The sequence below is a fragment of the Carassius carassius genome, chromosome 4, assembly GCF_963082965.1.
Source record: "Carassius carassius chromosome 4, fCarCar2.1, whole genome shotgun sequence".
Classification (NCBI taxonomy): Eukaryota; Metazoa; Chordata; class Actinopteri; order Cypriniformes; family Cyprinidae; genus Carassius; species Carassius carassius.
The window spans coordinates 32,214,825-32,283,966 of record NC_081758.1 but is presented as its reverse complement, the minus strand read 5'-3'; the positions used below and the strand labels follow the sequence as shown (position 1 = coordinate 32,283,966).

General features: G+C 36.4%; 10 protein-coding genes across 13 annotated transcripts in view; 4 read left to right on the top strand and 6 right to left on the bottom strand.

The window, feature by feature from the left end:
• Positions 1-4,710: 4,710 nt before the first annotated feature.
• LOC132139811 (transcription factor Sox-19a-like) lies at positions 4,711-6,568 on the bottom strand. Its single transcript, XM_059548422.1, has 2 exons — positions 5,639-6,568; positions 4,711-5,551 (listed from the first exon to the last, which is right to left on the bottom strand). The coding sequence occupies exons 1-2, from the start codon at positions 6,283-6,285 to the stop codon at positions 5,305-5,307; spliced, it is 894 nt and encodes a 297-aa protein (XP_059404405.1). The 5' UTR covers positions 6,286-6,568; the 3' UTR covers positions 4,711-5,304.
• Positions 6,569-10,400: 3,832 nt separating this feature from the next.
• On the bottom strand, positions 10,401-22,928 carry LOC132139810 (eukaryotic initiation factor 4A-I-like). Of its 2 annotated transcripts, none has more exons than XM_059548421.1 (11): positions 22,818-22,927; positions 21,972-22,020; positions 21,246-21,378; positions 20,328-20,467; positions 16,902-17,070; positions 16,043-16,152; positions 15,585-15,728; positions 15,240-15,377; positions 11,900-11,989; positions 11,453-11,532; positions 10,401-11,339 (listed from the first exon to the last, which is right to left on the bottom strand). In XM_059548421.1, exons 1-11 carry the CDS (start codon positions 22,838-22,840, stop codon positions 11,195-11,197), a joined length of 1,221 nt encoding a protein of 406 aa, XP_059404404.1. In that variant the 5' UTR covers positions 22,841-22,927; the 3' UTR covers positions 10,401-11,194. The 2 variants fall into 2 exon arrangements, 1 of the variants encoding a protein (XP_059404404.1); XR_009433671.1 differs by lacking the exon at positions 10,401-11,339 and adding an exon at positions 14,105-14,159 and having other exon boundaries at positions 22,818-22,928.
• Positions 22,929-23,759: 831 nt separating this feature from the next.
• LOC132139808 (sentrin-specific protease 3-like) lies at positions 23,760-30,220 on the bottom strand. 2 transcript variants are annotated; one of them, XM_059548420.1, is made up of 11 exons: positions 30,063-30,220; positions 27,659-28,370; positions 27,154-27,315; positions 26,949-27,060; positions 26,690-26,837; positions 25,551-25,598; positions 25,343-25,420; positions 24,950-25,087; positions 24,781-24,864; positions 24,600-24,650; positions 23,760-24,447 (listed from the first exon to the last, which is right to left on the bottom strand). In XM_059548420.1, the coding sequence occupies exons 2-11, from the start codon at positions 28,326-28,328 to the stop codon at positions 24,337-24,339; spliced, it is 1,602 nt and encodes a 533-aa protein (XP_059404403.1). In that variant the 5' UTR covers positions 28,329-28,370; positions 30,063-30,220; the 3' UTR covers positions 23,760-24,336. The 2 variants fall into 2 exon arrangements, 1 of the variants encoding a protein (XP_059404403.1); XR_009433670.1 differs by having other exon boundaries at positions 24,360-24,447; positions 24,769-24,864.
• Positions 30,221-30,916: 696 nt separating this feature from the next.
• LOC132135643 (phospholipid scramblase 1-like) lies at positions 30,917-32,734 on the bottom strand. The gene is made up of 7 exons (XM_059547198.1): positions 32,717-32,734; positions 32,477-32,546; positions 31,986-32,028; positions 31,679-31,899; positions 31,348-31,509; positions 31,095-31,262; positions 30,917-30,997 (listed from the first exon to the last, which is right to left on the bottom strand). Exons 2-7 carry the CDS (start codon positions 32,534-32,536, stop codon positions 30,917-30,919), a joined length of 735 nt encoding a protein of 244 aa, XP_059403181.1. The 5' UTR covers positions 32,537-32,546; positions 32,717-32,734.
• Positions 32,735-33,936: 1,202 nt separating this feature from the next.
• On the bottom strand, positions 33,937-37,580 carry phf23a (PHD finger protein 23a). The gene is made up of 5 exons (XM_059548419.1): positions 36,982-37,580; positions 36,420-36,451; positions 36,061-36,153; positions 34,679-35,228; positions 33,937-34,488 (listed from the first exon to the last, which is right to left on the bottom strand). The coding sequence occupies exons 1-5, from the start codon at positions 37,007-37,009 to the stop codon at positions 34,295-34,297; spliced, it is 897 nt and encodes a 298-aa protein (XP_059404402.1). The 5' UTR covers positions 37,010-37,580; the 3' UTR covers positions 33,937-34,294.
• Positions 37,581-37,887: 307 nt separating this feature from the next.
• LOC132139806 (V-type proton ATPase catalytic subunit A) lies at positions 37,888-45,559 on the top strand. The gene is made up of 15 exons (XM_059548418.1): positions 37,888-38,004; positions 38,572-38,670; positions 38,807-38,935; positions 39,096-39,310; positions 40,207-40,344; positions 40,560-40,711; positions 41,398-41,560; positions 41,714-41,822; positions 42,040-42,162; positions 42,741-42,855; positions 43,071-43,134; positions 43,242-43,445; positions 43,636-43,730; positions 43,871-44,042; positions 44,764-45,559. The coding sequence occupies exons 2-15, from the start codon at positions 38,589-38,591 to the stop codon at positions 44,854-44,856; spliced, it is 1,854 nt and encodes a 617-aa protein (XP_059404401.1). The 5' UTR covers positions 37,888-38,004; positions 38,572-38,588; the 3' UTR covers positions 44,857-45,559.
• Positions 45,560-47,851: 2,292 nt separating this feature from the next.
• Positions 47,852-51,187, bottom strand: si:ch211-137i24.12 (Immunoglobulin superfamily member). The gene is made up of 3 exons (XM_059543037.1): positions 51,096-51,187; positions 49,604-50,077; positions 47,852-49,027 (listed from the first exon to the last, which is right to left on the bottom strand). The coding sequence occupies exons 1-3, from the start codon at positions 51,160-51,162 to the stop codon at positions 48,903-48,905; spliced, it is 666 nt and encodes a 221-aa protein (XP_059399020.1). The 5' UTR covers positions 51,163-51,187; the 3' UTR covers positions 47,852-48,902.
• A 6,625-nt stretch (positions 51,188-57,812) lies between these two features.
• Positions 57,813-62,987, top strand: LOC132139805 (palmitoyltransferase ZDHHC23-A). Its single transcript, XM_059548417.1, has 4 exons — positions 57,813-58,000; positions 59,011-59,661; positions 61,176-61,343; positions 61,445-62,987. Exons 1-4 carry the CDS (start codon positions 57,879-57,881, stop codon positions 61,716-61,718), a joined length of 1,215 nt encoding a protein of 404 aa, XP_059404400.1. The 5' UTR covers positions 57,813-57,878; the 3' UTR covers positions 61,719-62,987.
• Positions 62,988-63,323: 336 nt separating this feature from the next.
• Positions 63,324-66,500, top strand: LOC132131086 (uncharacterized). 2 transcript variants are annotated; one of them, XM_059543025.1, is made up of 5 exons: positions 63,324-63,517; positions 64,063-64,186; positions 65,136-65,456; positions 65,991-66,079; positions 66,300-66,500. In XM_059543025.1, the coding sequence occupies exons 2-5, from the start codon at positions 64,105-64,107 to the stop codon at positions 66,456-66,458; spliced, it is 651 nt and encodes a 216-aa protein (XP_059399008.1). In that variant the 5' UTR covers positions 63,324-63,517; positions 64,063-64,104; the 3' UTR covers positions 66,459-66,500. The 2 variants fall into 2 exon arrangements, with proteins under 2 accessions (XP_059399008.1, XP_059399000.1); XM_059543017.1 differs by having other exon boundaries at positions 63,324-64,186.
• A 1,407-nt stretch (positions 66,501-67,907) lies between these two features.
• Positions 67,908-69,142, top strand: part of LOC132139804 (procathepsin L-like) — a 2,745-nt gene continuing 1,510 nt past the window's right edge. The window contains exons 1-4 of the mRNA XM_059548416.1: positions 67,908-68,030; positions 68,431-68,569; positions 68,686-68,808; positions 68,914-69,066. Coding sequence (XP_059404399.1) covers positions 68,444-68,569; positions 68,686-68,808; positions 68,914-69,066 — 402 coding nt within the window. The 5' untranslated portion in view covers positions 67,908-68,030; positions 68,431-68,443. The remainder of the gene's footprint in view (positions 68,031-68,430; positions 68,570-68,685; positions 68,809-68,913; positions 69,067-69,142) is intronic.

Here is a 69,142-nt window from a genome sequence, read left to right as displayed (position 1 = left end):
TGAAATCCAGTTCATCAAGCTACTTCAACAAACATGTTCATCCACATACAGATGGTGCTTTATTAAACCCTCCCTAGCAAACTGAAACACTTTATCACCTGCCAGATTACTTTTCATAGTATTTGATGGTATTTGTACACACATGCATATTTAAATATAGTGATATAATGTTATTTTACATTTTCTGTAATATAAAATTAAATGTATTTTAAAGAAAATATATAATAGCAAGGGATGGCAATAAGATGATAAATCTTTTTGTGTTATGGCTGAAAACTTATAAATGGTATTATATTCTATTTAGTATAAGTAAAGTACAAAGAAAACACTAACAAATAAAATCAGTATTTTGGATTTAGGCATTAAAACAGTATAATCTACAGCATGAACAATTCAAATTCATTTTGACATTTGGATAAAGCCTTAAATGATTAACTTTAAGTTAGCATTAGATGACCACAAAGGTGATCTAAACGTAAAATCCGGAAAGAAGCACGCACAACTAAATATACAATGTCAACTGATAATAATAAAAAAAGATATCTAATATCTAACAATATCTGATATTGTACCATATTCTGCTTTTCAAATGATGATATCTGAAGCTGCTACCTGTGAAAGACAATATTTTTTTTTGTTAGTTTTACAAATGTCAAGTTGATGATAATAGATCAGAACTTACGTCTGATTATAACTGAGATGATTGATGCTCAAGCTATGTTTAAATAATGAACATGTTTCAGGGGATTCACGTTAAGCTGTGTGACGTTAGTTAAGACGGTTGTGATGATATTCTGCTCACTTGTTGTTTTGTCACTCATTGGTTCATTGTTCTTGCACAATCCTTCGGTGGCAAATGTTTGCTATACTGTATCTCTCTCCCATGAATAAGCACCACACCTACAGTCTGACTTATACACAGACAAACCTGCACTACTTCTCTCACACTCCTTTTTTTGTTGTTGACTGAGCATGTAAGTCAGGCATAATAATGTTTTAGGTGGCATTCAAGCAGACAGCAGTGCATAAGTATGCTGTTGGTCCTGCTCTCTGTTGCAGCTCTGAACTGGAGCACAGCAACCGTGTCCCGTCGAGTCATAAACATGAACATAGAGCCAAACTTATTCCATATACCAATTTTATCTGTTAACTTTATCATGCTATTACATAGAGTGCATCACTTAGTACAATAAAATAACATTTGCATGTCAGGGTTATTACAGTTAGCTAAAACTTACAGCCTTGCAAAAAAATTTTTTTATTTAAAATGAATGTTAGCTGAATATTTTTCTTTTTAATTGTAATTCAACTAGTTCCCAGGAAAATTTCTCATTTTCATTTTAACTTGATAAACTAAAACAAATAAAACTAAAACTGAAAAAGTAACAAAAACTATAAATATAAAAAAGGACAAAATTAGACAGAAATAAAAAACCTTAAAAAAATTTTTTTATAAAAGCTGAAAATTAATAAGAATTTAAATAGTATCTCATTGATGTTTAAATAACACTGCTGTACATTTTGTAAAATTTGAGTTATGACTGAAAACCTTTCGGTCTGATCTGACCTGTGACAGATGGGTTTGACTCAGCATTGCTCAGATTCTGAGAAAATGGTGTGAAAACTGATACAAAATCAATACATTTTCAATTATTGTTTGTTTTTGTGTGTGCAGAACAGTTCTTTTGTCTAGTGTGACTGAACATTATGTGACTTTACTAATTATTCATGAGAAATGAATAGGTTTGTGTACTTATTAGTTTCACATGTAGACAAAAAAGGTGTGTATGAAAAGTTTAGTCAATGGGCATTTAAATGTTGTTCAGCTGAAATTGTGGAGTCTGTTTCTTCCCTCTCTGGTGGGTGTGGGGTTGAGTTTTGGGGTTAGTTTGGGGGATTGCTGTTGCTTTGGGAACAACCTGTGGAAGTCTCTGTTGCTAGGAGATTTTTGCTTTCAACAAGAAAATCTGTCTCCCCCTTCAACTGAACCCCCACACAGCACACACACACACACACACACACACACACACACACACACACACAAAGCTCACTCAGTTTGCCAACTGATTAATTCTGAAAATGAGATGTTAATATCAAAACAAATCTTAAATGGTTAGATGCTCTTCATGGCTTCACATATCTCTCACCCTTCTCACACTTGACTTGCTACTGGATCTACACAATATGGAATATAATACTACATTAAATAAACAATATAAAGTATTAAAGTATTATTTAACATATCAAAACACCCTCTTTACACCATGCATAAGTGAGAACTTAATTAATTAAGTTTAAGTTTCCAAACATATTTTCCATTGTTATATATACATACATACATATATATATATATATATATATATATATATATATATATATATATATATATATATATATATATATATATATATATATATATATATATATATATATATATATATATATATAGTACAAATATCATTTATTTTCAAGATGATTTCTTATAGTTACTTTATTACTTAAACAAAACGTGCACTTTCATGAGAAGGCCAAAATATCTTCTATTAATGTCTTTTTTGAACAGACTAGAGACAACCTGGTTTGTTTTTCTTTGTCACATGACAACAAAACGACTTCCTGTTGGTTGTGCCACACTTACACCTCACTTAAATGTTTTTGAAAATTGCTTCACTGAAATCATAATTGATTGTAAGGTTTTTGTTTTTCATCTCAGGACAATTACACCATCTAGACAACTCCAGAAAATATCATAACGATTTATTAATACAAATGTTTATGATAAGGTGGCTTATGTATCCAACTAATTCTGTATGCATAGCATTTTTATTGTAGCTTATTTTTGAATACAATAACAATTTTATAACTTTTTGGACCGAATTTGACCAAAAGAGAGCATGAATTCATAGACAAGCAGCAAGATTCGGCTTTTAAAACAGTTGTTATTGACTTTATGGACTTCTTCCTTCTTTGTACAACTTCCTGCAATAGTATATTTGTCCTCATATGCGCGAGTGTTTATAACTCCCATCCCCCTTCCAAAACTCTTCCTTGGCATCTCCCCTCAATCCTCCCCTCCCCTCCACCCCCGATTAGCCGGTCCTGACTACACCATTACCATGAGAATAGCGGGGAGCAGCGAGCGGGTTAAGCTCGGGACTGCTGAGAGAGGGGAGACGAGGCACTCAATGCAACGCTAATTTTCTGCCCGGTAGGAGAGCGAGAGAAAGGAGAACAAAGGCGAGCATAAGAGGCGCTGAGAACCGCGCGCTTTTACTGCGCGCACCTGCGTGCTCAAAAGCGCAGGACAATGAGCCTCCGAAACGGCCAATTACGGCCCGGACAGCCACTCGCTTTCTCTCCTGGAAAAAAAGCGGGCAAAGTATTAAAAAAACACGAGAGAAAGGGAGGGATATTCTTCCGACCTCTGTGTTTTGATCCTCCTAACTTTTATCGTTTTAATCGATGTCCACTTTCTTCTCGGGGTTAGGTGACGGAGGTCAGATGTCCCCTCAGCACTCGCCAAAACTAAGACCCTGTCTATCCTAAATCAGTGTCCAATGCACTCGCATTGTCCCCTTTCCTTGCTTAATTTGGTGCGTTTTAGCTAATTATGTTATTAAAATATCGACTTAAATGCATTAACGTAGGGACCATAAGCCCGCTATCGTATTAATGATTAATTAAATGAGTCTGGTCGCTTTCAAATGGGCTGCCATATGAAGTAGATACATGTGGGTTTTGATTAACCATCGAAAAAAGCTCGTTTCAGCACTCGTAATAAAGGCCAATGTGGTCGGGCTGTCTTGCACTTATCACATTATCGTCTTATTCGTGAAAGTGTGTAGGTTGTGGCGCCGTTTAAAAGCAACACCTGTCATGTTATCATTAAACAGACTTAAGGCCTACTTACTTTTCAGGATTTGCTACTTATAAACGTCACAGACTAAACTTAAGTGTGTTTGAATGTAACTGACTTTGTAAAAATCTGTGCAAAGAACAGATGTAGATTTAAATTCTAATCTTAAGTTCACTACAATGTTATAACTTGTAGCTTCAGCCCGGACAGACCATTGCAACAAACCTGTTTAGATCAGAAAAAAATCAAGTTTTTTCCCCCTTTCAGTTATTAAATTATTTTACATTTTTTGTTTACTTCCATTGATGGTATGTTTTTCTGTCTTATCTAAGCATGCTGTAATACACTTTTATTTGGCATGTTATTATTGTATTTTAGTTGTAAAATCCAAAATTGGTTTTGAATGAGAAAGAAAGACGAGTGTACAAAAATAAGATACTTTATTACATTTTTTTGCTGTTGTTTTTCTATCAAGGTTGTCAAGTCACATACAAGATTATTAACCCTTACTATAAGGGCTTAGAAGTAAAAAAGAAACATTTCACAACAATACATTCTTAGTCAAACAGTCTTTCAACAAGCTCATAAAGTTTTCGTTTTTAATGAACATTATTCAAAACATTTTGACTCTCCCTTTTCTTTTTTACACACAACATTTCTATTCACAATGTTCTATTTCTCAAAGGAGCTGAGAATTAATTGTTGTTGTTTTTAATAGAAAATACAGTCAAATCCCTCTAAGCGGGATCTCTATTTCATTTTCACTTTTTTATGTAACAAATATATGTTGAAGCTCAGGGAATATATCTACACTAAGAAAAATGTCTAAACCGTTGTGCATTTCATATTTCATATTTGCATTATCTAAACAATGAAGAGCAGCACAATGTTACAAAGTCTTATGGTATGAAAGCTTAAAAGTAAAACTTGGGAGATTAATTTCTGAGGTGTTTTGATGATCAGTACAAGCAGGGATTGTGTGCTCCGTTCCCTTCCTTTCCCATTTAGCGTTCACAGTCATGCCTTTGAAATCATTAGTCTGTGAGATATTAAACTAGCTGACTATGCAAATAACAAGCAGTAGTCAACCATTTGGCTAATTGATTACAGAAAAAAAGGGGGAAAAAAATGTGCCGTGTTACTACCATGAGCAATTCCAAAAAACAGTGCACCAGGCCCAAATGATAAAATCATCGAACATTATGCAGAAAACAAAGACATGGACATTAATAAAGAAAATGTTATAGAAATGAGCGACACATTCCGCACAATATTCTGAGGCACTTCAACAAGGCCAGAAGTCCAGCTGCCTTGTGATTTCCATTTCGACCACACACGTGTCCACACACCCTCATCCGTTTTTACATATCAAGTTAATGTTCACAAATCTACAACCGACACTGATGGCCCTCCAGACCTGAAGCAGGAAGGTAATGACAGTTTCCTGATCAGATGTGAGTGAGAGGTGCTGTACCGGTGAGGTAATGCTGTTGGATGTTGGAATAGCCTCTCTGTGCTCCACTGTCTGTGGTGTCTCCAGCAGGGATATACATGCTAATCATGTCCCTCAGGTCTCCCTGTAAAGGACCCCGCTGGTGGCTGTGTACGCCAGTGGGAGAATGAGACACCTGGTCTGGTTTCCCCATGGACATGACCGGGCTGGGCTGCTGTGGAGTGCTGCTGTAGGACATGGGGCTGGAGGGAACAGAAGAAAAACTATTAAAGACTAGGCCAGGTTTTTAGTGCACATGAAAATATCTGTAAGAACGATTATAAACTTACTTGTAAGAGTTGGCACTATTCATATAAGACTGTGCTGTGGCCATGGCGGATGGATACTGGAGGGCGGACAGATCATAGCGGTGCAGCTGCTGACTGTAACCCAGAGCATCCGTCTGCATGCCAGTGTAGCCACCTGTGTGACCCCAGCCGTAGCTGTCCATCCGCGGGCTTCCACCTGACCCTTGAGCCGCGGCTGCCGCCAGTAAGTTGCCGGCTGATAGGGGATACTTGGCAGCCGGGTTGTCCTTCTTCAGCACGGGTTTCGTCTTACGACGGGGTTTGTATTTATAATCTGGATATTCCTTCATGTGCAGCGCGCGAAGCCGCTTGGCCTCGTCGATAAACGGCCGTTTCTCCGCGTCCGTCAGCAGCTTCCACTCGGCGCCCAGGCGCTTGCTGATCTCAGAGTTGTGCATTTTGGGGTTCTCCTGTGCCATCTTGCGCCTCTGACCCCGAGACCAGACCATAAACGCGTTCATGGGCCTCTTAACTTTGTCCATAGGATCGCTAATCTGTTGTTGTTGGTTGTTGACAGTCGGTTTGGCGGTTCCGTGAGCCACTCCACCGTTCAGCTGGGTCATTCCCTGCGCGCTCTGGTGCGTCGGTGGCACGGCGGACTTCATGTCGTGTTCCAGCATGCTGTACATGGCTGACCACAGAGATTAGTGGTGATACTGAAGTATCACCGTAAACTACTAAATAATTTAAAATCAAATCCACTGACTTGAAGTGTCCGCGAAGCTAAGCGTTTACGCGTTACGTTTTGGAAACATAAGTCCAAAGACGAGAGCGAACTGATTGTAACTCTAGCCAGAAGTGTCTAAAACTATCAACAAGTTGACGCTAGTTTGCCTTAACAGCGAAACATGTCCTAGCTGAACTCACTGTGCGTCCTGCCTGCGACTCTTTCAGTGCTTGAGTGATAATAGAATTTCATCACTGTCCGCCTCCAGCTGCTTTTTTTCTCTCCACATTAGCATCACTAAAGAAGGGGTGCGGTGAATGTGGAGAGGCCAAGAGCAGGAGGAGGATTCAGTTTTGGGGAGAAGAGTTTCTGTCTTTTACAATGTCTGGATTTTACAATATAGTAGGCTACTTTGTTTTATATTGGCCATAGTTATTTCGCCATTAGACGTAAAGTGCATGTAGTTTATTAGTATAAGTTCTAGCTACTTCTGAAAATACACTGTTTAATGTACTATGTATCTATTTATCCACAGCTGTGATGAACACCAGTGTGTTATGAATAGCTCATACTCGTCCTATTTCAGTCTCGCTCTTTATTATTTTACTTTTTAATTTCTGATCAAACAAAGTCTACTTAGAGAATTGTTACCTGTTGAAAAGGCAACTTTTGGACTCATTTTTAATTGGGTTATTGAATGAAATGGATGCCTTTTCTTCATTTTTAATAAGTGATTTTTAAAGGAAGTTTCATTTAAATAAGACAAACTGTCTTTGCCTTATGTCACATAAAGCTAAATTTAATTGCTTTATTTATGTCAGATTAAACAGCTTTTGAAAAAAAATAGATTATTAAAAGTAACAGGATTTACGTTTTATGGGTGACTTAAACATTATTCGCTTTGTGCTGAAGGTGTGTGTCTGTGTGCTTTTTTCTTTAGTAACATTGTCTTATTTAAGATTGTCCCCTACTGACAAACCTCACAAAACATAACAAAACAGTGATTACATGCATGCTGGAGACATTTGAAGAATTCACATTCTGAAAAGGTGATGTTGTCATCATGACAAAGTTTTTTATTTGTGGAACTCATTTTAATTTAAGTGAAGTTATGATAATAGCAGAGTTGATACATAACCTAAGGACACATTAATACAACTTTTTAAATTAGGTCTGTTCACTAAAATCTCACATCTTTCTCTCTGTCAGCATAAAGGTTCAGAATAGTGATGTTCCGTTTATGCTTTTGAAAGAAGTCTCTTATGCTCTCCATGGCTGCAATTATTTGATCAAAATACAGTAAAAAGATTGTGAAATATTAAGATTTTTAAAAAACTTCTAAAATGAAATTTATTCAAGTGATTATAAAGCTGAATTTTCAGTAGCCATCACTCCAGTCTTCAGTGTCACAATGACTTCAGAAGTCATTTTAATATGCTAATTTAATGCTAATTTTGAAGAGAAGGGTGCTGTGCATATTTGCAGATGTGCATGCTAACAGCATGCAAAGAAATTTTGGAAATGCAGTGCTGGTGTCCTCATGATTAAAGAAGATGAAAAAGAATAATAAAAAAGTTGATGCATTAAGAAAACCTTTAGTGATCATAATTATTGAGTTTTCTTAAAAGGTTCATTACAATAATACACTGCCTCTTTAAAAACTTGGACCAGAACACTTGGAATAAAACCAGTGGATTTAGATGTTATCACACAAAGAACATTTTGAGGTTCCTGATTTTAAAAAAAATTTTATTGTTGAAAACCTAATGGGAACTTTTTTCTCTTTTAGTGATCTTCCATGATGCCATTGAACTCAGATGTCTTCTACCCCAGTGAGTCGTCTTCTCTAATGACCGCAGGTGTGAGTAGTTACTCCTTATCACCCAACCGTCCATACACATTAGTTTCTATAGGCATCACTTCACACTTCTTTTGTGAGCTCTGAACCCCCAAACACAGCCACTACGACTGACCATCAGTAAGAAGTGTGACAATGAACCCCCCCCCCCCCTCAGAGTTTGGCTTGTACTAACACATCATCTGAATCTTCCTATAAGACCTACAGAAAAGCTGTTATAAAAGTGACTTCATTAGGTCATTATAATAGCTATAATATTATATTAAAATTATAACAACTTTACTAGTTTACTATTTATCTACAATACACTCTTAAAAATAAAAGGTTCTTTATTGGCATCTTGGGTTCCACAAAGAAACTTTAACATCTATTCAAATGCACAAAATGTTCTCTGGCTTTGTGACATGTTTATTGACTGAAACCTATGACACCAAAATTCCATAGAAGAACAACAAGTGGTTTTACCTCATACCAGACTAGAAAATGCCAAGCTTGACATATGAGCTGCAGTTTTCTACTGGCTGAGAGGCTGACGCTGCAAAACCCCACTGTATGGCATCAATATTATTACATGAGCCATTGTTGCAGGTCATTGTCACACACTTATTATACAATTAACCTTACTTTATGTGGAGGCTGAATATGGAGTGTGCCAGAGCTATTGTCCATGAGTCATTCTCATGTATGGGATCAGTCTCATTATAAGCAAGAGCAGGAGAATAAAGAGAGGAAACACATTGATGTCTCCTGGTGTTGTGTCGACAATCAAATCAAAATTTAAGTGGGGGCCTCGCAAGAGAGCCGGAGAGTCCAGAGAAAGTTTGAAAGAAGCCAAACATCATACATGCGAGAGATGCAGAGATCCAGAATGACAGATTGGATGGTCGGGGAGATAAAAGAGAGGAAAAAATGTAGGGGGGTTGAGAGAAAAGAAAGAGCGATGGACAGAGAGAGGGGAGGAGGACGGTGGTGGAAGAAAAGCAAGAGAGACAGCAAGGGGGTAAAAAGGGGGCCAAGAAGAAAGAAGAAAGTAAGAGGGAGAGAGAGCAGGGGGTTGGTTAGTCGCTGGAGAAAGTTCTTAAGCTTTTTCAATGACAAGCAGATTGAAAGCCCCTCTATTCAGCCACTCTCCGGCTTCTGTTCTCATGTAAATGGAGTCTGTGGCCTTCCCTCCATCCATCACACTGCCCGGTAGTCCAGCCAGGCCTTTACGAGCCTCCCACTTGCAAAATCACCATGCTCCACAAACACTATGGCCATGGAGGGGGGGTTGGGAGGCAGCGAGGCCACCTATGCTGTGCGAGAAACTACAACACGGTCGTTGGGGGTGGTAAGGTGCCATGGAATAGTGATGGGGATGAAGGTGATGAAGAGGAGAGAGCAAAAGAGGTTCAATTAAAAGTTCATGGCTGATTTGAAAAACAGTACGATTCATAATTATTAGCAAACTCTATGCTCCAGAATCCATTCTACTGATGTTAATTTGCAACAAACATCTCGTATATGCCTTCATGCATATGGATGTAGTGCATGTTGAATACTTGTCGGTGAAAGGCAGCACAAAACACTTTTCTTTGTTTTGACCAAATTGTTATAGAACAGATTTGTTACGTTTATAACAAGTTCAGTGTTTGCTGTGAGGAACTCTTAATTTCTAAATGCTTTCTAATTTCTAATGATCCTTATATTTTGAAACCAGATGCTTTTTAAGCTCTGGTCTTTCCATCTTCTTCAATTAGTTTGTTCTTGCATACTTAAGCTTTAGGTCAGCTGTGTGGAGCCTCCCTCCAGTGTTGAATAACGGAATTACAGTATAATTTTTGTACACCTATTTGTTAGGTAAAATATAAAAGCAATTTTGAGTGACTAAAAATTTACATGCAGTACAAGATCATGGCAGATTCTGATTGTAAATTCATGAATAAATGTTCATGTAGTTTTCTGAAATAAAATATCAACCTGTTAAATTCTTAGAATATATATATATATATATATATATATATATATATATATATATATATATTCAGGGGTTTGTTAAACATGAATGTAAAGTAAATGCATACATAGGTTTAATTTGTACAGATTCCAATGTAAAGTCACTGCACTAGCACCCAAAAATGTGAAAAATGACACCTTTAAAAAGAAAAAAATAATGAACATAACCAAACAATAAAAAAACAACAACCATGTCATAACCCCCCCCCCAAAAAGTCCAAACATTTCGACCAGTTAGGCTGCAGCTTTATTGAGATTTCCCTCTCCTCCAAAAACAAAACACACTAAACAAAATAATTTAAATGTTTTAAAAAGAAAAGAAAAAAGTTGAAATTTTCTTCTCGATCAAATTTTTGTACCACCTTCAGTCAAAATTAATGCAAGGACTTCCAAATCTCTAAATTCAGGAAGCCCATATTACTCAGACAGCTTGCATCATATGCCGTGTTCAAGGTGATTAAATGGTTCTGGTACAGTTTTACAGAAAACAGTACAGCAAGTACAGTAACTACTTGGATTTTACGGTCCGAGTAGTTGGATCCAGAGAATGAATCCAACCCAATGCTATTCATGTCGGTCTAAAAGCTAGCACACTTTTACCACATGGCTGAAGTACATTAGCAGCATGAGGTTTGCTTTAAAGAATCGTCAATGCACAGAAGCTGGAAACCAGTAACTGAAGTCCAATTATTCATCCAAAGTCTGATGATTCCCAGCTAGAAAAAAAAAACAAAAAAAAAACAAAGAGAGCCCAGGATAATTAATTGAGAGTAGAGTCACAAAACATGCTACTCTTCTTCATAACAGAAGATGACTGAGCCCATATTTTTTGAAAGTTGATTGAGATAAAGTACTTTCAGGATCTGAAATTATAAAATTGTATCAGTTTTGGGGAGATGAAATGACTAATTGGCATTTGTGGAAGATTCCATTCAGAAGAGCTTAAACTGGAAAATAAAGCAAAAGAGATGTTGGAGATGGAGAGAGGAGGTGTCTCTAGATCTGCTCAAATAGATTTCTAGATCAAGTCAGCTACATTCATGGGCATCTCTTCTACAGTAGTGTTGTAGAAGGTCTCGATGTCCCTCAAAGTACGCTTGTCATCTTCTGTCACCATGTTGATGGCTACACCCTTCCTGCCAAAACGGCCTCCTCTACCAATCCTAAAGTAGCACAGAAGAACAAAACATTGTAAATGGAAATGATAAAATGGCATTGGATATAATTCCTTAGCTTAGGTCAAGCTCAAGGTTAGACTGATGTACCAAACACAAACCTATGAATGTAATTCTCACGGTTGGTTGGCAAGTCATAGTTGATGACCAAAGACACCTGCTGGACATCAATACCTCTGGCCTATGAATGAAACAGACATTTTCTTTTTATTCCCAGTGTTTTTCAATGCCAATATCAAGGTCCACTTACTATCACTGGTAATTGCTAGCATTTATTTACCATATAAGTATTTATTTAACAAATTTTTCTTTGTAGGGTGTCGTTTGATGAAGCTATGGGGAAGGACAGAATAAGCCATCCATAACAGGTTACACACTGATTTTTTATACCAGATACTTTAATTACCCCAAAGCACTATAGGGTGCTAAGGAGTCAGGGAAGTCTGGCAACCTCATCTGCTATATGAACCCGATTTGAATGGAATTCATTCCAATAGGAGAAAAAAAAAATTAAGCAGCAAGAAATGTGCACTGATGTATTTGCTCACCAGCAAATCTGTGGTAATAAGGACACGGCTAGAACCAGAGCGAAACTCCCTCATAATCAGGTCACGATCCTTTTGATCCATGTCTCCATGCTGAAAAAAATATAACACACAGTGTGCGATTACCATTGTTCACATGTCCAGTTAAGTTATTCATTATGCTTGCAAAGACAAAATTATATACGAGCACATATCAGACTATCAGGATGTAGAATGAATGATAAAATTTGTTAATGCAAATTGTTACAGTACATCCAGAAAGTATTCACAGTGCTTCACTTTTTCCACATTTTATGTTACAGCATTATTCCAAAATGGATTAAATTCATTTCCTCAATTCTACAAACAACATGAAAGAAGTCTGTTTGAAATCTTTCAAAAATTGCAAGTATTCACAGCCTTTGCTCAATACTTTGTTGAAGCACCTTTCGAACCAATTACAGCCACAAGTCTTTTGGAGTATGATGCTACAAGCTTTGCACACCTATTTTTGGGCAGTTTCTCCCATTCTTCTTTGCAGGACCTCTCAAGGTCCATTAGGTTGGATGGGGGGGGGGGGGTGTCGGTGCACACAGCCATTTTCAGATCTCTTCAGAGATGTTTAATCGGGTTTAAGTCTGGGCTCTGGCTGCATGGGCCACTCAAGGACATTCACATAGTTGTCCCATAGCCACTCCTTTGTTATTTTGGCTGTGTGCTTAGGGTCGTTGTCTGAGGTTCTGATTACTTTGGACTGGGTTTTCATTAAGGCTCTCTCTATATTGCTGCGTTGAGTTTTTCTTCTACTCTGAAAAACAACCCCACAGCATGATGCTGCTACCAGCACACTTAACTGTTGGGATGCTACCCTGCAGGTGATGAGCAGTGCCTGCTTTCCTCCAAACATGATGCTTGGAATTGAGGTTCATCAAACCAGAGAATCTTGTTTCTCACAATCTGAGGGTTCTTTAGGAGCTTTTTTGCAAATTCCAAATGTGTTTTCATGTGTCTTCACTGAAGAGAGGATTGAGTTTGGCAACACCACCATAAAGCCCAGATCAGTGGAGTGTTGCATTGACATTTGTCCTTCTGTAGGTTTCTCCTATCTCCACATATAATCATAGAGCTCAACTACAGTGACCATCACGTTCTTGGTCACCACACTAAGCAAAGCATTTCTCCAGCAATTGCTCTGTTTGGCCAGGAGGCCAGCTCTAGGAAGAGTCCTGGTTGTTTTAAACTTCTTCCACTAACCTTAAATGCAACAGAAATATTTCTGTACCCTGCCCCAGATCTGTGCCTCGATACAATCCTGTCTTGGTGCATTCTACAGACTCGATACAATCCTGTCTTGGTGCATTCTACAGGTCTACAGACAATTCCTGCATGGCTTGATTTGTGCTCTGACATGCACTGTTAACTGTGGGATCTTATATAGACAGGTGTGTGCCTTTCCAAATCATGTCCAATCAACTGAATTTACCAGAGGTGGACTCCAGTCAAGCTGTAAAAACATCTCAAGGATGATAAGTGGAAACAGGATGTACCTGAGCTCAATTTTGAGTGTCATGGCAAAGGCTGTGAATATTTCTTTTATTATTTTTAATAAATTTGCAAAGATTTCAAACAAATTTATTTCAAATTGTCATGGGATATTGTTTGTAGAATTTTGAGGAAAATAATGAATTTAATCCATTTTGGAATAAGGTTGTGACAAAACAAAATGTGGAAAAAGTTAAGCGCTATGAATACTTTCTGGATGCACTGTAAATAAATTAATTAATACAAAATAACTGACCATACAAAAACCTAAAGCTTCATTTCTAACCATACAGCTACTTTAAATACAGGTCAACAATGGGACTGCTTTAGCATGAGCATCTTGTACATCAGGGGTGCCCAATCCTATTCCTGGTGATCTAGGTTCAGCTTGAACCCTGATCAAACACACCTGAATCGGCTAATTAAGATAAGCTAAAGTCTGCAGGTAGGTAGATCTCCAGGAACAGGATTAAGCACCCCTGTTGTACATAAAGTTCTGCATATTTTGTCAAAGAAAAAACAAATATTGAGAGTTGAGAAGAAAAAACAACTGATGAATGTACATGACATTTGTGATAATACTGAAAGCTTGCGCTTTGCAGAACTGCATAATGATAATTACTCACATCTAGGTAATGGCAGGTCTGTTATAGGGATAGTCCACCCAACATTTTGTCATTTACTCACCCTCATGTTGTTCCAAACCTGTTAAGCATTTTTCTTCAGCTGAATACACTTTCTTCTATGGAAGACAAAATTTTGAAGAATGTTGATAATCAAGTAGTTTCGGTTCCCTTTGATTTCCACAGAATTTTTTGTTCATACAGTGGAAGTCAGTGGGAACCATGGGCGTCACTAGGCCATTTTTAGGAGGGCTATAGCCCCCCTAAAATGACTACTCGGCCCCCCTTAAATTTTGCAATTAGCTACATAAACCGTACATGAATTCGTGATTGCCTCAGTCCCCTTTAAATTTCATATGAAAACTGCGACAGACTTCGATCGACTGCTCCCCGTCTTTCAGCACATTCTTTTTCAATCCGCAGACCGCAGCACCGCAGAGCAAGAAACCAGGGACAAGGTGTGAGTTTAATGATAGATTGTTATACTATCTCCATCTGTGCAGTTCTGTTCTTAGTCATAAATACAGCTTATAATTTGGTTCCCCATCTTCTGTAGCCTAGGTTTTCACTGCGTTCACCTCTCACCACACCACAGCTGTTTCCTCCAGTGAAAATAAAGCATATATGAATGCATACTTTATAAAACAATCATGTTTCATTTCAATCATTTTCATTTGAAAATTTAACTTTCAATGTAATACATTTTCCAGTGCATGTGGCAAAGCGGTCTGCATACTTGAGCTAAGGAAAGAAGGTTGTTTTAAAAAAACAAACAGTAAAATTTTGAATGTGTACAGTAAACCGTAATGTGTGTGTATCATATATATGATAGAGCCCCCCCTAAAATTTATATCCTACAATCGCCCCTGGTGGGAACCAAAACAGTTTAACTTAATTTTATCTATTGTCTTTCACAGAAGTCAGACATATAGGAATTTTCATTTTTGGGTGGACTATCCCATGAAAACTTAGAACAATAACTATAATGAAAACTAATGCTAACATCTATACCAATGAGCAATGTTTATTCTAAATGTGCAATATAGTTATGTTCTGTGAAAATAGTTGCAGCTCACCCTTTTAAGCATAAATGATTTTGATTGGCTGACGTTTTAATAAGAAAAGAAAATAAATTTCTCTCTGAATGGGATTCCAACTGGTTCCATTTATGTTTGAGGTGTGGCACTTTCAGTATTTACCAGAGCTGAGACAGTGAAGTCCCTGGCGTGCATCTTTTCTGTGAGCCAGTCTACTTTCCGGCGTGTGTTAATGAAGATCACTGCCTGAGTGATAGTAAGAGTCTCGTATAGATCACAGAGAGTGTCCAGCTTCCATTCCTGACAAAAACACATACACAGAAAAGCAGGATGAGAAACAAAATTACCTATTAACAGCCACCAGTCAAAATCAATGCATATGAACACAAAATATGTCCTTTTAAAGGCCCTGATCAATTTGGATGTTCATGAATGTAATTCATGCATATCTGCTATTGTCGCTTTGCATTAAAGTACCCCAAGATCAGACAGTTGACAGCAGTGTACCTCTTTTTCAACATTGATGTAGAACTGTCGAATACCCTCAAGGGTAAGCTCCTCTTTCTTTACCAGGATACGCACTGGTTCTCGCATAAACTTGGAAGTGACATCCAGCACCTCCGCAGGCATGGTGGCTGACAGCAGCACCACCTGAAGGACAGATGGCACAGCCACATGGTTAGGCCTATTCACATTTCTAAACAAACACAAATGCACATATGACCTCTTAAACAAAGCTGGGTCTCCTAAAAAGCTATTGTTACCAGTTGTAAAACAGAGTTGACTGAACAAAGCAACAACAAAATTCCAGGTTTCAATACCATTTGTGTTTGTTCTCAACTTCCGCTGCAACGGAATTATGCTTTGGCAAAACCACTTTCTCATATACACTAATGCAATTAAGCATGGAAATAGAAAGCTTGAGAACAGCACATACAGGTAACACGGTCCATTCACATCCTTACCTGTATGCTAGTAGTGAGTTTCTGGAAAATCTCATAGATCTGGTCCTTGAAACCACGACTCAGCATCTCATCCGCTTCATCCAGTACAAACATTTTAATGTACTTAGAAGCTGGAAGAGGGGTGAACATGAAAAGATTGTGTAAATGGCATAACACGATAATACAAAAAAATGGGCTTGATTCACAAAAATCTTAAGACATTTAAGATAAATTAAATTGCAATTCTTCAAAAAAATCACATCAAGTTCTCTTAAAAAAAAAAAGAAGAAAATGACAGTTGTAATTATGAAATGTAATGACGTAATTATCAAATTGAGACGAAGCCCCTAGTTGAGTCAATTTCATGCTTTAATACATTTTGCTTAGTAGTAACTGAATTTTGAATTCAGCAAAAAGTCATGTTATGCATTATCATAACAAATCAATATGCCAACCTCATACGTCATTCACCCGGAACTGTTTCCATGCACAACAGTGAGTGCAAGCTAGATTAAATTGATTATTATGTTTTATAAAGGAGGACTTTTTCCCACACCCTGAGCTGTGTGAAACTATTTTTATTATGTATGGGTGCTTTTTATTTAATTTAATTTGCTGAGTGGGTCATTAAACAGCTTGAAAGATCAAAGGAAATTTTTAATATAATTCTGACTGGATTCGTTTGAAAGAAGAAAGTCGTATATCTAGGATGACTTGATGGTGAGTAATATATGGGCTAATTTTCATTTTTGGGTGAACTAACCCTTTAATGTTACTGTTAAATTGGAAATAAAGAAATTTGCATTTTAGAAGAAATGTATTAAGCATTTTATGTGAATCCAGCTTTAGCACAAAATATTTCAAAGTACTGAATACTTACAGAGGAACTTTCGATTAAGCATGTCGTAGACACGACCTGGGGTTCCTACTACAATATGCGGTGCCTCTGCCTGCAGCTTTTGGACCTCATTTCGCACATTGGTCCCACCGATACAGGCATGGCATGTCGCACCCATATAGTCTCCAAGAGCCAGAATCACTTTCTGGATCTGTATGGACAAAAAAAATCAAGTGTAATGTAACTTGGATCAAAACTAAAAGCATGAAGTCTGTACTTGCATGGATGGCAAATGTGCCTCTGACCACAGCCTAAAACATGTATAATGCCACTTATCATATCAACTTTAGAGTTGGCCTTTGTTTCTTTGTTTTTTTTATTTACACAATACTACCTACTAGCTTTACATTTCCAAACAAGCATTTCCATTATTGTAATCATGTACTTATTCTAGTGCTGGGCAACGATACGTTTTTTTTTTTTTTTTAAATCAAGATTAATCATATTATTGTCTGTGATTAATTACAATTAATTGCATTATGCACAAAACTAATAATGCATTCACAAGTAGTGTATTGTGCACTACTAAAAGTAGGCCTAATGCTATATGAACAAAAGTGTAATAACATTTGGTTTGCAAACACGTTAAACAAATAATATGTTTTTTACAGCAGTGTTCCTTTTACGTAGTAGCAGTTAAAATATTTATTGTAGCCTATATCTCAATTTATAACATTAATGTAATTAAATTAAATATAAAACACTGCTGAGTTAATGTGGCTATGTTACTGTGTCTAAATACTTTGTGAAGATGCAATGCTGTATAACAGCCTTTCTAAAATATTTAATGTTTGCTATACTGTCTACCCACACATTTTTGCAATAGAAAACACAATTAACAATGTAACATGATTACATACTTACATCACACACACAAAAAAAGAAGAGTAACACAATAATGTAACATGTTGCTTTTAACTAGAACACTGCCGATATATTGTTTGCCGACATGCGGAGGGTGGTGTTCGAGAGGGCCCCTGGAGCTGAAGGCATCCCCTGAATTTGGTGGAGATGCGCTGCCACGTTAGCAAGATGTTGTTGTTTAGGCAGCAGCATTTAAGCTTTGTCTTATTTGACCATAAGTGCCCTGCGACGTGGACCTGACATGAAATTCTGCCACGATTCCAGTTCCAAGGGAACGTACACGTTACATTCAAAGGGCATTAAAGTGCGCGAGACGTTAATTTATATTGTATTTATTTACAGAGGTATATTATGTCATAGTTCTCTAGTAAGTTTCGTCTGTGTGTGCACTGCAGACAGTAGCACAAATCCATGAATGAACAAATTTGCATAAACTTGAACGGAATAAGGTTGAATAGAATTGAATTTGAAATAAAGTTGCATAAACTTCAACTTTACTTTTCAGTGCACTGATGTCAGACTTACTTTGGATAATAAAGTTTATTGTTAAATTGTTAAATGCCCTGCATCCATTATATATCTGTCAAGTCATTTTAAGTGTTTGATCACTAGGGCTGTGACGGTGGCTGATTTTTACCACCGCGGTAGTCATGGACCAACAACCGGCGGTGGCGCGGTGTTTGAAAAAAAAATAAATAAAAAAAAATAAAAATGTATATATATATTAGTGTCAAAATTTGCTCATTAACCAAGGCGATAATTTTTTTCCAGTTTAACGTATTCAAATTATTTTACGTAGGGGCGGGGATGGCCACCCACTCACAACTGCTGCTTCTGTCACTTTTTCTCATGACAAGAAGTGAATTTATTCAGTCGCAGATTCGCAGAATGACTGAACAGGAAACGTTTCAGACACGCGCTCCACTTCACTTTATTATCAGGTGCAAGTTAAGCGAGCGCGGACGGTCCTGTGCTCAAAGGCGGTGCGTGCTTCCTTTGTGCGTATCCTTTCATATCAAACTGCGAAATAAACTATATGCAAGCAGTGTCGTGGTCAGTTAATTCATGGAATTACCAAAAAAGGTGATTAAAGCTGACTTAAACTGTGCATGCATGTAATATATTTTATATATATTATATACAGGATATATTTATATGTATGCACGTCTAGAAATCAGCCCAGCACTGTCTCACTCATCTAACACATCCTATTTAACTCGTCAGTTCGTGTTTATTTGAGCACTTCTGTCAGTGAACGCCGCCTGCAAAACACTAAAATAAATATCAAAGAAATAATGTTTATTTAGGCTACAAGAAAGTAGCCTAAATAAGAAAGTTAAATACACCCTGTCTAACGGACGCGAGCAATGCAGCGCAACAAAATACTCATTATAATCAGTGATGCTACACTGGATGTAGCACAACATGACATGATAAATCCCCGTCCGGTCTGTGATGTAGGCTACTGACACAGAGTTCATATGTCCTGTATAGATACTAGACAGACTAAACCTGTCGCAACGCGGTTGTTTTGCGTCCGGTTAACTTTTCCGCCACCAAGCAAGCTCAGTAACTCCTCATCTGTCCGCGCTCTCTTTGAAATAGGAATCGTTGCCATATTTCTTGTTACCATCTTTTATTTATCGCGGCCTCGTTTGTATTTGGCCAGTTTGGAGAAAGCCTCACCAAACCTTACCAGCCAGCGTTTGCGATCACGAGAACTTGTGCAAACGCTGATGGGTGACATGAATGCAGATGACTCCAGATCGGCGATGTGGTATTTGCTTTCCCAACAAGATCCATCGCCCAACACTAAATTAATTTGCTGAATGTATAAACTGTATTTTCCCGTGCTCAAATCTGCCAATCTAAAGGAAACGCTGTGTTTGAGGTAATTTGTTAATTACCATAGACTTAGAATTTGCAACTATTACAGTTATTACACTTATATACAAAACTTTGTATTATGTTTGTGACGTCACGTGCACTACCGCCGGTGGCAGTAGACAACCGCGGTAGCAACCGACCACCGCTGTGACGTGGTTGTCACGGCAACCGTCACAGCCCTATTGATCACCACATATGAGTGATCATTGCAAAAAATGATAAATAAAAAAAAGAGTCACCACTTGGATTTAAATAAGCAAATACTAGAAAGGGTATGGGATTTACAATTCTTTTAACTCTAACTGGAGCAGTGTGTAGCTTTTCATTTCTTAAACAACCATACTGATCATTGGAAAAAAGTACCAGTCAAATGTTTGGACACCAGATGGGAAAGTGTCCAAACTTTTGACTGGTACTGTACTATAATATACACAAAGAATATCAGCCGATATATCAATATCTGCTTTTTTTTTACTCCCTAATATCGGTACATTGTCCAGTTTAAAACATGCAAATGACATAAAAAGGATCTGGCCTTAAAATGATTGTGTCCGTTTCTGGAAATCACGAGAACTCAACAGTATGATTTAGCTGCACTGTTGACACTGGTCCTGCAGTAACTGAACCAAAAGCAGTGAGCACACAGACTGCACTAACCTGCTGAGCCAATTCACGGGTGGGTGCCAGAACCAAGGCCTGAGAACCTCGAAGCTCTATATCAATCTGCTGTAGGATGGAGATGGCAAAGGTGGCAGTCTTGCCCGTGCCCGACTGGGCCTGTGCAATGACATCATATCCTAGTGTGGAGAAAAAACAATAGCCCAGATAATGAGCTCTAACTGAATCTGAAACTGAATGTTCTTCTTCAAGCATGCAAAGATGTGCAATGGCAGCCTAAAGGGAGTCAGACAACAGACAAGAAGTGCATATCTTTCAAATCTGAACACAATGATTTTTTTTGACTGTACCTTCTCCAGAGGTGCCATGCAAGTGTTTGTCCATGACACCCAGCTACAACTCAAGAGGCAGTTCAAAATCATATCATTCTGAATGAGGACTATATGCTTCACTTAGAGAGCTATAATACAGATCACATTTTGTCCGTTGATGTTGTTTTTTTCCAAACACTGAACTTCAAACTCATCAACGATACTTTGATTATTTGTGAAGTTAACTTTTGCCTGTTTGGTGAAAATATTTTTGGACTGCCATCTTCAAATGAACGTGACATTTCTGGTGTGCAATACTTGTGAGTTGTCCTAGACACAGCACTGTGCTTCTTGTCCGGTGTGACCTTTCTAACGCTACTAACACTACTGCACTGCTACCAGCCAGGATTAAAAAATTTAAAAAAAATCTCCTAAATTACATAATTACAAATGAACAAACCCCCAATGATGACCATTTGGCATATTATGTGCCCCAAAGCTTATTCACAGAAGGTGAAGTTATAATAGAGAATCCCATAATATGTGCTGCAATTTAATTATAATCTCAGATAAATAAAAATTTTTTTTAATATATTTATATATATATATATATATATATATATATATATTCTTAAAGGTATCTTACCCTTGATACAAGGGAGGATAGCCCTTTGCTGGATGGCAGAGGGCTTCTCAAAACCATAAGCATAGATTCCCCTGAGAAGAGTTTCACGCAGGTTCATGTCATCAAAGCTGTCCACAATCTCATGCCAGTTACTCTGAAAATAAAGGGAAAAGAATAAGGCCACAGGCAAGCTAATCTTTACTCCATCTCATTCTGAAAATAAAGTGTTTGCTATTTGTCACTCCGTGCATAATGCATAAATGATAACAGATCGGCATAAGGGGAAGGGCTGACTCCCACAGTGAGGACAAGACTGTCAAATCAACTGACAGCACATTCAGTGCCAGCCGTGGCCTAATGGTTAGAGAGTCGGACTTGCAATCGAAGGGTTGTGAGTTAGAGTCTCGGGCTGGCAGGAATTGTAGGTGGGGGGGAGTGCATGTACAGTGCTCTCTCCACTCTCAATACCACGACTGAGGTGCCCTTGAGCAAGGCACCGAACCCCCAACTGCTCCCTGGGCGCCGCAGCATAAATGGCTGCCGGGTGTGTGTTCACGGTGTGGGTGTGTGTTCACTGCTGTGTGTGTGCACTTTGGATGGGTTAAAAGCAGAGTACGAATTCCGAGTATGGGTCACCATACTTGGCTGTATATATATATATATATATATATATATATATATATATATATGCAGTGTGTTTGTACATATGAAATAGTTAACTGTTAAAAAAAAAGGTTCTGAACTCACTTCAATGACTCCATCTGGCTCCATGCCCTCGGGGCCATTGTCTCTAGGTCTTGAAAAGAAATGTCACATTAGCACCACACAGTTATTTGTGAAGGCAGATAGATACTGTATTGATTTGTGAATGGAAACTATGGTGCAATTGCAGCAAAACGACAAATCAGCACTATAAGGTAAACAGGACAGTGTATCACACATTGCAATAATATATAAATAAGAACACTATGCACTGATAGTCATGTGTTTTACTTATATATAGACATTATGCACCAATGTGCTATAAAAATGTCATAAATTATGACTATGTCAAATTAGAAAACAAATAACAGATTTAATCAACCATTTAAAGGCAACATAACGTTAAATAACTAACTGTTAATCAGCTTTAATATAGTTTTATAATGAAAATATAGAAGCAGAAAAAAAAGATCAGAACAGTTTTAACTGTGTGCAAATTAACTGAAAGGATGGATGGGTGAATGAAGAGGAAAAAGCAGCTTTACTCGGGGACATTAATGGGCTATGTGTCGATCAGTCTAAATCAAGTGGAAAGAATACATCAAGTGCATATAACAACACATGATTCGCGATCTAAACCGTAATTTTGAGCAGCTTGAACGATGTGATCGTTGACCGTAAATATCCTGAAGCAGGCCGGGCTGCTAAGAGCTCATATGCTAACGCCGGGGTTTTTTTTACAACTCATTTACGACATTCAAGATCACGAACCACACGCTACTTCCAGCTGCATCTAGAAGCGGAATGTCTGTATCGACTGACAGCATGTATGCATATGATCTCTAATAAATATTTATACACATTAAGATCGTTAAATCCCGTCTGCCCTACCTCTCTTCATAATCTGCCGACATTATCACAAAGGGCGAGCACACAGCGAAAATGTTTTATATAGTTTAAGAGGGGTTTCTTACTAAAATTGTGATTGCAGTATTCGACCATCAGTCAGAATATGGACCTCCCCTCGCATATTTTCATTGGCTGGCACAGACGTCACTCAACAAATGGTAGCCGCCTTTTAGTGTTGGGTGAGCTGGAGATGGGCGGTCCCTGTCACGTTAGTCCGGCCCAAGTTTAAATGCAATTGGACTAAAGCTTAACCACAAAATATCGTTCGCTTGGCCTAAGGTGGCGTAGTTCTAGCGTGCATAGATTTCCAGGTATGGCCATTGTGTATTCAGCACTGTGAATGTGAAGTCAACACAAAAATACTTCGTTTTATTGTTGACTTGTTTATTTTGTTAGCTACATTTAATAATAACTAAAAATTCGCACACTTAATCTCCATGATCCAGATTTTTATTTAAAGTTTTTTTTTCAATTTTTTCGACCTTTAAATAATAATATATAATTATGCTGATGTTTCCCCGTAATTCTTTTAAATTAGTTTATTCAGCATATAAATACATTTTAAAAAGTGTGTTAATAAATAATAATCGCCCCCCCCCCCCCTTTTATCATATGCCAGTTTTATTTGAATATTACTTTATTATTATTTGAATATGCATTTAAAATGTATGGTTCCTGCAGTGGCAACTCCTATACTGTAAGGGAAATGATGCATTTGTGTTTTAGTTTTTCTGTTTGAGAGTAAACTGATCCAAACTGAAATCTAGTAAGCCTAACCTGTTCATCAAACTAACAGTAGGACTTTTTTTATAATTAGCTGCCTCATTTATAACCATTTTGTAGCCACATTACAAACTACTACACAATAACAACAACATTATGCTTCTAACTTCATGGACTTATGCACAAATTGATGAGGCTCAGTTATTTACTTCAGTTTTTATTAGCACATCTTACAACAACGTATGCATCTCAAAAGATATAAAACAGTTTAATTTACAGCTGCTCTTTTTTTCATCTCCATAACTTTTCATCTTAAATCGCACAGATACATAACAACAGACAAACAATATCGAACAAACAAAAATGCTCATATAGTGTTGTGGTCCATATTGACTCTCAGTTTATGAATATTGCATTACATTTTTCAAATGTCTGCAAGTCTCTTCCCTCACCAGTTAATGGCATTAACTTTACCATACAAGTTACTGACACCAAGAACATGAAAAATAAAAAACAGAATTGCCAATAAAATGGCGGCACCTAATGAACAGTTCACTGAGGTCAACTCCCCCTCAGACTTCTAAAAAACAACTCATCTTGCATTTTGATCTGAGCAAACAAACATCTGGGCTGAACAGAGCATGGCATTCACAAAGTCAAAATACAAAGTCATTGAACAAAAAGAGGGTTAAAAAACGTTTGCACGACTCCCGCCTAAATGCTGTCTGGACTTGGAGCTTATTTAGAAGTAGAAGATGTCACAGTCTCTTTCACAGTCTCACAGAGACAGTTTACAGTGACACAGTTCTTTGTACATTTGTCTCCGTAGCTTGGGCATATCCTGCTGACCAAAGCTGAAAGGCTGTTCCAGGGCCAGGCACTTACAGTACTGGTGTACAATGATAAAAAGAGTGAACATGTAAGTAAAAGACACAAAAGAAGATCATTTTATACTTACAGCACCAGTGCTATGTGCAAAATCAAGTGTTAAAATAACACAGAGAATATAAAAATACAGAAACAGAACTGAAAAAAGCTAACCTGAAGGACAAAAGCTCCACAATCACTGTCATTGTTCTGCCTTGCCACATTCTAGAACATTCAAAAGAGAGAGAAGAGTCAACAGCACATACACAAAAAAGCTTTTTCACTCGGTTGCATTCCTTATTTCTCTCATACTTTCACTAATACACAACCACATCAAATTCACCTTTCACCCTACCATTTTGAAAAAGCCTTTCCACCCTGTATAGACCTCCTTCTGATCTATCTTGATTGCTTCTGCTTGCAGGTATTTGGCAATGTGCTGTAAAACAACAGGACATGCTAAGAACTAGTATAAGGATTTGCGTAGCTATTTAAATAGCAGCATTAGAACAAAGAACACTTACTTTGGGGCAACGGCGGTTGAGGGTCCTCTGGGAATCGAAGTATGTGATGCTACGCTGAGGAACATTCACACAGACTAATGACCAGTGCACTTCCAGATGAATAGGAATCAATAAGAACTTCTTCTGGAAAATATCAACCTAATGAGGAGAATTAACAGCGAAATAAACAACAGTGTAATAAACAAATGTAGTACTAGTAACAATAATGATGTTGTATACACCTTACTTTTTAACACAAATGTAAAAAAAACTAAACAAAAAAAAAAGGTAGGGATGGAAAATTATATATAAGCAATTTATCAGCTTATCTTTATAGTCCTAAAATGTGCAAGTATAAATAAATGAGATGTGAAAGACAGGCAAAATCCTTCCTCATCACTCTCCAGTACTGACATTTTTTGTCCACCGTTTGACCCCGTCATAACCTTTCGTCCGGAGTTTGTCATAAAAGAAGCTGTTGAAAAAGTGGACCTGTAAGTTTAAAAAACAAGACGGGGTGAGACTGAGAGACATACTGTTTTCACTGTTTGACACACAAGTTCATATAATGACTTTGTCAAATTCTCTAGTGCTCATGTGTGTGTGCGCATTTTTTGCCCACCTTTTCAGGAGCCGCATCCATGACCAAATCCCCATACATGTTCATGACCTGGGTGACGCAGTGAGGTACAGATGTAAGAGAGAGAGAGAGCTGACTCAGCACAATCCCACAACAAGGGCCCCCCCATTCATCAAATAAAAGAGTCATAACTGTGGATCTTCTCTATACAACTCTGACAAACTGATGTAAAAGATGAAAGCTACAATTTTGAATATGATCATCTACAATGAAAAAGACATGAAGAAAGAAAACACTGGGTCTCATTCGCTAATCACAACAAAAAGTTCCACACAATTTCTAGTGGGTTCAAAACATTTACATTTAGTCATTTAGCAGACGCTTTTATCTAAAGCGACTTACAGATGAGGACAATGGAAGCAAACAAAATCAACAAAAGAGCAAAAATATACAAGTGCTATAACAAGTCTCAGTTAGCTTAACGCAGTACACATAGCAAGGGCTTTTAAATAATATAATAATTGAAAAGGAAAACAGATAGAATAGAAAAAGAATAGCGCAAGGTGGGTATGGACATATTTATTTATTACCCTTGTAAAATAATATTAATAAAAAAAGCACAATCTCCATATATAACGGCTTTTGCACAATGTGACCCATTCTCAAAGCCAGCTGACAAGATTTCTCTTTAAAATGTTTTTTTGAATTGTCAGCACATCAATGAAACGTAAAAAAAATGGATCACCATTTCAACATTGAGAATAATAAGTGTTTCTTAAGCAACATAGCAGCATATTAGAATGACTTCTGAAAGATCATGTGACACAGAAGACTGGAGTATTGACAGAAATAAATGACCTTTTGCAATATATTCAAAAAGTTATTTAAATTGTAATTATATTTCACAATATTACAGATTTTACTGTATTTTTGATCAAAAATTCAGCCTTGGTGAATATAAGAGAATTTTGAACGATGGCATATGCCTATACGGAGTGCATTGTGATGTGATAAAATATTAAAAATTTATTGTAGGGTCACAATTTGAGTCGGTTCAGAATTTTATCCTAAATATAGATAAACAATCCAAGTGTACGTATGATTAGTAAATGTGACCCAATATTAATAATAATGCTCATTAATAATTAAAAATGAATAATACTATTAACAAAGAGGCCCACCTGATCGTTGAGCCAGTTCTGACCATAGAGTGTGCTCAGATCATCCATAGTGAGGACATGACGTTTGTAATTTACACGAAACCCCCGCATCACTGCACTTCCGGACATGCGCTGGTAGGACTGCATTAAATGTTGCACCATTACCTTCCTGTAAACAGGCACAAGTTCAAATGGTACAAACTGAGACTTCACAGTAAATTCTTCCATCTGTAATATCAAGATTCAATAATCCTTGTGACTGGTATGAGCCCCCTCTGACCTGTGAGGACTTGAAAAGCTCTCACTGAAGAGCTCTTGAAGCTTCTCCACCACCTCATCCACATGGATGGGAATCAAACTGCCATACTGCTGGAGAAACTCATCCAGAATACCTGAGAAAGAAGAATCACCACTGGGCAATATAATGTTAAATACTACATTAAGTATGTTCCTGTTCCATATTTAGGCAAAATTATATGTTGTACCTTGTACACAAGAGATGTGTTCACTGCTTAGTTGATTCTGTGGGGAGGTCTTTTCCCGCTGAGACTGGACATTAGCAGGGGAGGCCCGTTCCTCCCTGTCCCCCATGGGTGCACAATGGATACCACCCCTTCCTTTCGGAACTCCATTTGTGCTACGGGAGTCTAAGAAATCAACAGGGGTCACTAATAGCCAATATGATGGATAAATTAACAGATGACACACTTCTTTCAGGTCCTCAGTACTACCATATTATGTCATTTACTGTAGCTTACCTCTGCTAAACCAGATTCTGGAACAATACTGACAACATGATAAATATTTACATAAAGAAATTATTAATTGCTAAATGTTCCCATTTTACACTTTAAACTGAAAACCCAATTTAAAACTAGTCAGGTATCACACGCTAAACAATTAATAATAGTATCAAGTTTTTTTAAAAGTTGGTTTTTCCTTATTTTCCAAAATGATATCACAAATGTCAATACGAGAGTTCATACTCACCAGATAAATCAGCTCCCTTCTCCTCTGCTGTCCCCAAATGTCCTTTTGGGTCTCCATTTAACAATGAACTGCCAGGCAGTCTCTGGAAAGGTCGACTGTCATAGTGGCGGCGTCTGTGACATCTGCGTACCCTCTTGTATCCCATAGTTCCTGCCCATTTGGCTCGCTGCCGCCAAGTTCTCCAAAGCTGGGCCAAATGGTAGTGAACATTCACACATCTCTGGCCCTGATAGCGCAACCGGGCTAGCTTCCTCTCTTTGAGCGGACTGGGGCTAGTCTGGGCCAAGCAGTGGGTAAAGTCACTTGTAACACTGACATCCATTTCCACTAGCTTTGAGTGCTCTGGCGAGCCCCATTCCTCATCATCACCTTTATCATTACACTGAAAACCACCATCATCTTTCTTGTCCTCCTCTTCACTTTCCATCTCCACATTTTCCTCCTCGTCTTTCAACTCAGGGACAGTATAGTCTGCACCCCACACCCTGACATCTTCCTCTCTGTGTCCCAGTTTGAAGTGGGCTGGGCTCGGTGCATGTTGGGCCATGGCTGGATTCATTAAATGGCCACCTCCAATGGCACCCCCACCCCCAGTGCCCTCCTGCCCCGCTGTCAGCGTCAACTCATTGGACCAGTGTGTTTGAGCCAGGCTGCTGCCACTGTCTCTCATGATCCAGGAGCACCCTATGACCTGCGCCAGCCTGCCTCCTCGCTAATGCATGACAGAAAACATGTCAATTGTCAGAGTAGAGAACCAACATATTGCTAAATTTAAAAAAAAAATTATAAGAAAAAAAGATTGCAGGCACATTCAAAACTCTAGTGGACATTTGAGATAATTAATATTAAATATAATATGTTAATATTAGGCATTTATGCAGACCAAATAACCAAACTAATAACCAAAAAACAACAAAACTGTAGAAGATACCAAGCTAGTTAAAAAAAAAAACAGATTTATGAAAAGGCTCTAGTCTCTCAATATATTTAGTAAACGTGTCACTAATCAGGTTCTTTATCATTATTTACTCACAAGTTGCTCCAAACCTGTGAGTCTGTGAGAGAAAAATGTTGATAACCAAGCAGTTGATGATAACTTCTATAGTTTGTTCGATACTATGGCAATCATTGACTACCGTCAAATGTGTCATTACCAATATTCTTCAAAATATCTTCTTTTGTGTTGAGCAGAAGAGAGAAACTTACACAGACAGGTGCTAGTTTTCATAACATTTCCAACTATTAACTTACTTAATAACTATCTAACTAATGTGGTGTAATAATATGTAAAAATATATAACAATACAAAAATGCAACAATGTGTTAAATGCATAGTGACAATATGTATGGTGTATAATTCACCAAAAATTCAAGTTTAGACAGATTTAACTTAACATCAAATATGGTAATTGTCAAACATTTGCGCTCTCATGTTTATTGATTATTAATAATTAACTACATTTTTTTTTTTACTTAAATATTAAATGTTTGTAGACGGGGCAAAAGTGTACTGTATTTGAACAGAACTCTGTATTTTTAGCCAAGCAAAATCATGAATACTTCTATTCTGGTGTCACAATTGCTCTGTGCAAGGAGAAGGATCAAGTTCAAGCCTACTCAAGTCCACTCCTGATGTAATATAGTACCTTTTGATAAGTCTTTATCATATATCCTAAAAGTAATTGTTAAAAACATTTTTAAAATATCATGAAGATTATGTATGGTAAGATACATATAGTTTATCACGGTGTATCAAACTAAATCAAGATATGAGTGCATCGTTTACCCCATAATGAATACCTGAGTATTTTCTTTTGTAGCTATGTCAGTAGTATTTTCTGATGACATACTTAATATAAAGTAATGTAGAGATTTTTTTTTACCTCCGGGTTGCTTGAGAGTTTAACAGGAGGTCACTGCGTCTTAAAACTCAAACTTCTGGTATATAATATACGATTATGCGTACATTAAGATCACTGGAAAAAGTGAGAAAACATCTATAGATTTTAGGACAATGTATCCATTTAAACGCTTACGTAAAAGTACTTTAATTTCAATGTTATTTAAATCAAAACTAGCACAAATATTGGTCTGTATTTTGTCCGTGCAGTTGTCAGCGTTAACGCAAGAAGAGAGGCAAAGCGATGCGCTTTGTTCTGCTCTTTTACTGTGAATTATGCGAAAAGTGTAAAGTGGAGCAGGCTAATAGCTTCGCTTATACAACAGTCTGGTATTTGGCTTAACTGATATTTCAAGTATCTTATTAGAGCAGAGCGCCACAAGCGTTGGTCATCTAACGCATCATTCCAGCGGGCAAATCATGCACCACTCACAGATAAACACTGCTCGGCCTCCGGTGTCGCGATGCACAGAATGTGGGGTGTCGGCACAACGGATTACTCACCGTTTAACCGTAACCTCAAGCCAAAAGCTTAAGCGTTGTCTGCCAACACAAAAAGCAAATAACAACGTTTTGCGAGAATATAAAATGATTTAAATCTTGGCTCATTCAATGAGGGCTGGCGCTTCTTTAGAGCGAAAACACTCTTCTTCCGCCGCGTCTCTATGACGTCACGTCAGTGTCTGCGATGGGCAGGAACATAAAATACATCGGATAATTCATTTGTGAGTATTGTCCTTTACAGTAGGACCCAATAATTAAGCGTTTTTCAAATTAAACATTTTTAATTTTCTCTCAAATGTCCCACACATTAACACACACAAAAAAGTAAAATACCAGGGACCAGCGGTTATGTTTTATATTCACAGATACTGATAAGAATTGTGACGGTTGAATATAAAATAAAACGTAATGTTATGATCTCTTTTGATATAGTACAACATTTAAGCAGCGTAGAGTTCGAAAAACTTCATTCTCCACTGCAAGCATCATCGAATTGTTTTTTTCTCAAGGGACATGATTAACCATTGGATGCATGGAGTTTATTACAGTGGAGAGATTCAGTGTTTAGTTATTCAGGTTGTTACATTCAAACCTTCTGAAAATTTGGAGGCAAAGCCTACAATTGTTTACTCCTAAATGGGTGAACTATCAATCAGCTCTCTATTTGCAAATAATTGATGAATATTACAGAATTTAGTCTTTACGCCATTTATTGATGTTTGCTATTTTTGGCACTATGTCAGCAGAAAAGGCCTACTCACGAACTGTAGTGGTGAACCATGACAATGAATATTTATAATCCGCAATGATCTGGGTGTAACTTTCAAAAATACTTTAATAATTTGTGATAAGCATTAAGCAAGCGGTAGGCTGTTCATGACAACTTCACCCCATTGATGTCCAGAGTTACCGGTCTGCTCAAAGAATATGAAGTCCTGCAGGACAACACAGAAATTATTAAATTAAATATGAACTTTCATATAAAAGAACATAACAGGAAGTAGCTAAAGAGTGTTTTGGGTCATATCTCACTATAAGGAAACATGCTCCCAGCAGAACTGCTTTCATCCTCACATCCAAGTCCATGGGAAAGTTAACACCATAATTATCTTTGATGGATGAATTATCCTGAGATTCTTTGATCAAGTCACTCCACTGTTTACTGATACGACCTACAGAATGCCCATCCTTACTGGTAACCTGCACAAGGCAGACACATATGCACATAACCTTTTGTCAAACTGTCGCGTTTTCTTTTGGTCTGTTGACAAGAACAAATACATACATCAAAATTCACATCCCCACAGCAGCTGATGGCACAACAAGGCCCTTCGATGGACAGCACCTTTGTTTTAGACATGTCATAGAGGGAGAACTTGGGCTTAAACATGTGCCAGTCTTGCTTGATGTAACCTATAGCATTCCCTGGTGGAGCCTGTACCTCCATCTTCAGTCAATGTCACATCCAGACAGGGAAAAATAATTGGAGAATGGGTTACATAAATCCATATAGAGGGTTTATAATTTATTGTAAACTTTGCAATATCTTGTTGAAATGTTTTCGCTCCCTTCAGAAAAACTCTACACAGAACTTCAGCTGCAGTCAGAGTTGTTACCTTTTGGAGACAGCAGGGGAAACAGCACGATGTGCAGCGGTAAGGCCGGATTAAGTGAATCACTTCCTGATCAAAGTTATCTTTTATCTCCAGCTCAAAACTCCTCACAGGGCCACATATATTCCGTGTGCAGCAGTCAGTGTTTTCTTTAGCATGGAAGATCTTTTGACCCATGCTGTTCTTAATCTCATGCTGGTTATTAGTCTCAAAGCCAATAATTCCTAGAAAAGAGAAATTGCTCATTAGCATGTGACAAACGGATTTAAAAACTACACTTTTTGTCATATGAATAACTTAGACACTTTACCTTCAAGGAGCTCAATCTTTTGATGGACTAATATCTGGTCAATCTGTTAGAGCAGAAAATATTACATAAAGCAGAGATTCTATTGTGCATTTCCCTATCATAAGATACAAAGTGTACACTTTTAATGGATTGTTCAACCAAAAAATTAACCTAATGGAGATTCTGTCACCACTTAAGTTTGTTCCAAACTTGTATGGATCTCCTTCTGCTGAACTCAAAGTTGAGACTTTGAAGGTTGGTAACCAAACAGTTTCTTCCATAGATTTCTCCATACCATGTAAGTCACATGGGACTGGCAACTGTTTGCTTACTCATATGCTTCAAAACAGAAGAAACAGTTTGGAACAAAGAGGGAGTACATTATCAATTTGATCATTTTTTGGTAATCTGTCCCTTTAACATATTACTTGGCAAAAGTGGCAATTTTGACAACTTTTTTTACAACAATTTTAGTCTTAATTAAATTAATTAATTTAAAATGGCACACTCACTTGTGTAAGGTACTCCAAAGCAGGTGGCACAGCTGTTGGATTAGGATAAAGCTCAGACATGTTGAACTCACTGAACAGCAAAAGTTTCCAATAAAAAGTAAAGAATTCGTTATTTCGCACACACCTCAAAAATAAAACGAACTATTGTGCTTTAACGTTGTAAAACGACAGAAAATCGTTTGTTTTTCTTAATAGGTCAACAACACAACACTCACATGGTTATGAAAAAAACCAACATACCCTCTTTTATACCAGGGGTGCCCAACGCTGTTCCTGGCAATCAACTGTCCTGCAAAGTTCAGCTCCAATCCCAATCAAACATACATTAAGCAACTAATTAAGATCTTCAGGATCACTTCAAAATTAAAAGCAGGTGTGTTTGATTAGGGCTGGAGCTAAACCTTGCAAGACAGTCGATCGCCAGGGACAGGGTTGGGCACCCATTTTATACTATTATACAAAAATGTTTAATTATTTTGAAGCACAGGATATGTTGATAAAATGTCCTGCATTTGACTGCAAACAAATAGCATTTTCCTTTAAAAAAATTATATTTACAATTACAGATTAAAAAAATGAATGAATATTGTACATGCGCTTACCTTACATTAAGTAGCAGATTGTTTAAATAATCACAAGCACAGCATTACAGCAGATGAAGTGAAGAGTCAGATATGAGGATCACTGCATGAATGTCTTATCAAACCCCTTGTCTATGCTCCCTTTGGATATTACTCAAGGAAAGAGCAGTGCCATCAGTAAACAAAACCGTGCAAATGAACAGCAGGTGGACTTTAAAAGAACATTTATTTTCAGAATTCACTGCTGTAAATGGGCAGAAAAATAGAGCATTTCCTCATCATTCAAACATGTACACCTGTAAATACATGTACTATTTACACTGGGATGAGCAGGGCACAAAGAAAAAATCTTTGTTTTTGATGGAATACACAAATAACAAAATCTAAATATGCTGATATCTGCTTAAGAACATCCTGTAATTATTTGAAGAGTTTGAGAGTTGTACATATCTGTGTTGGAAGTATTCCTTATCCATCTACCACTATTTGCACTCATCAAGTCCTTTATACAGTGCTCCATGACCCCAATAAGGTGTCAGTTTAGTGCGACACCTGTGCTCAGATTCCCCCGGGTGCAAGACTGAAAAACACTGGATTACAACAGCTCTCACTGGAAGTGGAGTTGCTTTAATGGATGAATGTACATGGTATTTGGATAAATCTTATAAATATGCAAACTTTTGAGAAATGTGGTTTGATGTCAAGAAAACAATCTTAATAGTCCTAAAATATGCTAAATTTTCTTTCAACTTGGAGAGAAATCTAACCCAGACACATCCTTGGTTTTGTGAAATTCACCCATCTAGACATTCATCACTGAGGGGATATATATAAATAATAATGTAAATAAAAGACAATAGCTGTGAAATACCAGAGGGCCACGGGAGATGTTCATTTATTTATCTACACAATATGTGGTCATAGTGCACATTTGTCACTAATAATAATTTTAGGTATGTGTACAATCAAAAACACAACACTCGTATAGTAGTGCAAATAAGTGCATGAGTTTTAGTACACCTTAAATCTGATAACCACTTAATGTCATAAACCAAGAACGGTCTATTAACACAGAACAAAGGAGAACAAATGGAGTTATATAAAACTGATTTAATTTAACAGAAACTAATTAAGAGTAATCAGAAAAGTAAAAAAAAAAAAAAGAAAAAAAAAACGGATATATGAGAACATCTCATCCATTTAAATAGACACAAGATCTGCACCCACACATTCATTCTCAGTGGTCTCTTTTGACCATGGAGCCCAGAGAGTCTCTGCATCTGTAGCAGTAGAAAATATCAGGTACGTTGGACTTCTTAATCTTAGCGCAGGAGAGATGGACCCAAATGGAGCACTCGTCACATTCAATCATGGGACGTCCGGCAAAAGGCTTCCCGCAATAACAAGTAACCAAATCCCAAGAATCATCACCTACAATGGATAGAACAAAATAAGGATGGTTGAAAGACAATGATCAGATGTTTTCTTAAAGTACAGAGATAAAATATTACTTGACGGTATGACAGACGAAAAATGAGTTTACATTAATGATAGAAATGTTTTTATACAGCTTTATACATTAAATACAACATAAGCATACCAAGTCTAATCAGACACATACCAGACTCAACCATAATATCCTCATCAGTCACCAATGTGTCCGTTTCGCAAGAGCTCAGGTCTGTTTCTTGATTGGACTCCAGTTTAAGCCCCGCCTCATGCATGTGAACAGCCTGTTCGGTTAACCCCTCCTCCTTTTGAAACCCCTCGTTTAAAGGGCTTGTGGATTGAAAGTGTCTCTCAGCCTTTACTGATCTCTTCATTTTCTTTAGTGCTGCTTTCGATTGTTTGTGTGCTCTTGCCTCGGAGAGGCTTCTCCTCGGCCCTCCTAAAGATAAGCGTCCGAGTTTCTTCACCTTCTTCCTTTCAGCTTTACTATCCAGATGGATCTGATTCAGAGAGTCTTTCAATCTCATCTTGTCTGAGGAGCTGTCCGACTGAAGATGGCTGAACTCTGTGCTGCTGCTGTCTGTCTCAGCTTTGTGGACCAAACACTGAATGTTGTTGAGGTTGGAGTGTGCTTCCGTCCAGCTATCTTTTACAGACCCTTCACCCGAGAGTTCAGAAAGCTCGTGTGTACATGGAGATGAAGATGGAGACCATGAACTCTCCTGGAAACACAAATCACCACAATTTACCCTCATAATCCTTTTCCAAATCTGCATACAATTTTGCATTGCATGGTGGAAAATAAGCTTATATTTTACACATATACATATTACATGTATAAACGTGATAGGGAATTAAAAAATATACATTAAGGAGATTTTATTGGAATAGATCACTATCAATCAGACAATCAGAGAATTGCCGCTGAAATCAGTGGATTTAAATTATTTTATTTGAAGGTTTACTCCTGACTTTTCAAAATGTTCCACATTTACGAAATCTACATCTTCAACAAAAACATTAATTTTCAGCAAAGCATCAAAAACAGTAACTCACAAACTTTTACCGTCACATGAAAAAGACGATAAATTTTATAAATCGAAATTAGTCCCAAAAGTGAGTATGATATGTGAAAGAGGCTAAATATACTTTACACAAGTATTCAATGCACAAAATAGTGTGTAAATCCTCAGTTGATATTGGAATAAAAAAGGTTTCTCTTTAATAATTAAAAGAAATGATTAAATTGTGTGCAATTTAACATTTCCAAAGTTTGGTTTCCATACAAAAAGTAAAGCTTTTTTTTAATATATATATATATATATATATATATAAATGTTTATGTACCTCTTCTGGGTCAAAACAGACCAGAATACGTTATTAGAGTTAAGTATTTTTCCCAAACACACACACACACACACACACACACACACACACACCACACACACACACACACCACACACAGAGTCAGCAGCAGGTGATTATCGTGAAGATGGTCAAAGTTACCACTTGATTGCTGTACAAAAAGACTATGTTTTATGACATTCAACTCACTTCTTTTTGAGGTGGAATGTACCCAGCATAGGACAGGACAAAGCTGCAAAACTTATTGAAATCCTCCACGGTCCTCTTCCTACGCTCTGGAGGCTGGAACAAAGACAATGGACATTAACAGTGACCGATCATTGATAGTCCGTTTAGATACCTAAATACCAGTCTGTCAGCAATCTGAAACCGTTTTCAATAAAATATTTTTGCCAATTACTATCAGTGATTACAGGCAGATAGATACTGCTCTTATTCATCCACCCCCCCCCCCCAATGTTCGGCCACATGTGGCCTAAGCTATAAATAAGTAACGAGTCCGGTCACTATTTAAAACCATTACAGAATACAACTGCGACAGCACTTACCAAAGCCTCCGTTTTACATTTCCGGACGGTGTCTGTAAAAGAAACAAGAAATCGGTATTGTAATCTGTGAAACTACAACCTTAAATGAACTGTCAACTTAGCTTTAGCCTGGACTAATTGGATACCGAGTAACTTAAAAGTAATTTCCTTGCGTGATTATTGGAATGCTACAGATGTAAACGTTAAGAAATTTCGAAACAAACAATGTTGCAAGTGTTTTGAAGAATCATTTATAAACATATTCACACCCGAAGAGAAGCTGCTTATGCTAAAAGCTAAACAGCAGATGCAACCTTGTCAAGTCAGCAAAACAAGTAAGCGAATTGGCATCGAAACTACTCAAGTATGCTTAGAAAATTATATGTTATGCATCTGGAGATAGCAGAGAGGCCATGTTAAGTGTACTTAACCTAAGAGGATAGCTCACTTCTAGCACGAGTAACGTTAGTTAATCCATTCAGGAGCGCTTTGTTAAATTGGGTGCGTAACACGAGGCTTGTTTAAAACTTCGAGTAAGTTACATGTGAGACACTAAAATAAAACGAAAAAAGCACACATTTACCTTGGTGATGATCCATAATACCCAACATGGTGGGGTGGTACCATAAAGCTAGGTTCTTCTTGATGTTGGCTGTTTAATTTCCTGCTAATGATCTTGTGGAGTCACTTTGAGAAAAAGCGAAATGTCTTCCAGTTGCTTTTGAATTTAACAGATAACTAACGTTAATAACGTACGCTCCCGCACAACCGAATGAGGTCTGCCATATGCTCAGAGTGGTCTTGTGATCAAAACTTGCAACACTAAACAAGTGATCAGATTCTTCGATGATTAACGTTAGATCACGGTTCAGTTAAAATTAAGCTGAACCGTGTATTATTTTCCCCAGACCTCAATTATCGATGATGATGATTTTGATGATGGTGCTATCTTCGATCCTCGTTGATCACCAACGAATTTAACCGGGTGATTTCAGATCTACAAAACTGCAGAAACCTTGATTGTATCCACAAACCCAAAGCAAAGACGAAAAAATACTAAGTTCGCTATCAATATTCTAATATCAAAATACAGCTTTTTGCAACTGCATTGAACAAAGTATTGAACGTCTGGGTTACGCGCGGTCTCAACAGGAATCACCCTGTGACGCAACCACGCAAAGAGCGCCAGATTCCTTGCGTGATGCTTATTGGTGTGAACGTAATGACAGATCGTCAAAGATAATCCAAAATCTGACAAAATAGACAACGGAGTTTTTATTCGTACGCAATTCTGTACAAAGGTGGAACACACTGTGTCCAGACTTCGTAAATGTCAACAGTAATAATGCGTGGCTGCTTGCAGTAACGTCCTTGTGTCCATTAAATGAACACAGGAAATGGAGAAACTGTGGTTCGTGGGGCGCCATGTTGGATCAGATGCACGCAAAATCTCCCATAGGAGCCATAATGGCGTACTGTCTTTTGCACTGTGTACTCGGACTTCCTTAATCCTAGCAGGTCAGCTGACCTATGTCGTGACAGTTTTTTTCCTTCTCACTCCTTGGTAGGATATTCCTAAGATTGTCGTTCATTTCATGCAAATACAGTAAGACTAATCGTTTCCTTTTTATATTATTATTTTTTTATTGCTATCAAACCGCGTAGTTTGATCCTATTTTATACCTAGGTGAAGTCTGCTCAATTGCTGATCAGGCTTTGCTAGTAGCCATCTGTCAACTGACACACAGTGGTTCCTTACGACAGCCTGCTAACATAGATCTCGTAATTCAGTAGTTTTGGTCGTGTGAAGGCGTTTAGTCATATATTTATTTATTTTAATTGTGGTAGGTTTCATACAACAATCAAATTCGAAACCTTTTCATTTGATTTACAGCAGGAACATAGTCTGAATACCGGTCTGCCATAGTGGTCCTATTAGTATTATGGTGGTGTCATCGAGAAAGTCTTTAAATTTACCATAACAATAAGATTAGACTCACATTTGCTATATTATAAATATATTTTATTTATTGTAAAAAAAAAAAAAAAGTATATTGTTTAGTACTGTTGGAACAAAACAGTAGACCTTGTGGTTCTATTGAAATTCTGAAAATTGAAACGTCTTTTATGGTGCAGTTTTAATGAATGAACTGTTTAACACTTCCTCCTTCAGGATTGCTCACCCAGAAAATGGATTTTTCCAAGCTGCCTAAGATCCGAGATGAGGAGCGTGAGGGTCAGTTTGGATATGTGCATGGAGTTTCAGGCCCAGGTAAAAATAAAAACATGTTCTGAAGTCACTTTGAATTAAACATACAAAACACATTTATCCATAAGCAGTTTATTTTGAGTGACAGCTGTCAGTCATGAGATTGACCGGTTTCGATCTGTGTGTCTGTTCATTGCAGTGGTGACAGCCTCTAGCATGGCAGGTGCAGCCATGTATGAACTGGTGCGTGTGGGCCACTGTGAGCTGGTGGGAGAAATTATCCGATTGGAAGGCGATATGGCAACCATCCAGGTATACGAGGAGACCTGTATCCTTTACCATTCATGAGTGATTTACGTTCTCTACCATGCATGCAAAGGTTTTAATCAAAAGTTTATGTTTTTATTTAGTCATGGTCCATCATAGTTATGTCAAAGTATGTTTTTGTATGTTGTATTTGTCTATATGTTTTCCTGAGCTATCTACAGCTGGAGTTTCTGTTGGAGACCCAGTGCTCCGCACTGGAAAGCCCCTTTCTGTGGAGCTTGGTCCCGGAATCATGGGCTCTATCTTTGATGGTATTCAGCGTCCCCTCAAAGACATCAATGACCTCACAAAGAGCATTTACATCCCCAGAGGGGTTAACATAGGAGCCCTCAACAGGGACATCAAGTGGGAATTCTCTCCTTTTCAGAACCTGAGGGTAAGGATAACGTGTGTGTCATTCTCAGTGTATACAGTAGGGCTGTCATGTACCTAGATTTTTTTAATTTGACACCAGTGACAATTTTGACACTTCTTCCTAGGACTGTGAGTCATGATAGTCTAGTGGTGTAATATAACAGTATGTATGGGGCCGGGTTCAAATTCTGATTTAATATACATTTTTATAATGAACCAAGCAAACTTGTAAATTGACTTTTTGATAACATTTCTATTTCATGGGAAAAAAACAACCCCAAATAAAAATAACTATTATAATACAATTTTACTTTCACTGTAATAATTACTGAAATGTTTTCAGACCCAATAATATACTTTTGAATTATGAACCAAAGCAAGAACATACATTAATGCCTTTACTGACGCTATTCCACAATACAAAAATATGATATGTTTCCTGTACCTTTTAGAAACCAATACATTTTAACCATCAACACTGGACACTGTTAAGTCAAGCTGCTCTTTATCTCTGCTTTTGGAAGCTGATTTTGATTCTGTAGTCCTTTATACGCCACACCTGCAACACTAATTTCCTAGCACTTGTCATTTTCACAAAAGGTTAACATTTAAAATGGATATATAATACATATTACAATAGAAATATAATACAAAATAATATTTTGGTGTTAAAATGGCATCGTTTACCAAAAGGCATCAACTTTGGGTAACTTAATTTTGTACCTACAATCATTTTGGAACTTCATTATCATATATAAAGAATAAGTATTTTAGTCCTTTTGGGAATTGCATTCAATATCAATTTGGGTCATGAAGCTTAGCAGCCACATGCCCCTGAATGTGTATGACTTTTGTATTGAAATTATGTACTGGATGTTTGTTTACTTTAATTGGACTCTTTCATTGTTTTTTTTTCAGGTTGGAAGTCACATTACAGGAGGTGATATCTATGGATTGGTGTACGAGAACTCTCTAATCAAACACAAGATCATGTTGCCCCCTCGCAGCAGGGGAACAGTAACCTACCTCGCTCCACGAGGAAATTATGACGTCTCTGTAGGTCAAGCTCACGATCATCCTCACATGTCCTGAAATACTACCACACTTTTATAGAAAAGCACGCAAGAGTAGTTCACATCAGTTTCAGTTTATTTGTATAGCACCTTGGATGGAAAGTTGGATGAAAAAGCTCCCTAAGATGTTTGGGTAAGATGAGGAAGAAACCTTATATTACTAAATACTGGAACTTCCCTTTTCATTGTGTGTATCAGGATGTGGTGTTGGAACTGGAGTTTGAAGGAGTAAAGGAGAAGTTCACCATGGTGCAGGTGTGGCCTGTGCGACAGGTGAGGCCTGTTACTGAGAAACTACCTGCAAATCACCCCCTGCTGACTGGACAACGAGTACTGGATGCCCTCTTTCCGTGAGTCGCAAGCACACACACATTATTGTTCCACATCTTAATAAAGTTTGTTGTGTGCTTAGCTCTTTTTTTATATATATATTTATATATGTTTTTGGTTTTCTCAGTTAATTAAGCAGACTTGTCTGTGATCTTGGTCCACCGATTAGTGATATTTCCATAGTCTTGCATTGGTAACAAGTCCCCACACGCTTTCATGCTTGGGGTTGCCATATGTTAAGACTTTAAATCAGAGCTTTTCTCTTAAATGGACACATTTTCTTTCTTTATTCCTTATTTTTCTAGCCTGTACTTATTGAACAATGTCTAAAACTTGGTATTACAAGCACTTTCTTTGTCTGTTTGCCTCTTTAAGAAGAATCGCTTTATGTATGTTTATTTAATGAGGCCGCTCGCTCCATTTGCTGCTGCTAAATCTGCAAACAAACCTTCTCATTGATGAACCTTAATAAATATACACGTATAATGAATCCTGAATGAGAAAAGGTAGAAGAAATCAGTTGAAACATGCATGTAAGTCGACTTTCTCTTGATTTGGGCATATGTGAATATGATAACATTGATAAAATGTAAAAAGTAATTTCTCAGTATATTGATTAATAATTGTGATTGTAAGTTTTTAATTAAGAAGCGATGATTATAAGTCTAAACATTATTTTACAGTCCTGATTTTTGCCGTTTTGCAGTTGTGTCCAAGGAGGGACCACAGCCATTCCAGGAGCCTTCGGCTGTGGTAAGACCGTGATCTCTCAGTCTCTCTCCAAATACTCCAACAGTGATGTCATCATTTACGTTGGTTGTGGCGAGCGTGGAAATGAGATGTCTGAAGTATTAAGAGACTTCCCGGAGGTTGGTATGGCACTGGCTTTAATGATGCTATACCTGGTCACTTAATGCAGCGATTAATGCAGCGTTTATGAATGTGAAATGAAATTCAAGTTACCCTGTCGAGTGGTTTAGATGAACCTGGTTTAGATGAGTGATAGTAATTTTGTTCAATAGCTAACTATGGAGGTGGACGGCAAGGTGGAGAGCATTATGAAAAGAACAGCACTGGTGGCCAACACCTCAAACATGCCTGTGGCTGCCAGAGAAGCCTCCATCTACACTGGTAAACTCAAGAGCCATCTGTATAAAGTGTGCTGTAATGCTGGTGAATCAGTGTATATATATATATATATATATATATACACACACACACACACACACACACACACATATATATATATATATATATATAGTGAAAGGAAACAAAACCTGTAAGAGAAAATCTATATAGTATGTACATGGATGCATTTATCTTCATAACATGCTTTGTGTGTTTACAGGTATCACATTGTCTGAGTACTTCAGAGACATGGGCTATAACGTCAGTATGATGGCTGACTCCACCTCGCGTTGGGCTGAGGCTCTTAGGGAGATCTCCGGACGATTGGCTGAGATGCCTGCTGGTATGTACAGCTCTTTTGAACTTTCTGTTAAAACAAAGAATCATGGTTTCCACAAAAATGTCAAGCAACACAACTGTTTTTAACATAGATAATAATAGGAAATGTTTCTTGGGCAGCAAATGAGCCTATTAGAATAACTTCTTAAGGATCATGTGACACTGAAGACTTTAGTAATAACTGCTGAAAATTCAGCTTTGCATCACAGGAAAAAATTACATTTTAAAATATATTAAAATAGTTATTCTAAATCAAATAAATGGATGAGCATAAGAAACATAATACATTTACCAATCCTAAACTTTTTTGATTGCAGGTTTGCTAAATCACAAAAGACGACTAAAATCACTAAAAAAGTTATGCTTGGTATTGGCACCAAAATGTGTGTAAAACGTATCTCAAACTGGAGATAATCCTCCAAATTGAAATATTGTTGCTATTTTGTTGTCATGTACACTGCATTTGTACTAGCAGTGCAATTTTAATAACCAGCCAAACTATTTTGACTAAATTATGCAGCCTCGTCCAAAACCAAACTTTCTTATATTGGATAATCAAACTTTCCTGATTTCTGTCCACAGACAGTGGGTATCCCGCATACCTTGGAGCCCGTCTGGCGTCTTTCTATGAGAGAGCAGGTCGAGTGAAGTGCCTGGGGAACCCAGAGAGAGAGGGCAGCGTCAGCATTGTGGGAGCGTAAGTACACACTAATATTACGTTTGTACAGACTTTGATTTATTATTTTGATAAGGTTATGTAGGTTTATAAAAAAAAATATATATATATATATATATATATATATATATATATATATATATATTACCTGTGTTTTTGTGGTGGTTTATAACCGCAGATGTTTCTGTTCTTTCCTGTCATTTGGGATCCTTTTGGAAATGGACATTTCTCTACAGTGTGTCTCCCCCTGGTGGTGACTTCTCAGATCCTGTGACTTCTGCCACTCTTGGGATTGTGCAGGTGGGTGGATCCTATGAAAACACATGACATTAACATATGATGATGTTGTTTTTGTTTTTTTGGTAATCAGTATTTTTTCCCCCTCTCATCTGAAATGTTGCTCTCAGGTGTTTTGGGGTCTAGATAAGAAGCTTGCTCAGAGGAAACACTTCCCTTCTGTTAACTGGCTTATCAGTTACAGTAAATATACACGAGCACTGGATGAGTACTATGACAAACACTTCCCAGAATTTGTGCCGCTGCGTACTAAGGCCAAAGAGATTCTGCAGGAGGAGGAGGACCTGGCTGAGATTGTGCAACTTGTTGGAAAGGTGTGTTTGTATATGTTGTTTGTCAGAAGATTTTATTAAATCATAGAGTTTTTCCATTTTATATTTTTTGTGTAATGACATTTCGAATTAAATGTATTCAATGTATATAGTTTATTAAATATATTTGTATTAGTTTATTTAATGTATTTGTATTGATTCTGAATGCATTTATTTTGTTTGTTTCCCATAGGCATCTCTGGCTGAGACGGATAAAATCACTCTGGAGGTGGCCAAACTCATTAAAGATGACTTCCTGCAGCAGAACGGTTACACTCCTTATGACAGGTAAACTAATCATCTGTATTAAAAGAAGAATGTGACATTCCCACAGACCCTTTTTAGGTGTCGTCTTGTTCTAGTTGCCTGTTCGTCAATCTGTGCTAATTATTTCTCACATTATCTCCCTGTCTGTTCCTTTTTTCCAGGTTTTGTCCCTTCTATAAGACAGTGGGGATCCTGTCTAATATGATAGCTTTTTATGACATGGCCCGGCATGCTGTTGAAACCACAGCGCAGAGCGATAACAAGATCACCTGGGCCCAGATCCGTGAACACATGGGAGAAATTCTTTATCGGATCAGCTCCATGAAGTTTAAGGTACCGTTGCTCAAATACTGATGTCGGGATTTTTGTAGATGTAAAGGTCATAGACCACAGGTAAAACATTAATATTAAATTAAAACATTTAATTAAAAAAAAAAAAAACATAAAAATTTGAAATGTTATGTTGGCAACTAACTGATATAAATTTAAGCTGAATTACAAATTAACTTAAATTAAAAATTAAAGCTAAATAGAAATACAACCCCCCAAAAAAACCAATAAAAATGACAAAAGCACATAAAAAATTACTAAAACCTAAACGTAAATTAACATGAAAATATGAAAATAAAACCTAATTCAATTATTGCTAAATACTATAATACTATTTAATAGTGTATACGCCAGCATATATACACGTGTATTTTATTCACATATCTTTATTTTTTATTATCTGTTTGTTGTTGTTGTCTCTGTGTACTGAAAGCTTCTGTCACCAAAACAAATTCCTTGTATGTGCAAACATACTTGGCAATAAAGCTCTTTCTGATTCTGATAGTATTAATTACTGAGGATGTGGGGTTGGGTGTATTGTGTCCCTTCCTGTTTTTAAACAATAGGACATATTGTATTTAATTTGAATAGTAGTTACTGAAAATTTGTTAATAGTGTACTTAATTTATTATAATTATTTTTACATATTCATTAATAATTACACAAATTTCATGGCTAACATTGAGCAGTTTTCCATAACTGCATGTGTCTGTGTGTTTCGCAGGATCCAGTAAAAGAGGGTGAAGCAAAAATCAAAGCTGACTACGCTCAGCTGCTGGAAGACATGCAGAATTCTTTCCGCACTCTTGAGGACTGAAAGCAACCTTTGACCTCACACGTGTCCCACCTCTCTCTTCCCCTGTGATGTGCAGTGCATTTCCCAGTGCTCCCTTGTGCATGTGTACCTCTCATCTGAATATACACTGAAACTGTTCAGCTGATCTGAACGAGACCAATGAAAGTCAGAGCTAGTAGCCATCGCTAATCTCACCAAGAAGAGTGTGTCTCACTCTATAACTACAACTGTTACTTGGTGTTTGAAATATAAGATTGTATTTTAGCATCTTAGGCAAATGCCTCTGTGATCTCTCTGTGCTGAGACTCAACTCTCAAAGCACAAAAACAGCAAACATTCATCTTTTTTTCTTACCACCTGCTTTCCCATGAGTCCTCATTGCATGTGTTAGGAGCGCAGGGGAGCACAGTGTTTATTCTCATCGCAATTTTTGTTTTCTCTGTGACCAATAGAAATGAGTTCTACAATAATGGGAACAATGGAAGTCAGAAAGGGATCATTGAGGCTTCCCTTATTTATTTGAATCTTGTCTTGACTTATTAATGTGATTTTTGCTCTGTGTGTTCCTTTGACTGTTTGTTATATATGTTCATGTGAGTGAGTGTTTGTGAGTGTGCATGGGTGTGTGGGTAGAGTATTGTGGCTTCTGTAGTGGTACATTACTGCTTTTATTGTGTGTGGTGTTTGTGTTCAGTTTCAAAGAATTAAACTATTGGAAACTGTTTGAATGACTCTATTTTATGATAACAAAATTAGATTTCATTCCGTGTAGTTCTTCTCACTTATCTCCTCTAACTTTCAAAAGTTTGGGGTCAGTGAGTTTTTTTTTTTTTAAGATGTTTTTTTATTCCTCACCAAATCTGCATTTATTTGATCAAAAGTAGAGTAAAAATAGTATTGTGAAATACTATTAGAATTTAAATTAGTAAATATCTTTTTAAAAATATATTTAAAAATCCAATTTAATTCAATTCAAGTTTATTTGTATATTGCTTTTCATGATGCAAATCATTGCAAAGCAGCTTTAAAGAAAATGAAATTCCTACAATATATTTAGTAGTAGCTTGTCAGTAGTGACTGTTATATGGTACGTATGGCAGAAATGTACAGTAAAATTCAGTTAATAACATATCAAATAGAACATTGAACATTATTAACAGCAATGATTATATGTTGCAATCAAACTTGTAGCAAAATTTGGTCATGTCAATGATGTCAAGCCCATGGCAGAAACAGAGAAACAAATTATAAATAATTAGACCAGCTGCTGTTCCAACCAAGCGAGAATGATTTGTTCAACCCAAGTTAAGGAATAATAATGTGCATTTCATCAGATATAACTGCAGTACAAGATTATGAGATGCATTAGTTGAATGCTTGGCCAAAGAGATGTGTCTTTAATCTAGATTTAAACAAAGAGAGGAAGGCTTTGTATAACTATTTTCTTGACCTGGTAATGACTCTAGCCACTGCATTTTGGACTACTTGTAGCTTGTTTATTGAAGATGCAGGATAACCACCTAGCAGTGCGTTACAATAGTCCAGTCTAGAGGTCATGAAGGCATGAACTAACTTTTCTGCATCAGAAACAGGTAACATGTTTTGTAGCTTGGCAACGTTTCTAAGATGGAAGAATGCTGTATTTGTGAAATATGATTTTCAAAAGACAAGTTGCTGTGTAATATAACACCCATTTTTGACTGTAGAGGAAGTAATGGTACATCCGTCTAGTTGCAAATTGTAATCTAATAGATTTTGTGTACTGCTTTTTGGTCCAATAAGTAATATCACTGTCTTATCTGAATTTAATAGGATACAATTATTGGTCTTCCAATCTTTTACATTTTTAATATAATCTTGTTAGCTTAGATAATTTAAAAGTTTCATCTGGTCTCGTTGAGATATATAGTTGAGTATCATCAGCATAACAGTGGAAACTAATTTCGTATTTTCTAATATTATTACCAAGGGGTAACATGTATATTGAAAATAGCATTGGACCTAGGACAGATCCTTGTGGCACTCCAAACTTTACTGGTGATAATTGAGATGACTCCACATTTACATAATCAAAGTGGTAGCAATCAGACAGGTATCTAAACCATCTTAAAGTGTGCCCTTGAATACCTGTATAGTTTTGTAATCGATCTATGAGAATGTCATGATCTATGGTGTTGAAGTATCACTAACATCTAGTGAAACTAGCAATGACATGGTCTTGGTCTGACGCATGAAGCAAGTCATTTGTAATTTTAACAAGTGCAGTTTCTTTGCTATAGTGGGGCCTGAAACCTGACTGAAATTCATCATAGAGATCTTTTTTTGCAAGAAGGATCACAATTGAACAGACACAAATTTTTCTACAATTTTAAACATAAACCGAAGATTTGAAATGGGTCTGTTATTTGCCAGTTCATTAGGATCTAGTTGTGGTTTATTAATAAGAGGCTTAATAACCACCAGCTTGAATGGTTTTGGGATGTGAGCGACCTAAAGATAACGATAATATCTTTATAGTTAATAATATTGAGAAGTATTTCTTCTGCTATAGGTAACAACTCTTCCAGCAATTTAGTGTGTACAGGATCTAATAGACAATTTATTCCTGTGATGGAATTTTTTTTTTCTGCAGCCATTACTCCAGTCTTCAGTGTCACATGATCCTTCAAAAATCACTCTAATATTCTGATTTGATGATCTACAATGCTGATTTGGTGGAGTCACTTTTTTCCCTTTCTTTTTAAAATAATGTTGAACACGGTTGCATGTATTAGTGTTTTTGTGTGTGTGTGTGTGTGTGTGTAAATTCATTACACAAAAATATAGAAATAGAATGTTATATAGAAATGTCTTCGTCATTTTTGATCAGATATGTTTTCTTGCTTTAAACATTTTTGCTGACCCCAAGCTTTTTAATGATATTTTAGGTCTGTGTTCACAATATTCACAATATTCACAAACGTTTTTCAAGCTGTGGATACTCATGTATTTACATGAGACAGGGCAGTCACCACACTTTGAGTAGTAAAACTTATTTATTTGTGACAGAAGAATTTATGGTGATTTTCACAGTAAACAAACCCAAACCCATGGGACAAAATCACACAGTCACAAACCAGTCCACATCTGGCTATTTCTGAGGTGAAGGCCCTTCTGGGTCTTACAAAAGCATGCAGGTGAAAATGAAGAACTTTGCCATTAGAATACTGAAGCACAGCATGAGTGTTGAGATCAGGCCTCTCTTGAGAGGAAATGTATTCAGTGTTGAGTGCTGATATAAGATCAGTTTCTGATTAATATAACTTCATAATGGTACTCTGGTATGAAGCCAGATCATCCTCTGCTAAACATTCTATCCACTCAACAGTCCATCTGCTCAGCTTGCGGTATGCAAAGGACTTACATCAGTGTCTACTAAATAACATCTATCATATGTTGTTCTGATCCTTTTAAAAGATTACAATACTGAAAACATGTGCATGCATACAGATCAATACGAAGCAAAAATAAGTAGCATATATGATTTTGCATATGGGGCCAGGCTGGTTTTAAATACTGACAGAGCAATGAACTGAAAGTTGTATCATCCAGACAAGTCGTCATATAAAACTCAAAAGAACATGTTATGAATACATACACAGCAGACTGGATTAAATAAACAAAAACAATAACCATAATTATTAGGAACCATTCATGCAGAAATATAGGTATTTTCAAATGGTTCATGTACTTATTCTTATAAAGGAAATGCATCCTCACATCGATGAAAACTTACAAAAGCTTGACACTTCATAACTCAACTGCTCTTCTTCATCTGTGTTGGATCTGATGGGGTGTGTATGTGTTTGAGGATGGTCATCGGATCTAGTTGTGTAATCATATATATTGTCATTCAGAATATGGGGTGAGCTAAATGCCTCACTGCTTACTTAAGAGTCATTCTCTCATGCACTGCGTTCAGTTCTTGGCAGCGTGAGTATACGTGTATTTGCTCACTTTTACCTTTGGCCTTTACTGTAACCTCCTCGCACTTTTAACCTCCATACGCCAAAGCCGTCTCCCCCATGTCATTTCTGCAGGCAGTTCAGTTTGTCCTTGAATTGAGTCAGTATCACAGCCACAAGCCCCACTGCCACACCGACAACTGCCACAACGATGCCAGTTATAGTGCCCACAGACTCTTCAATCACACCTGTATAAAATAAATTTAAAAAGTTGTATGTATGTATGTATACATATATCTTATTTTTTTTATATCAGCTTGCCAACTTTTCTTATTATTATTTTTGGTTATTGGCAATAGCACATTATTGGCACTTGTCATAATTTTAATATTGGTCCATCTCTAGTCCTAGTTTTGGTTCTTTACTATATTTTCTTCCTTTAACTGTTTTTAGAATCATTTAACTGATTTTAGAATCATATCAATTTTCAGTTGATATGTCATATTTTTAATTTGCATTTTGATTTTAAAGTTTAGTAATTTTGCCGTTTTTGTCATTTTTATGCATTTTATAAAAGTCTATATATTTTTTTTGACATTTTATTTCTGTTTTAGTTTTAATTATTTTAGCAACTAGCTGAAATAGATTTAATAGATTTTTATAATTTAGTTTGTTTCAGTTTTCCTATATATATATATATATATATATATATATATATATATATATATATATATATATATAAAATATGTATCTTAATATTGTTTTTTTACGATATGAATTTTGTTTTTTACATGAATATCTTTGCACTCCTCATCCTCTCTCACCCAGTCCTTTGCGGATGCTGAGTTTGGTCCCGCCTCCCTGAAGAATAGTTGAGTTTGTTGATATGAAGGCACACAAATACAGGCCTCGATCCTCCACCGAAATATTCCTTAGTGTCATGGATAGATCTCCCTCAGATAGATCACCAGACAAAAACACACGGCCAGCAAACACATCCTCCGCCGTCTCATTCCCTTGTAGAACATTCCTCTTTCCCTCCAAACTCTTCACATACCACCTCACCTTCTCCACAGCCCCTACTTCATCTACATCACTCTTTAAAAAACAGGGAAACACCACATCCTCCCCTTCCACAGCTTTGGCCTTTAGAGGCTGTTGTAAATAAGACGCCTCCTGTGGGCTGGGAGGAGCAGGTAAAGGCTCTGCTGTGGACGTGATGAGGATGGTCAGGGGAGTGGGAGTGGGACTGGCGATAATGGGCACATTTACAAGCAGACAAAGAAAAAGAAGCCCACCTGTCAATAAAACAACATTATTATTCGAGAGTGCAATTATACATGAATGCTTATGTATGTGAAAGAGTAGGCCTCATGAACTTCTATATATATACAGTTTATGGTCAAAACTCGAAAATAGATTTAGCATGTTTAGAGCAGAATAGTAACTAGTCAAGAACATTTTAACCAATCAAGAAAAATTCACACCTATACGCGCTTATGTAGCAGCACCGATGCTATAAATACAGTAGCTTACATGGCAGTGTTATGGCCACACTAAGTCCCTTTACTAAAATTAGAGACTCAAAAGTCACAAGGATTAAAATATCAAAAGTCCTGCGTACAGCGTAAATCTTCTAACCATTTCTTTATTTGGTCAACCGTAGTCTAGAAGTTAGTTCAGAATGAATCTCTCAGATTTTCTGAATCAAGACTAAATTACCAACAAACAGACTTGACAAGAGTCGTGTCATGTAACTCAATGAACACAAAAAGTTAAACTGATTTGACTAATGTTGTGAACATAACATTAACGCTAAAGCTAATGCAGCAGCAACCCCCTTTTGCCTCAGTACAGTTTTACACGTTTCTCTCTCATACTTCATGTATTCTCATTAATGCCTCAAAAAAGCGCTGCTTCCATAAACACATGGAATTAGAAGAACATTTACTATGAAACAGACAGTAAATGTTGATTTGATGACCAATCAACATTTCAAGGGTTCTAGTTAATAGATGCAGGCTGAGAAATGAGAGCAAATGCTTTTTAATAGGTGATGACATACAGTCTGTTGAATATAAATGATTCATGAACATGAACTACTAGGTTACTCCCGGCTGGTACTGGCATGAGAGCAAAACATACACATGTTTATGTTATTGTGTTTTATGAAGGTCCAGCTGCTGAACTGTAATGTTTTGTGGATATAGAGGGAGGGAAGAAATAAAGTCGGTTTCCTTGTTAATTTGTCAAGGTAAGTTAGTAGAACACAGAGTAATGAGCAAGCTAAATGCTAAGGGAAAAGTATACTCTTACCTGTGAGGGCAGAGTGGAAAATGTGACTAAGTAAGGATCTGGAAGGTAAGAGACTGAGGAAAGCCATTTCTGTCTAAGAGAAGTGTCACACTGACACTGAGCTGACAGAGCTACACATTATCTCCCCCTCCTACATCACACACACTTTAGACCTATCTGTCTTTCTGTCTATCTGAACCATCTGTCTGGATGTTCTGTACAGAGCACATTCAGGGCTTTTTAGAGATATCAACTGTTTGGAGTTTTGATCATAAACACACCTTCTCTAAAAATACTGATATTGACAGAATGATCAAATTTAGCACTCTTAGGGAAATATGATAATATTTTGTAATTATCATTTAAATCTAACATTTAAAAAAATGTTATATGGTTTCAAATCGGAATTTGACTTTTTGTTATGAAACAGGGCATCATTTTCATACATGTCTTCTGTAGAGGACATCAGGACAAACATCATGTTAATCAGGCATTTTGGGGAGACACAATAAGTCAATAGGGAAAGAAATTATAGATCAGTATTCTTAAGAAATATGAAATTTTCTTATGGAAAGCTATTACTCCAATTATTCCGATTCTTTTTTTCATTATGGTTTGCCCCAAGAATACATTAATATGCAAATTAGATGTAGATACATTGTATAGAATGGGAATACCAATTTATGGACATTTTACACATATTTTGCATGAAGTAAAATAGTTTATCATAGTTATCTTTCATAACAAAGTTGAGAATCATCTTTGTATAAAGTTTGGTTAAAAATAATAAAATAAAAACTGATTCATAAATGGAAAAAAATGAAACATTATTTTTGCTAATGGCATTTCACGTCTGTTTATTTATTTATTTATTTATTTTTTTAATAACTTAACCCTGGTGTCCTCCTCAAAGGACGTAGAATAAAATATGCTCCAACCAATGCAATGATGCTTCACACGATCGCTGTTGATGTTTCTTTTATCGATTGTAGTATTATCTTATTATAGCATTATTTTGTGTAACAAACTAATTTTATTGTGCTGTCACACACCCATTATCAGTGAATGGCAGGCAGTTACTATAAAACAGTTGTTTATATGTATGCTGAATTTTAAAGGGGACATAACACACACATTCTACCAATCTCATGTTAATCTTGAGTACCTATAGAGTAGTATTGCATTAATATTTCCAAAGAGTCTTTAGCTTGATCCGATTTATAAGACAGATATAGTTGTTCTGCTTCTGGATCCTGGAGGCGTACCGTGGGCGGAGCTAATAAGTCTCGCGCATGCAGTTTTTGCTCTGCACTCATCTGCAGGCTGTGACCATAGACATAAATAAAAGAGGCACAAAAACTTTATTGACCTAAATTTGATTTAATTTGTTTATAAAACATTCACCCTTAAAAAAAAAAAACAGTCACCGAAATGCAGAGCAGACACACTTACACAATGTGTTGCTGCACCAGAGAAAAAAACTGCATCCACTGTTCCCTTAACGCTTCGTTCTTTGGGAAGCTGAACAAAGTTTTTTTTTCCAAAATCAAAAACACACTTCTTTGGTGACATTGTTGATTTCGTGGTCTAAAAACAAATTGACAAATCCTTCTCGAGCAAGTCCTGCACAGTGCTGCCGACAGCTTCTGTAACCTGAATGAAGTAAGTTGATCTGCTCTTGCCCTCGCTGATGTGTGCACGCTCTTCCGGGGAAGTGCCCATACAAGGAATTCTGCCCTTAATGACATCATACAGGGACATACTTGAAAAAATCTTTCCAAAACTACGAACCCTGAAGGGATGTATTTGGCACAGAAATAATACATCTTTTTTTTTTTTACTTTGGCAGTTTAGCATGAGAATCTAACTGGGTAAATAAGCCTGAATGCATGAAAAAGCATGAAACATCCCCTTTAAGGCATTACTGAGTGTATGTTGAAATGCTCCATGATCTGTGACTTTCTGGCTGTTTGAAAATGTCTTTCAGAAAACCTAGGAAGAACATTGTGATTTGAATCAGTTTGAATGCAAATGGGTCATGCTATTTTAATGTGCAGGATATAATTATAAAACATTTGTTTTACAGTTTATCATTACAAAGGGTCCCATGTCAGACTCTGCTCTTTCTTTCTGTCTTTGCCTCTTTGGAACTGTTCAACTTGCTCATGATTTTATTACAGAGTGTGTGTAGAGCAAATACTGCAGTCTCTGCAAAAATAGGCACACGCAATTTGTCTCTCTTCCTTGCTTTATCAGACATAAAATGCATAAAGGTTATGGAAAAACAGAGTTTCCGGATCATTATGTCATCGCTGTCAGACAGAGAAAGACAAGAGGCTACACCCATAGATGCATTAGACAGACAGACTGCATTAGACCAAGTGCATTAAGCCTATAGGTCGGCTGCCATGTGTGAGTGTGTGTGAGAGCTAATCATATGGAGGCTTTTAACACACTCCTCCAGTTAATTCCAGTTCACTTTTAGTCTTCACCATGGAAATGTCAATAACCAACTGCATTACTGTTAGACATTACAGTAAGAGCTGCACTATCATGACAGAGCCTAGATAAGACTCCAGAGCCAGTGTGTTGCAAGATATTTTTACTCACTAATGTTTTGTTAAGTTGATTATGGCTGTCTTTAAAGGGATAGTTCAGCCAAAAATTAACATTCTATCATCATGCAATCATATTCACATTGTTCCAAACCTGGATTACTTTCTCTCCTCTGTGGAACACAATATTTTGTTGGATAATGGTGGGGGCCTTCGAGTCAAAAAGCTTGGGATCCACACAGTGTATTTGTGTGGTTGTCTTTTTTTCTTTTTATTTCATTGTATAACCAAACAAGGTCTGTGATTAATTGTATTCTTAGATGAAATACTCACAAACACACAAAAGCATACATGAGGTTGCGTACCAACTGGAGCACAAATTTAAAAAGGATTATAAAGACCAGTTAGAATGGCAAAAGTTTTCATATTTTGCTTGTGTAATCTGTTTACTTTCTTTTGCCTCAAACAATGAGGTCATTGCAGAAGAACACGTTGCATTTTATAGACTGCTTTATCAGCAAACTGTGGCTGTTGAAGCCTCTTGCACCTGAGAATGCCCTGTAGACGCTTGTGTGTTGCTGTGGGCTAATCGTGACTGGTGTTTTTGGAAAGCTAATGAACTGAAAGTTATGCAAATGCCTTTTATTTGGGGAAAAATATCCTTAACCTGCAGCCTTTTTGTAAAAACAAGTTCACATTAAGACAGGAATTGTGTTGGAGCCTGTTTTTATTAAGTGTGTATTTAATCAATTTCTGTTTGTTGAAACTGCCGTCATCTGCTTTTGACAGGTTCATAGTGTGCTTTGCAGTTGGTTTTATGAGGGAACATTGTGTCCTCCTGTTGGTTTAGATCACCACCTACAAGAAACCTGATCTCAGAGGGTGTGGTCGCATCAAACGGATTCACATCTGTCCGAACTATCGCATGAGGAGATCACATATCATCTCTGCTGTGACCATAGTTTGACCCTGACTTCCAAGAATCCAAAGACGTCAGCTGCTGAGAACACATACAACCAAGTTTGGGGTGAAGGGAGCACCGTAAGTGATCTGATGGCATTTATGCAACGTCAGCCAAGACTTGGCAGTAATCTAGTATTTTGTTTCTGAATTGGACTTGGGTCTCCAGGTGTTTGGTGTACCCTCTGCCACTATAAATTCACCTCCATCATGTAGCACCTGCTGAACACTGGAAGGAAACATTTAATGGCTGACAAGAATCCTGCAGGATGAGCAGTAGCACACCTGGTCTACAGGCATCTAGGATTCTGCTTAAGGAAAGCTAAAATGAAATGCAGAGGTTTCTAGAAAGTTAGTAGAGACGTCATGCCCATTCATATTGCTTGCTTTATGTTATTTAACAAAACATAATTTTTTTTGTTCTTAATCTCAAACTTTAAATGAAACACAATTCCACTTGACTATATTGTAACAGATAAAAATGCTAATATGTTTATTTATTAATTTTATAATAATATATTTACGTAATTTTGTCCCCTTTATCCCCATTGCAGGGCATATGTGAAGGTTTATATATTAGAAACATTAGATATTATATAATAATAATAATAATAATTATTTTAAGAACAAATGCAATTAATTGTAGAGAGACAATACTTTTTACAGTTTCAGTTTCTCCCCATCAAACCCATAACAACCTGCCTTAGAAGAAATTAATTAAAAAGTAACAAATAAAAAATCTATTAATATAAATAATAATGAGAAATATGTAAATAATAATAATAATACATTTAGATAATAAATACAATTAAAAGTAACAATAAAAACAATAAAATATTTAAAGCTGAATGGTCAGAGGTGAAAGGTCATGACGTGCTTCACACACAGATGGTAAACTTTAAAAAATAATAATAATTGTCATAAAGCTGAAATTTTATTCCTTTTTGATTGGTTATATAGCATACTATACACAACAATATATTTACAGCGTATTCTTTACAATAAAAGGCTTAAAATTGACATAAACACAATAAAAGAGTTAAAATTTGACCCTCTGTGACCCTGTATCTGGCCCGCCGGTTATGCACGGTATGCGCGCTACTATTTCTCCACGGTGCTTCACGTTGTCGCTGTCACGGTAACACCTGCCATCTTCCTTTTTCAATGGCACCACCCAACCCTAATCGGTAACAACGCGTGTAAACAGATCCCTCTCACGCGCCTGCCCTCTCAGAACGCTTGAGAGAGAGGAGCGTGAGCGCGCAGAGTTATCTATCACTGCCTTCCGGACAGTCCTGAGGATCTTCACGAGCTGCACCTCATAATAACCTTACAAAGACGCGCCTTTCTGTTTATTGGAGGTATTTTAAGGAGCAATTTGGAGAAATTTTTTTTTTTTTTTTTTTGCTTTCGTTTTTAAATGAAACGAGTCTGGACTTCCATCTGCGTTCTTTTATGGAAAGTAATCATTTGACAGGGAAAAAATCGGATTAACTGGAAAACTTCCGCTGGATTTCTGTGTATGGCATCTTGACATCATAGGCTAAAAAATACTATAAGTGCATCACAGAAGATGAGGAACTAATTAAGACTCAATTTTATAGGCTACAATTTGATGTATCCTATAAACTGAAGAACTTCGTGTGGGATGCACTTCCACCTGTTTTGAGGCTGTTAAACCATAGGTAACAGATTGAGGTTAAGAATGCTTTTATTGGTTTTAGAAGGTTTCAAAATAAAATTATTGTTGATAAATATTATAAGTGGTCTTCATAAATTTTAGTATCACCCTATGTAGGGTTAATTTTAAATCACAGCACACTCAAGGGCAAATCTTTTGTTTACTCCAGGGAACAAATGTAATTTAGAACATGTCAAACACATGCCACTCAGTTATTTTCTCTATCCGACAACTGTAATAGAGAACAGCCTCTCGGGGAAAAGTTTTTTGATGGCCCAATTATGGGATCCACATGAGACGTGAGATGGCCTTAATTCAAGATACAAAGAGCGGATTCAGATATTAATATTTTCTGCTCTGATACACTACATGTACATTTTTTCTAGACAAGTCCTAATGTTAATGTTTGTCCTCCTGAATGTCTGTGCCAGATCTCAAGTGAGAAAAACATGCGTTAGGCTAGATATCAGTGCTGTTCCTCTGTGACTTAAAACTAGTTTGTGTGTTTAGTGTAAAACTGACCGTAAATATTATTCACAACCAGTTTAATATTTTTGTATTTATAATATTGGTAACATTTTACAATAAGGTTCATTAGTTAACATTAGTTACCTACTTTAGTTAACATGAACTAAGCATGAACAATACAATATTTATTAATGTTAATTTCAATATTTAAAAAAATATATATTTTTATATATAAAAAAAAAATTGTGCTTGTTATCATTAGTTAAAGCACTGTGAATTAACATGAACTAACTATTAACAACTGTATTTTTATTAACTAACATTAACAAAGATTAATAAATAAATGTATTGTAATTATGTCTATTAGTACATTGTGTGTACTGGGTATATGTATGTGTATATTGCACATTGTCATCTGTTGAAATGTGAATGTTTATATGTAAATAGTTTCTGCACTGTCTGGAGCACGCTCCTAAGAATTTCACTCACTAAGGCATATGTGCTGTGGTGATGTGACAATAAAAGTGATTTGATTTTTAATTTTTGATACTGTTCATTGTTAACCCTAACCCTAACATTAACTAATTTAACCTTTTATTATACATATTTATTACCATGATGATGATGATGACAAAGCAATCTAAAAAAGAGCTAAATTCATTGAAAATAAAAATAAAAGAATCAATCCATCTGGTGAAGTTCACTGTTAAATGTAAGAAAGAATTGAGCGTCTGTTGTTCTCTAAAATTACACAAAAGAACCAGGACGGCTGTGGTAAAGAAGTTTTTGATTTGTACACTTCCTAAATCTGTTAAATGCTCATTTGTGAATGAATTGTTCAATAACAATTACATTTTTGTCAAGTGATATTATAAGGAAAAAATAATTTGCTTAATTTTTATGTTTGTTTGTTTTGTTTTTTTCTCAGACCGTGGAACGCATGATTTTTACATGAAGCTTCTGATGTAAAGAGCAGATGACGAGTAAGGAAGCCGAACAAGAAATCTGCAGTCTTCTGTTCTGTCAACTAACTGCAAAAACTACCAACAGCCTCTTTGCAAGCTGAATTAAATGTGATCTAACCTGCTCTCAAAGAAAGCTTGTTTCACAGTGGAAGCAGGTTGTCTCTGACATAAAGAGATGAAACGAGAACGTTTTAAGCCCCCGGAACCAGATGACCCTCTGTGCTGCTGTGGAGACATCGACCAGCAAAGAGAGTACTGCTGCTGTGACTGTGAAGAACTTGATGATGCCTGTGAAAGGTCAGAGGTCAACCAGTTAAGATCATGACATGCAGAGATGGTTTTACGTTACATTTGTTGATATACACTTTTGACACTTTACACTTGTACACTTTACAAATTGTTGTTTAATTAAATAAGTTTGTCCATTTGCACATTCCTGTTGGTCCACACTGTTTTTTATTAATCGCTGTAACCCCTTGTGAAAAAGAAATGCTCTTAATTGTAATGAATGTGCCCTTGTAGTGTACTTCAAATCCTAAATGTGTATATTTGAAAAAAACTGTACTTGCAGATAATATAATATTAATGAAATAAACAGCCACCTACTGTAAGTGTAAAGCATTTTAAACAGTGTGCTTTGTAATAATGTCAAATTAAAATCATGTTTTAATAATCCTTTCGTTGTTCTGTAAAGTACTGTACACAGTATTTTAATGTGCTGACTGACATACTAAGGCACATGCAAAGTACTTGATTATAATTTAACTGTAATGTTTTACTCGATACTAAATTTAAAGTAATATATTACTAAATTGCAACTTCATTACTCATGTTTTATATATATATATATATATATATATATATATATGTTTAAAGACATGACAACTTTCAATAGCAAAGGCTATTTCTCAGTATATTCATAAGAACATTTGAACCATATTTCACTTTAACCGTATTTTTAATTATAAAATTAAATATAAAGATATACTTAAGTCTCACTTAATAAAAGCACCATGAAGTTTGTCTTATTTCATTTAATAAAAAAACTTGAATATAATTAATTTTGATTTGATTGCAATGAACATGTACGTATCTTAAAACAAACATTCAGTCAGCAGTTAAGTATATTCTTTTAAACTGTAGTAACTCTGTAAAAAGTGCTCTTTTTAAAAATATTCTTTAGTGTACTTCTTTTTCACAAGGGACACACAATGTGATCGTTTGCAACTTGTCATTTCCATACATAAAACTGATAACATAATAGTGTGTAAATGCCGAATAGTGAATTTGTCACTTTTTCTAAATAGGTTAATCAGAGGAGAGCAAGACAAGCCAGACATCTTCTCTCGTTTCATCTCTTGCATGGCTGATCGTTTGGGTTTGCCATGTTGTGCCATAGGACCCCTTCGATTGGAAATCTCTGTCTTACCTCCCATGGTATTAATTCCTGGCCTGTTGCGAGTAGCAGCAATTAACTGTATGTTGGGAGTTGTAGTCCTAACTGTCCTACCAGGACTGGTGCTTTGGTATTACTATGTGACTCACAGAAAGAAAAGACGCACATTATTTTTCCTTAGCTTGGCACTTTTCTCCCTTGCCTACATGTACTACCTTTTCCTCACTGAGATCCTTCCCAGAGGAGATGTGAATAATCTGCAGCTGGTTATTGTGACGACAGGCATGATGTTGACCCTTATCTCCCTTGTGCGCACTAAACAAGGACCAGGCTTTGTCAAATCCCAGTCATTAGCTCAGGGAAATAACAGTATCTGTACAACCAATCAGAGCACAAACATACCTGGAGACTCCGACCCCTGCAAAGGAATCAGCCAATCAAATGGGGAAAAGGAAGGAAAGAAGAAGTTATGCCCTGTGTGCCGACAGGTGCGCCCACCAAGGGCAGGCCACTGCAGGATCTGTGGGGCATGTGTCCTTCGAATGGACCACCACTGTGTTTGGTGGGTTTCTCATACCTTCTTCTTTAAAAATTGAGTATGAGCACTTCATTCCTAGTGTGAAGTGAACTGAATATTCTCTAAATGACAAAACAATCTGTATTCACACTGCCATTCAAAAATATGGTGCCAGTAAGATTTTTCAAAGTTTTTTAGAAAAAGTCTCTTATTCTCACCAAGGCTGCATTTATTTTAAAATACAGTAAAAGAGCAGTATTGTGAGAGATTATTAGCCTAGAAATATAGACGCACCCTAGCGGCAGCAAAATGTATTTCGCAGCTTAGAGTACATTTGATGTAAGTCTGGCTGGCCAGGCTAAGAGATTATTACAATAATAAAAAAAAAATATATATATATATATACTATTCCAGTGTTCAGAGTCACCAGATTCATAGGAAATCATTCAAATATGCTGATATGGTGCTCATGAAATATTTCTAATTATTATCAATGTTGGAAACAGTTGCTGTGCTTAATATTTCTACATTATTTAAAAGTTCAAAAGAACAGCATTTGTTAGAAATATAAATTGTTTGCAATATTATAAAAGTCCTTATTTGTGATCAATTCAATGCATCCTTTCTGAAATAAATTAATAATTTAAATATATATATAATATTTAATATAATATATATAATGTATATTATAATATAAAATATTTATATAATATTTTATTATATATTTTAAAAATAATTGTATTTACAAATATAAATATAAATGATTGTCATATTAAATTATTTATTATTCAATAATTATTTGAAAACATTTATATTAAATAAATATTCAAAATCTAAAAAAAGTTCTATATGATTTCATGATTTATGATTTATGTACAATAAAAGGAGAGAGAGCAATGTGGCCATCTGCTTTCATTCATAAAGTTTAAATTTTAGTCACCTCAGCTTCACAGAATAACCATTGCATTGTCATTTTAGATGTTCATCAAAAATATCACTTAACGCTTGTGTTTGCTGGATAATCAGTCAACCGAATATTATTTCAAATATTCATTTTAATGTTGTTATTTGTGCCTTTCCTTCTAAGATATCTGGCTTATTGCAAATTCTTACTACATAAATAGTTGAACAATTCCCAAATTAATTGTTTAAATTAGTGCTCATGCCAGTGATATGATTCATGTTCTGATCTTTTCACACTTGTATGCATGTGTTCCCTACCCCATCAGACACACACATATGTTCAAGCTGATTCCCAAAAGACGTCACTGGAGCAGACAGGCTGGTGAGACATGTGCAAAGGCCACAGGAACACAGCTTTCAGCACAGTAAAGGGAGCTCTCACCAGGCCAATCTGTCTCCATGATACTTCAACACACACACACACAGTCACAAACATGAATATGAACATGCCATGAGCCACATAATTCTCATTAAAGCTACATTGACAAGAGAGAAAATAGTGTACTAAGTGTATTGTTTTAAATTGTTTGAATGAAAATGTCTGTAAGCGTGTTGCTTATTATTTGTCTTTATATGTATGTGATTTTTCATGACAGGATAAACAGCTGTGTAGGTCAGGCCAATCACAGGCAGTTCATTTTGACGCTCTTTCTTTTCCTGGTGACATCGTTCTACGGGATCAGTTTGGTGTTACGGAGTGTATGTCCACAACAGAGTCTATTCACAGCCATGTTATACTGCCCTGGAGTCTATAACCAGTACAGGTACTCCATCCATTACTGTATATATGCATTTAATTGAAAATATGTACATGCACACTGTTTTCATCCTAATGTAACACTTTTGTGTGTGTTTGTGTGTGTAGCACAGCGCTGTGCTTTACGTGTGTGTGGTACAGCTTTATCATAACAGGCGGTCTGCTCCACCTGTTCATCCTTCAGATCATCAATGTCAGTTACAACATAACAGAACGCGAAGCTCAGATTGCTTTGCGCAACAAAACTGGCAGACGGCGCTTCTGTGGCCTGGTTGTGGACACTGGCATGTATTCGCGAGGCTTCCTCCAGAACTGGATTCAGTTTCTCACAATGAACACGGATGAGAACGGTTCCCCTTTCACCTTCACAGTCATGGTATGACTCAAGGGACTATAGACATGATCCTGGGTGGAATTTAAACTATAATTATACAAGATCTTAAACAACTAAGCGTCTGGTTAGGTCTAAAGAGTCGGTTGACACATTCACCTTGTTTTCATCTGGTAGAATGGTTGTTTTGTTAATTATGGACAGTATGGAACTGGCCAGAAGCTAAGCAGGAACTTCAAGGCAGTCGATTTAAATTGGTGAGCAAAGGTATTTTTAATATTTTTATTCCAGTGATCATCTGTATGGACATATTGAATTGGGTTCAATGTAATATGTGAACACAACCATGTTTTCATGAAATATAACAAAACTCTGCAACTTTATGGCATAAATAACCGATCTGTATGAATGAAACATGCTTACGTGATCAGACATAAGTGTGCAACTTTGTAATCTGAGTTGCAATCAAGTGTGTGTGTTTTTAATGACAAGTGTGTGAAATATTAAGAAAACTTGATCTGATGATAGAACTGAGAACATAAATGTGTCACCCTGAAATATTTCTGCATTACTGCAATTAAGAAATGTATTAGTGATTATTAGATACATTTAGGATTGTACTAAATATTTTAAAGGGATAGTTCACCTGAATTGTTTTTTTGAACATGAAACATGTTGTTTCAAAGGTCTCTTAATATTTCATAACTATCAGTTAGGACAGGGACGTTGAATAGGAAGAGACAGTGTACAGTTCTTTTTTTTCTAGAATTTTCATTTTTAGGGTGAACTATCCCTTTACATCTGAAAAGATTACTTGAGAAGTTGTATCAGCCTGCCAAATGCTAATAAAACAAAAACAAAATATATACATTTTTCACCAAATGTATAAATCCTTGTAATTGTAAATATGCTGCTACCTTTGTAGTGTACCCTCTCAAGACAAATGATGTTGTACACTCTCCTGTAATTACAGGTGTTCACTGAAGTATACTTTACAGTTCTGTTCCAAAAATGTACATTGTTATTAAAACCACTGAACTATAAAAAGCTTAACAAGATGTTTTGGTGTCTATCCAAAGATCTTCATCAGTTGTAAAAACAGGAAGTAACTTTGGCAAATATATCCACAAAAGTCACATGATCAACAGACCTATAAAGGTCATATGACATATGAAATGTGTAACACACACTCCACCCATTAGAACAAAAACTGGGTGTGATTTGCACCTTGCAACATCGGGCAGAGAGTAAAACCACGTTTCTAGAGGCCAGAGAACGAGAGAATAATCACATAAAGCAAGCATTAAAGAAATGTGGTTACCCAAATTTATCAAAACTCATACATAACGAAAAAGGGGGATGAACAAAGGAGACATAATTTCTAAAAAAAAAAAAAAAAAGAAAGAAAGAAAGAAAGAAAACATGCTGTTATCACTTATGTGGCTGGAGTATCTGAGAATATCAGAAGGTTTTCTCCAAGATTCCTGTGTATTTCAAAATGACTACTTTGAGACAACATTTATTCCATCCTAAGGACCGGATTCCCAAAAATCAAAGTAAAATTGTATATTCTGTTAAGTGTAGTGAGGAGTGTGAGGATTTATACATAGAAGAGTTTGCACGTCTAAGCTGCACCATGCATGTTTTGTTTCTCCTGTTTCCTCTTTTTACAACTGATGAAGGTGTTTGGATAGACACCTAAATGTCTTGTTAAAGGGATTTTTTTACCCCAAAATAAAAATGTTATGTTTATCTGCTTACCCCCAGGGCATCCAAGATGTAGGTGACTTTGTTTCTTAGGAGAAACAATTAGGAAAGTTCTAACAGTTTGGACATTGCGTGAATCAGGGGTAAAAAATGATATAAATACTGTTCAGTTTCTTGCACAGACCGATTGTTTTGTGTAAGAGTTTAGTAAGAGTCATTGGTTGTGTTGATTACTGTGGAAGGGCCGTGTGTGACCGTTGCAGATGAAAGAGACAGGAAGTGTTTTTAGAGCAATGGTGGTCCTCTCGCCTCTGTGCAACCACAATGTAGACGGAGAGCAAAACAGAAAAAAACGCTTCCTCCTACAATATGAAAAATAAAGTGAAACTACAACACCAAAATCTTTCAAAAAGATTGATATGGTATGAGCAATGCAAAACGTAATTTCTTTTTATTTAAACAAATTTTTGGGTACAAAAAGTATCAAAGGTTTAAAATCTATCACTAATTAAAAAATGGTAAGAAAGTACGACAATCACATCTGCTCTACTATATAGTCTTAGATGTGATCATTCTTTACATTAAGTTTTCCTTTTCATTTTTTTTAAAGATGTGATTTACCCTGCCCCCAACCTTATGTGATATAGAGCCATCGAGCTGTCTTTGTGGTTACTGTGTGTCTATGCAGAGAAATGTATCATCATTGCACGTCCTTGTAGCACAAGACACCATGAGGATTGGACAACCCATCTCTGTCTTGCTTGAACAGCACTGGACCCGTCTGTCAATAGTCTTAATAACCCTTATAACAGGTATGTGTGTGTGAGTGTATGTGACTGTGAGACACACAGAGAGAGATTAGCTATAATTTTTGTTGTTGTTGTTTTGTTTTATACAGTCTATGCTACAGTTAGAAAATTGAGGTCTATAAGATTTTGGTGATGTGTTTTTTGAAAGGAATGTCTTGTGCTCACCAAGGTTGCTCAAAAAATACAGTAAAAACACTATATTACTATATATTAAATTATATTATTATTTTCTTTTTTAATATTTGTCAAAATGTAATTTATTCCTGTGATGGCAAAGCCGAATATTCAGCAGCCATTTCTTCACATGATCCTTCAAAAATCATTCTAATATGCTGATTTGGTGCTCAAGAAACTTTTATTATTATTATCATCATCATCATCATCATCATCATCAATGTTGAAAACAATTGTGCTGCTTAATATGTTTGTGGAAACCATGATGCATTTTTTTCAGGATTATTTGATGGATAGAAAAAAATTCACATTTATTAAATATTTCATAACAAGGAGAAGACTTTTAAAGACTTTTGCAGTCACTTTTAATCAATTGTATGCATCCTTGCTGAATAAAAGTTTTGATTTCTTTAAAAATAAAAAAATAAAAAAATAAAAAAATCTTACCGCTCTCTTTAAATGGTACTGTAAAAACCTTTAAATTGTAGTGAATTAGTCTTGTGATGAATATAACTAAAATTTACTTTAAAAACCTCTGTTCAATTTAACTGAAAAAAAGAGAGAAAATGAGTTTACAGAGCAAATACAGGTTCAAAAGCCGCTAAAATAAAGAACATTGATTCATTAGGTGTGCTATTGTTATGTACTGTTTAAAAACTGATAAACTAATCACACTTAAGAAAGAAAATATATGATAAATTATGAAAACTGTTGTTTGGACAATTAAATGGTTCTTCTTTTATTTTTTTGCACTTCTTTCTGTGTTTGTTTTTCACAGGGGCCTTGACAGATGAAGATGTGATTAGAGCTCTGTTGGGTGGAAGTGCGTCTTTTAACTTAAAGGTTACAAGTGGCATGGCAGTAACCCTAGCTGTATGGAACAAGTGTCCGAATCAGAAGGTTTTTGTGTTCAGCCCTGACCATGGACTTACAATATTTGACAGCAACTATGCCGGTCGTCTTTCTGTGAAATCAAATCACAGATTCATACTGGACAAATTGCAAGAGAGTGACTTTATGACTTACTGTTATGAACTCACCACTTTCCCGCATGGGAGCCTTCAAGGACAAATTACACTGGTGAAAACAACAGAAAATGGTAAAAATATTTATTTTATAAGACATCTTCCTTAACATAACACCAGGTATATTGTCGGTTAGCTAAAACTAAACCCGTTTTTGTTATCACATATGGCATTTTTTATTTATACAGAAATATAACCATTTTATGGCTGTTTACCTTAGTCATGATTATCATTTAAGTTTTAGAATCAAGTATAAGGGACTCGACACAAAAGAGTGTTACAGCACTTTTCTGTTAAATAGTTAACCACTACTGGAAAGTATTCAATGAAAACTACTCAACAATAACAAACTCTTTATTTGTTTAAAAACATAATACATATAACATACATCTGAATCAAATGCGTCCTAAAGTTCTGACAAACTTCTTCAAAAAAGAGACGGATAACAGAGTGTGATCTGTTAATTTATGTTTGAAGATTTGCTTTTGCATAATCTTATAAGTTTTTTTTTTACTTTGTTGTAGTAATGCTTGTTTATGCATAGCCCTGCATTTTTGCAATAATAAGAAACCGAAAAAAAATGAAACATTGTGTTTATCTTCTCTCAGGTGACATGCCCATCATGATAATCTCTGTGGCTTGCAGCATAGGTTTAATAGTATTATGTGGAATCATCGCTGGAGTGGTTTGCTATAAGGTAATAATCCCATTCTAAAGAACAAAATAGAATCCACTGAATTCAACACAGCAACATAAGACTGAGTGGTTTTGTGAATGATTACACAGAAATGTATTCTGCTTATGTTTCATGAATAAGGACCAATGCGTGTGCAACACTTCTTAAAAAAAAACTCTTCAAATGTATTCTGCAAATGGGTTTTAGTAACATCAGGTTTCATGTTTCATTTGATGTTTAGAAGAGGAAAAGTAACTCAGCAGCCAATGCATTGCAACCTGGAGGCGTTTCTGGCGGTCAGTCCTCTGTGCGGCCGAAAAATCAGAAGCGACCCAAGAACAAACGTTCACAGAATGAAGAGGTGGAGGATGAAGACTTCTGTTACCTGAATATTAATTAACCTAACAAAGTATGTTTATAATGGATATTAGTAGATTTAAAGATGCAGATCACTGTTATTATATATATATAATTTTTTTTTGACTGCTTTTAATAGCAAAAAAGAAATCAGAAAAACCCCATGGGGAAAATAATCCCATGTGGACTGGTATATGCACACATTAACATTTCTTGCTAGCTTTTAAAATAAACATTCTTATATTAATTTTTATTGTGTAATATTTTATTTTCTGTCAGTCCCAGTAAACATTATGTCCCTTTTTGTTTGTTTTTTGTTTTATTATTTATGTTTTTGTTTTCCCATCATAATAATTTAAAAATATGAGAATATAATATGAGAATATGAAAATATTATTAGGATGATCAGAAGATGTTTATTGGCAGTTGAGTTTTAGTTTTTTAGTTTGAGTTTTAGTTTGAGTTTTAGTCGTTGATCTGGCCTCAGTCAGATCAAAAGCAAGTCGATGCTTACATCATTAGTTGAGTTGCAATTATGATTAAAGTCTCCTTTGTTGCCTGAAGTGTTTCAAGTAATGATCACTGTAAATTGCCTAAGTCAGAAGTGTAATAAAAAATTATCTTATTCATCCTACCAAGTCGCTGTTCAGATGGTGGCAGTGTACAAGATTAAACGATTCTTTACAAGGCTGCGGTGCATATGAATGTCTCTGTGGATTTCTGTGAAATAGTACTCGCACAAGTATTATTTAACAACAATGTTATTTAATAACTTATCAGACGTTTTCAACTTATTCAACAAATTTTATTGCATTAATTGCCACTTTAAAATTCTTGAAATTCAAGTTTTTGATGCATGGAGATGTTTTTATGTATATAATATTCAGTAGGCCTATATGTTGAAATACCTATTAAAAATAAAATGGTACAAACATGAAAAGTTATGTGTTCTCTCTCTGCAACTGAAAGACCTACTATATTAAGTATATTAAGAGTCATACAAAACACAAGCTGCTGATGGTGTTTCAAAACGCTTAGTTAAGGGAATTTTCTCAGTGGCCTAATGTTTTCACTTGTATTATTTTCTGTCTGATCATGTTGCGTTTTCAGGCACACGCTTCTCACATCAAGCACAAATTCACATGGAGATTAACACAGAACAAAGAAAAGCACCGAACGCACTATGAGATTCTCAAGAACACAATGAATCCTTGTAATAACCAGCAATTCAAACATTTATTTTATCGAACAGATTACAATTCCCATTCAATCTCATATTATTTCCACGACAGGCAATCAAATGCATTTTTAATTTAAGTTTAGTGTCCCTTGTATTTTATAAATTATTATTTTAAAAACACATGAATATAGGCAAAATCCAGATGTAACTTTTAATCTTGTTCCAAAATAGCAAGTACCAACGTGCTCCAACTGATGAGTTCTCTATCCTATGATGCTGGTTCACATGAGTGGATGAGATTCTTGCTTGACTTGATTGGCTGTGAACACTTGGCTCGTCATCACCCTCAGCCAATGAGAGGCCGCCTCCGTGTGCGGGCACGCTTTAAAACCCGCTCGGTTGTAAACAATGACAGTCAATCATTTCGTTCGCTAAGTTGAGTTTATTTCTTTAGTTAGAATATATATATATATATATATATATATATATATATATTTATATTAATTCGTTCATTTTTTCTGGAGGATACGGTGCTAGGAATTGTATTTACTTGGGTTTTAGCTTCTTCTGTAGTGGATAAATTAGATTTGCAGAATTGTTTAAACTTGAGATGGAGCAGCTGCCTGAATATTAACTTCTATTTTATTAACCTCCAGTTGTTGAACGTTTTATTATATGCTGTATTATGTGGCTTTATACATGTGCAGGGTCTTTTTTATCATAATTTGCACACTGAGCTTTTTCTCTTTGTAATTGGTTAAAACGTTTACTGCTGTAATCTGTGTAACTCCTGTTGCATTCCATTAAATGTATATCTTGTTCTTCTTTGTCACAGTCTTCCAGGCAGGATGATGCTGTTTGCCTCGCTCTTCACGCTATGCTTGAGTGCAGTGTTTGCTGCTCCAAGCTTAAACCAGCAGTTAGACGATCACTGGCACCTCTGGAAGAGCTGGCATGGAAAAAACTATCATGAGGTGAGTAGTGCTTGAGTCTATAGCCAAACATTAGTTTCAACACAATTGAAGAGCTACATCTTCATAGTCTTCATACAGATCATTTTGATGGCTACAGTGTCTGTTTGCTTCCTCAGAAAGAAGAGGGCTGGAGGAGAATGGTGTGGGAGAAGAACTTGAAGAAAATTGAGTTGCACAATCTTGAGCATTCTGTGGGCAAACACACCTTCCGACTGGGCATGAACCAATTTGGTGATATGGTGAGCGGTTCAATATGACTTCTATGATCTCCCCCGTTTTTTTTTTTTTTTAATAGGACTGTTTTATTAAACCTTTTTGTTTGCACTTTCTTGCCCCCCTTTTAGACAAATGAGGAGTTCAGACAGGTGATGAATGGTTACAATCATGACCCCAGCCGGAAATCAAAAGGCTCATTGTTCATGGAACCCAGCTTTTTTGAAGCCCCACAACAGGTTGACTGGAGAGAGAAGGGCTATGTTACTCCTATCAAAGACCAAGTAATCAGTCTATCAAACTAGTTCCTGGAGCTCATGTTTAAACTATATCTGATGTTTTAAATCTGCGTGCATTGCT

Excerpts from the sequence above, each read along its gene's own strand:
- phf23a (XM_059548419.1), bottom strand. The coding sequence starts at position 37,009 with ATGTTGGGTATTATGGATCATCACCAAG. Across the intron at positions 36,452-36,981 it reads TATTATGGATCATCACCAAG|ACACCGTCCGGAAATGTAAA; the intron begins GTAAATGTGTGC and ends TTTCTTTTACAG. Across the intron at positions 35,229-36,060 it reads ACATTCCACCTCAAAAAGAA|GAGAGTTCATGGTCTCCATC; the intron begins GTGAGTTGAATG and ends TTGTGTTTCCAG.
- LOC132139810 (XM_059548421.1), bottom strand. The coding sequence starts at position 22,840 with ATGTCGGCAGATTATGAAGAGAG. Across the intron at positions 15,729-16,042 it reads AACTCACTACTAGCATACAG|GTGGTGCTGCTGTCAGCCAC; the intron begins GTAAGGATGTGA and ends TCTGTCCTTCAG. Across the intron at positions 11,533-11,899 it reads TTATTACCACAGATTTGCTG|GCCAGAGGTATTGATGTCCA; the intron begins GTGAGCAAATAC and ends TTTCATTCATAG.
- LOC132139806 (XM_059548418.1), top strand. The coding sequence starts at position 38,589 with ATGGATTTTTCCAAGCTGCCTAAGATCCGAGATGAGGAGCGTGAGGGT. Across the intron at positions 38,671-38,806 it reads GCATGGAGTTTCAGGCCCAG|TGGTGACAGCCTCTAGCATG; the intron begins GTAAAAATAAAA and ends TGTTCATTGCAG. Across the intron at positions 42,163-42,740 it reads ATTGGCTGAGATGCCTGCTG|ACAGTGGGTATCCCGCATAC; the intron begins GTATGTACAGCT and ends TTCTGTCCACAG.
- LOC132135643 (XM_059547198.1), bottom strand. The coding sequence starts at position 32,536 with ATGTCTGAGCTTTATCCTAATCCAACAGCTGTGCCACCTGCTTTGGAG. Across the intron at positions 32,029-32,476 it reads CTTTGGAGTACCTTACACAA|ATTGACCAGATATTAGTCCA; the intron begins GTGAGTGTGCCA and ends CTGCTCTAACAG. Across the intron at positions 31,510-31,678 it reads TCCCCTGCTGTCTCCAAAAG|ATGGAGGTACAGGCTCCACC; the intron begins GTAACAACTCTG and ends CATTGACTGAAG.
- LOC132139808 (XM_059548420.1), bottom strand. The coding sequence starts at position 28,328 with ATGAGAGACAGTGGCAGCAGCCTGGCTCAAACACACTGGTCCAATGAG. Across the intron at positions 27,061-27,153 it reads ACACATCTCTTGTGTACAAG|GTATTCTGGATGAGTTTCTC; the intron begins GTACAACATATA and ends CTTCTTTCTCAG. Across the intron at positions 25,421-25,550 it reads TGGATGCGGCTCCTGAAAAG|GTCCACTTTTTCAACAGCTT; the intron begins GTGGGCAAAAAA and ends TTAAACTTACAG.
- si:ch211-137i24.12 (XM_059543037.1), bottom strand. The coding sequence starts at position 51,162 with ATGGCTTTCCTCAGTCTCTTACCTTCCAGATCCTTACTTAGTCACATT. Across the intron at positions 50,078-51,095 it reads TTTCCACTCTGCCCTCACAG|GTGGGCTTCTTTTTCTTTGT; the intron begins GTAAGAGTATAC and ends TTTTATTGACAG. Across the intron at positions 49,028-49,603 it reads CAGCATCCGCAAAGGACTGG|GTGTGATTGAAGAGTCTGTG; the intron begins GTGAGAGAGGAT and ends TATTTTATACAG.
- LOC132131086 (XM_059543017.1), top strand. The coding sequence starts at position 64,057 with ATGCAGAGAAATGTATCATCATTGCACGTCCTTGTAGCACAAGACACC. Across the intron at positions 65,457-65,990 it reads GGTGAAAACAACAGAAAATG|GTGACATGCCCATCATGATA; the intron begins GTAAAAATATTT and ends ATCTTCTCTCAG. Across the intron at positions 66,080-66,299 it reads CTGGAGTGGTTTGCTATAAG|AAGAGGAAAAGTAACTCAGC; the intron begins GTAATAATCCCA and ends TTTGATGTTTAG.
- LOC132139805 (XM_059548417.1), top strand. The coding sequence starts at position 57,879 with ATGAAACGAGAACGTTTTAAGCCCCCGGAACCAGATGACCCTCTGTGC. Across the intron at positions 58,001-59,010 it reads CTTGATGATGCCTGTGAAAG|GTTAATCAGAGGAGAGCAAG; the intron begins GTCAGAGGTCAA and ends TTTTCTAAATAG. Across the intron at positions 61,344-61,444 it reads GGAGTCTATAACCAGTACAG|CACAGCGCTGTGCTTTACGT; the intron begins GTACTCCATCCA and ends TTGTGTGTGTAG.
- LOC132139811 (XM_059548422.1), bottom strand. The coding sequence starts at position 6,285 with ATGTACAGCATGCTGGAACACGACATGAAGTCCGCCGTGCCACCGACG. Across the intron at positions 5,552-5,638 it reads AATAGTGCCAACTCTTACAA|CCCCATGTCCTACAGCAGCA; the intron begins GTAAGTTTATAA and ends TGTTCCCTCCAG.